The 72089-nt window shown below is 41.6% G+C and overlaps 2 protein-coding genes and 1 pseudogene across 2 annotated transcripts; 2 read left to right on the forward strand and 1 right to left on the reverse strand.

Annotated features, from left to right (window-relative positions):
* Positions 1-556: 556 nt before the first annotated feature.
* On the reverse strand, positions 557-2090 carry LOC121440433 (heat shock transcription factor, X-linked member 3-like). The gene is made up of 2 exons (XM_041641190.1): positions 1590-2090; positions 557-1159 (listed from the first exon to the last, which is right to left on the reverse strand). The coding sequence occupies exons 1-2, from the start codon at positions 2088-2090 to the stop codon at positions 557-559; spliced, it is 1104 nt and encodes a 367-aa protein (XP_041497124.1).
* An 11774-nt stretch (positions 2091-13864) lies between these two features.
* LOC121440434 lies at positions 13865-14823 on the forward strand (annotated as a pseudogene).
* A 15545-nt stretch (positions 14824-30368) lies between these two features.
* On the forward strand, positions 30369-58856 carry LOC121440461 (transmembrane protein 185A-like). The gene is made up of 7 exons (XM_041641225.1): positions 30369-30546; positions 44516-44692; positions 47070-47277; positions 52708-52791; positions 56769-56945; positions 57487-57610; positions 58606-58856. Exons 1-7 carry the CDS (start codon positions 30509-30511, stop codon positions 58848-58850), a joined length of 1053 nt encoding a protein of 350 aa, XP_041497159.1. The 5' UTR covers positions 30369-30508; the 3' UTR covers positions 58851-58856.
* Positions 58857-72089: the final 13233 nt, after the last annotated feature.

Raw genomic sequence — 72089 nt, forward strand, 5'->3', positions numbered from 1 at the left:
TCTGTCTTCCTTTTGTGTCAGGTAGTTTCCCACCCCCATGTGCTGAGAGGAATGGTCTGTATCCCAGGGACCAGGACATAGTAGTGCTCACTCCTTAGCAGATGGGCAGCCAGTTTAAGGCATGTTCATACAGGGCTAATGGATGCTTGATAGTAACCCTCAGGTCTTGCACAGAAATTTCCTGATGACCTCTGTTGGGGGTGCAGACACAAGACAATGGAATCTCCTAATTCCAGACCCCTGAGCAATGTGAGGTGAAGCTAGTATCCAATAAGCAAGTGCCAGGGGAGCATATATTTCCAGGCTTGTTTTCCACCCTGCTGGGAAGAATGCTTTGCTGAGATCCTGAAAGTATTGCTGGTTCTCCTGAAAAGATAAAGTGAATCCAAGATTGGGGAAGTCAAGTATACAGGATGGTACAGAGGGTCAGATATGATACAGACTCTGGATTCTAGTTTAGATTATTTATTTACCATCATGATATTTACGCTTCTGATGCCAAAAGTTGAAATATTCTTAGTAGAAATTTTCTACTGGTCTTCAGGGGCCTGCGAGTTCATAAGCGAGGACTATTCTTTATGGGCTCACAGATTACACACTTGTAATCTGAGGAGCCCTCCTGCTCTTCATCGGGAGATTCGTTTGTTGGCCTTCCTAAGAGGGTAGACAATAGGGCAGAACAAGAACTGTTGTACAGAGACATCATAGAACTTAAAATGGGTTGATCTGATGAACTAGCACTTGGATTTTCTTCTGTGCCTTGAATTCCAGGAGCAGTTGGGGGCCCACATATAATAGTGCCTGAGGTATCATCTGCAATTGGGTTACTTGACTCCCCCGGAAGCTGCATTTCTAGTGAACATGGAGGAATAAATTTCATAGCCCACACAGCAGAGAATACAAAGCCTTGATTTCCTTTGGATGCCTGGTCATTGGAGCTTTTCTTCTTGGCATCTTCACAGTCTTCCTCAGGTTTGCGATGGAATCGTGGAGAATATCTGGTAGGTGACTTCTTCTTTTTTGAAGTTGACTCTTGAGAAGATCTAAGTGGAATGGGTACACAGAGAGCTTGGTGGGCAAGATTTTTTAGGTCTTCTTTGCCCCAGATATACTCAACAAGTCCAGGCTTATCTCTCTGAAAGTTGAAGTGACGGTACATCTGAAACAAAATGAACAGTTTAGCTATCCTAAGATGAAATATGTGTTGATCCCCACAACCCTCTTCACCACCAGTCACATTGTCCTAGTTTGTGATTAAAAAATAATGAGTTGGTAATGATTCTTAAACAGTATGTAAGTTAAGACGGTCACACATACATACATACACACACACACACACACACACACACACACACTGTTGTACATGCATGCACCACTATATGGCTTTTCATAGCCATTCTTCTTGTTTGAATACTTTTAGGTGGGCCTTATGTAATTTAAGAACAAAGCCATTACATTCAAAATCTACTTTTTTGACATTTTAGTGACCCTCCTGCTAAAATAGAACTGACATCATGTATGGCATGGATTGGGGGAGATACGTGTATGCTTCTGTTGTTAAATTAGGACAAAAATACTTTGTACATTACCATTATTCTCTTGTACTCTTCAGAGAAAGCCACAGATGTCTCAGGGTATATCTTTCTGAATCCATATATGTTGAGCTGGCGAATAAAACTCTTCAAACTGTCTGTTTCAAAAATCTTCTTTGCCCCCTTTAGATGAAGGACCTCTTTCTGGAAAAGGTCTACCTCAATCATTATGGTGTCTCCTTCCTTAGTCCACTTCACTGACTTGAATGCCTCATTCTGCACAATGGACCAAAGCTTCATGGGAAAGGGCAGACTGAAAAGGTTGGTGTTATCTTCCTCACTGGCTATAGGTTGGCTTTGGTCTTCAGGTAGTGGGATCTCTACATAGGCTTGATCTTGTATGACATCTTGATCATCTTGTCTCACCAGACCCTCTTTTGAATCTGCTTCTGAATCATGTGAAGAATTATATCTATCAAGAGCCTCGCTTTCTGGATCTTGATTAACAACTGGGCTCACATTGATTCCACAATTCTCTTCTACACTCTGACTAGCCATGATGCTATAATAAGTCCATCAGGAATGTTGTGAACAGCAGACCACAAGTCCCTGTCCTAGCAAGTCAGAGTGTTGGTTCCAGTAGGAACACCCAATAAATAGTGACTATAAATTCTAGATTCTCAGAAGGCATCTGTTGAAGTCATCATTCTCTTTGTTTGTCATGTCACTAAGATGGCTCATAGTCAGTCTGGAGAGGGAGGTCAGGCCAAGTATATGGGGTAAGCAGATAGATAGATAGGAAGGCCCAAGTTTTTCTTTTTTCTATTCTAAGATATTATGTAAATTCTTAGAACAAGAGCCCTATATGATGAGACATATCTTGTCATGGGACCTGTATAAGTTGAAAAGCACAAACACCTTTGCCTCTCTCAATCCTCAAGATTGGGAATGGTTGTTACTATTTTCTCTGTTTAGTTCAAGGACCAGCCAATCTTGGGTATTAGGATGAGTATATATATCTTAGGCAAAGTGGTCTAGCTTTGTTTATACCATATACTTGTCCCCCATCCCACCCCTATCTTATTCTTGCATTGGTTTCTTCCAACCACTCCTCTGATTTTCATAGAGATCCTGATAAATAACTCATTTCCCTAAAATCTAATCAGCTTGTCCCCTAAGTCATGTTGTGTGCCCAAGTAGGATGAGATGGACATACTCATCTGATTAATTAATGGTAGAAATTTTCTAAGCAGTTTTGTTTGATTACATGGCCACATCCTCATTGGTATTTTGAATTTCCATGTACACCTTGACTTGCCAACAAATCACTTTGTTCTTTGGGTCAAGACAGAATAACTAGTCACTTCTGCTTCTTTCCTTTCTTTCTGTGCCTTTACTTTCTCCAACCCCCTTGTTCCCTCTCAAATTTGTGGCCCGTTTTTCTTTGATTGTTACTATTACTACACACAAATTGTTACATATACACAAATAAATAAACAAACAAAACCATATAAGTCCATTTAGTGTTGCTTACATGTATATGTTTTTAGGCTGACTGACTTCTTATTGCATAATCAATTGGGGGCTAATCCCTGAAGAATGATAACTCTCCCATTGTCAGCATTCCTTAGTTGTCTATAGTTCTTTGTCTATGGATATGGATCTGGTGAAATTTCCCCCTTCCATGTATTGGTATTGTCCTTGTAATCTGGTTTCATTGAAACCTATGTTAAGGAAAGTTTCTATCTGTTTAACTAGACACAACTAAAATAAGTCAAACTGATATATCCTACTGTGTAGTGATAAGGAGCGGCGGGCTACACTCCTGGCACCTGGCCGCCCGCCCGCACGGCTAGCTTTATACCTGAAATAATTACACAGAAACTATATTCTTTAAACACTGCTTGGCCCATTAGTTACAGCCTCCTATTGGCTTGCTCTTACATATTGATCTAACCCATTTCTAATAATCTGTGTAGCCCACGAGGTGGCTTACCAGGGAAGATCTTAACCTACGTCTGTCTGGAGTGGGAGAATCATGGCGACTCTGACTCGGCTTCTTTCTCCCAGCACTACTGTGTATTTGAAAACCATCTACACAGTTGTAGTGCTTTAGCTGTGGTAGAAGGTGAATTTCTTCTTGAATTTTAATTATATATAACTTATATAAATATATAAATAATTATATGATGAATATATTTATATATATTTATAATTATATATATCCACATTTAAATACAATCTTCTGAGTTCTTTTAATGCTTGTCATATGTATTTGTGTTTAGGGCTTACCACTTGGGATTAGAGAACCTATCATGGGTTCTTGTCCATGGAGAAGACTGAATCTTCCTCTCTCAGAAGTCTTTGGTTGCCTATAGTTTTTAATCTAAGTATGGAGCCTTATGAGATTTCCCCATGTTGTCATTGTGCTAATCTTACATAAAAGGCTATCTCATAGTAGAAATCCTGGTCCTCTGACTCTTACAATCTTTTTATCCCCTCTTCCATTATGTTAACTGAGCTTTGGTTGTACGGTTGTATTTTAGGTGTATTTTTTAGAGTTGGGCACTCCACAGTACGTTTCTCTCTGAATTTTGACCAGTTGTGGATTTTTGTAACAGTCTGTGTTGAAGGGAACTTAGAGGAATGTAAGCAGGAGGGGGTGGGGTGGCAAAGGTAGGCTCCCTGGGATGGTGGCTTATTTTTCTCAGAAGATGCTGAGAAATATCTGGAATGCACAGGGGCATATATATAAGCAGTGCTAGTGGGGGAAAGGGAAGCACCAAGGAAGAAAATACATTACCCAAGCCAGCATCTGTTTAACAGACTTCAAGCCTTAGGCTTCACCTATCCTAAAGGAATAAGGCTGTTCCTTTCCTTTTCTCCATGACTATAATTTGCTGTCTTTCCCTATTGTTCAGTTCTTTGTTCATGCAAGAGAGTTTCATGCCAGTAATTCCATAAAACATTGCCAACCACACTGGTCCTAGTTATACATGGCACCCTTTTCTTTGCAGTTTTACATTAATTTATTTATTGTGCTCTCAGAGTTGGTAGTAAATGAAAATCTGCCATGTTGCAAAGCCAAGGAGGGAGGAAGCAACAGCCAAAGTGGCTGCTCTGGTCCTAGACATGCCTACTTAACAGTTCACAGCAGTGATAAAAAAGGATTAAGGATGTGCAATAAAGACAGATTCAGACAGAAATAAACCTGCGAACCAGTCATGGTGTGTTTTAAAAAAATGTACATAGGCTTAAGAAAAAAAAAGAAAATAGGTATAGGCAGTTATAGAAAGAAATAGTTTTTTAAAATAAAACAAAGTCTTTAAAGAGGCAGTAAAAGTAATATAAAAGAGTACCACAGATTAAAGGAGTAAAGATAATAAAATAAATATTAAAAGTAATGGAGTAAAAAAATAAGCCATGTAAAGATGTAATAAACACAAAGAGTCTGGATTATGTATATTAATGTTGACTGTTAATAAGTTAACTGCTGAAAAACATTTGATTCTAAGCTAAACTAAACCAACATATATACTTTAGAGGTATCTTGAGTCTAAGGATATGTTACTTTAGAAAAGAGGTTCTGCTTTTGTTTCCATAAAAGATGAGAACCTGTGGATTCCTTCCTTGCTAATGTGGCTTGATGGACCAAGACCCCCCCCAAAAAAAGTCTCTGTGAACCCTAAAAATCCTTTGTCCAACAAACAGCAGAAAGCAGTATGGAAAAAAACTATGCCCAAATTCTCAAAATGATTGTTTATGAATGTTTGTTTTCATTTAAAGTGGGTTGATTGTAAGTGGTTAATGGTCACAGTAAATCTCTTTCTTAAAGGGGTAATATGATATATGAATAATTTACACTGATATGCTCCTTGGTTTATTGATACAAATTTAAGGTCAATTTTGTTATATGTATATTTCTATTCTTGTTTAAGGTATTATGTTTATACAGCTCACTTAAAAATGTAATGCATAATTTAAAAATATGGATTAATAGATAGTCATCTATAATAGTCAAACTATAGTCACATTAGTTAAGCTTTCTAAATGCACAGAGATATATTTCAGATGGATAGGTATTCCTCAAACTTTTAAAAGACCTACAGGATATGACAATTAAAAGGTTTTAAGAACTTAGACTTTTCCTGACAGTGAGATATGTCTCCTTCTGGCAGCACCAATTACTTCAGAAAGGTTGATGGACATTGAAGAAACTGGTTATGAAATTTGCCTTCAATGTGACAAGGCTAGCCATTTGGTCAAAAAACTGCTTTTGCCTGGACTGTTGATGCATGCTATATGAACTGGACATGCACAGAAAAATGACTGTTGAACTTTCCAAAAGAGAGAAGGGTCCTTCAGGGTTCCTGCTTCACAGAAGAAACAGCCAGACATTCTGCAGGACACAGAAAAAAGCAGCAGATGAACTTTGCCAGTACAAGGCAGAATAGATCTTCAAATATCCTGCTTCACTGAAAAGTCTGACAGACATTATGGGCCTATAGGCTGAAGATGGATGCTCTAATGTTACAAAAGAACTTTGGGTGACACTCCAGGCAGCAAGATGCTGCTGTCAACTCTAGAACTTTAAAAATTGCTTACAATGCTCTTCCTGTTCACTTTGGTAATATTATATCCTTCTGGGGTCTTTGATGGAGTTGAAGGCAGACAGTAGTAGTTATAGTTTTCCTTAGTTATGAAAAAAGATAAATTAAATATGAAACTTTGGAACCACAAAGAAATATTGTAACTATAGCTCCTGCTTGATATCTGTTTTGTTATATGTAGTTTTACTATGTTAAAGTTAAACCTTCCTTTTTTTTTGGTTTTTCAAGACAGAGTTTCTCTGTAGCTTTGGAGCCTGTCCTGGTACTAGCTCTTGCAGACCAGGCTGGCTTCGAACTCACAGAGATCCGCCTGCCTCTGCCTCCCGAGTGCTGGGATTAAAGGCATGTGCCACCACCGCCCGGCTCTAAACCTTCCTTTTTATTTAAAGAAAGGGGAAATGGTATGGGATTCCCCTCTGTACACTGTGAATATGTTTTATTACTATTGGTAAAAAAGAAGTTGCTTTGGACTATGGCAGACCAGAATATATGTAGGTGGGAAAACTAAACTGTATACAGGGAGAAAAAAGGCAGAGTCAGGCAGACGCCATATAGTCATGGAAGAAGAAAGATACTAGAAACTTACCAGTAAGCCAAAGTCTCAAAGAGATACACAGATTAACAGAAATGGGTTAATTTAAGATGTAAGATCTAGCTAGAAATATGCCTGAGCCATCAGTCAAACAGTGTTGTAATTAATATAGTTTTGTGTGATTATTCAGGTCTTGGTGAATAGGAAATGAAAGTCTCTATTTATATGTCCCCATTCAAGACCTACACACCAATTTTCTAGGATTGGCCCATGATTTTAAATTTGATAATAGTTTTGTTCAGAAATGTTAACTGTTGGAAGGGGGCTTCTTGTTTGTCCTGGCTGCCCTGAACCGAAATAATCACACAGAAAACTGTATTAATTAAATCAGTGTTTGGACCATTATCTTTGGCTTCTTATTTGCTAACTCTTATATCTTAATTTAACCCATCTCCATTAATCTGTGCATCACAGTGAGGTTGTGACCTATCAGCAAAGTTTCAACTCGTCTGTCTCCAGTGGCGGCTCCATGGTTTCTCTCTGACTCCACCTCCTTTCTCCCAGCATTCCATTTATTTTCCCCTCCTAGCTCTGTTTCCCTATAGCTCTGCTATAGGCCCAAAGCAGTTCCTTTATTAATCAATGATATTCACTGCATATAGAGGGGAATCCCACATGAGTTAGCTACAGGAAGTACATCCTAAGAATGACTTCCAGGCAGTTCATTGATTATCAAAGCATACATCTCCCAGAGGACACTTTTTACAACAACTTTAATAGTTATTATTGTTTCCTTGATTTTCTGTGACCCAGTTTACAACTGTAGGTCCAGTTAGGATATAAAGTGGGGCCATTTGCAAGTCTCATTGTTGTGGTGCTACAGCTTCCTACTCCCTGGGGACATAAAAACTCTCCCTTGCGTCAAAGAGTTCCAAAATGTGAGTCACAGAGCACAAACAAAGCAGAGATACTCACTGGTTTGTTGTGAAAGGCAGCACTCAATCCCCTTTGCATAAATATTCCTCTGAGTGGCCTCTCTCAGCTTCCCTTATGTTCATATGTTCCTTGTATACCTAAGAAAGGTTGTGGTGGAAAGTTTCTTCTCTCAGGTGTGATTAGTCTTAACCACCAACTACTAGAAACTCAGTTATTGTAAGTGCTACAGATGAAGATGAGGATATGAAGAAGGAGGAAGAGTAGAAGTCAGAGGAAGAGCTGAATGAAGAGGAAAAGGAGGGGGAAGAAATAAAACAGAAGAGATTGGTAAGAGGAATAGGAAGTGGAAGTAGAAGGGAAAAATCTTCACAAATTGTTGTTGTACACAGTGAGACCAGATATCTTGCCAGCACCCAGGACTACAGAATAGTCATGGCAGACATATAAGTGATGTTATTACCTTTTCTCCTACATAATCCCAAAGCTCTTATTTCTCTGTCAGAGAAAATTATCTACTAGTGAGCACCTTCCAGTCCGCAACTAATCTAATCATTTCTAGACAGCAATTTCCCTTAGCCTTGATGCTTCCCCTACATTCCCATCTGCCAAGGCCATGCCTGCTTTCAGAAATGCTAATGGAAACCACTGTTCGCATACATAAAACCAGGTCCATTTCAGAGACAAGATGAGAGCAGAGGGTAGACTATGGATGCCAAGGTCCAGATATGCAGACGCTGATCCAGCAGCATCCTTGCAAGTGGGCCTCCACCAAAAGGGAGTGACTTGTGAGGATGAGAACTATGTAGAAGTTGGTCCCTGCATTCTCATCTGTGTCCCCGGGGAGCTGGTGCTATTTTGTGAGGTGCCTGGAAGTTGGGGGTCGCCTCATTGCAATAGCCAGACTGGAGTCCCCCTTCTACCTTTCACCATTTACATTCTGGTTAGGGGTGGGATGGTGACCACTTTGTGAGCTTTCAGAAAGAGAGATGGCCATGCCACACTTTCAGAGTGGAGGTGAGCACTTCAGGAGGCAAGAAATGGGCCCTTTTAAGGAGAAGCAGGCCCCTACTGAGGCAGCCCTTGCCTGTGGACAGCCTAGACACAAGGAGGGCCACATAAGCAAACAGGAACAATCTAGTTCCGTGAATGCTCTGCCTAGGCTCCACCTTCTGGAAGGCATTCGCTGAGGGAATGAGTGTCACTTAAATTGCAGGGTGCAAGTAGAACCTGAGTGGACCCTGGAAGGCCGGCTGTGGTCTGCAGGTCCCCAGGTCCCCAGGAGCCTAGTGAAGTCAGTGTGGTGTGTGCTGCCCCAAACAGGGTTGTCCTGTGGAAACTAGGCCCTTACCCTCTCCCTAGACCATCAGCCTTCCCGCTCGGGCTGGAATTCTGAAGACCCAGAGATGTGGAGACACATAACTTCCTCGGGGAATATGGACATGGGGTCTCAGAGGTCCAGCTGAGTGGACGTGAAGTCTCAAAAGCCCAGCTGAATGGATGTGGGGTCTCAGAAGCCGAGATGAATGGAAATGGGGTCTCAGAAGCGCAGCTGAATGGACGTGGGGTCTCAGAAGCCCAGCTGAATGGATGTGGGGTCTCAGAAGCCCAGCTGAATAAATGTGGGGTCTCAGAAACTCAGATGAATGGACGTGGGGTCCCAGAAGCCCAAATGAATGGACGTGGGGTCTCAGAAGCCCAGCTGAATGGACGTGAGGTCTGAGAAGCCCAGCTGAATGGACATGGGGTCCCAGAAGCCCAGCTGAATGGACATGGGGTCTCAGAAGCCCAGCTGAATGAACGTGGGGTCCTAGAAGCCCAAATGAATGGACGTGGGGTCCCAGAAGCCCAGCTGAATGGACGTGGGGTCCCAGAAGCCCAGCTGAATGGACGTGGGGCCTCAGAAGCCCAGCTGAATGGACATGGGGTCTCAGAAGCCCAGCTAAATGAATGTGGGGTCCCAGAAGCCCAGCTGAATGGACGTGGGGTCTCAGAAGCCCAGCTGAATGGACGTGGGGTCTGAGAAGCTCAGCTGAATGGACGTGGGGTCCCAGAAGCCACATCTGAAGCACACAGGCCTAGAGCATACAGGCTCGACTGTATGTGTTCACAGTCCTCCATCCAAGGTGAGAGCGACTGTGGGAAGAAGCCCCCTCAAGCTTTGGCAGCATCCACATCCGGGGACCTAGTGAGGCTCCGAGCCATTTTGTGAGGCTCCAGAAGGTCCCAGCCAGACTCGTCTTCCTACATCTGGGGACCTGGAAGGGCTTGGAGCCATGTTTCTTGAGGACCAGAAGGGTGTCAGCCACATCGCCCTCCAGGTATCCAGGCATTGAGGGTCTCACATGCATTTTCTGAGGGCCCTGAAGGGTGTGAGGGATGGACGAGGCGCCTCCGGCATCAGGATATGGGGGATTGGAGCCATTTTCCTAGGGCCTAGAAGGTTGAAGGGTGAAGGACAAAGCGGGATCCTTCTATCCGGGCCTGAGGGGCTTGGAGCCATTTTGTGAGGTTCCCGGGAGGGAGACCATCAGGCTGGGCTCCATCCATCCGAGGCCTGGGGGACTTGGAGTAATTTTGTGAGGTTCCCGGGAGGGAGACCATCAGGCTGGGCTCCTTGTATCCGGGGATGGGGGCTTGGAGTCATTTTGTGAGGTTCCCAGGAGGGAGACTATCAGGCTGGGTTTCCTATATCCGGGGATGGGGGCTTGGAGTCATTTTGTGAGGTTCCCGGAAGGGAGACCATCAGGCTGGGCTTCCTACATCCCGGGATGGGGGCCTCAGAGCCATTTTGTGAGGTCCAGAAGGACCCAGCCAGGCTCGTCTTCCTACATCCGGGGACCTGGAAGGGCTCGAAGCCATCTTCCTTGGGGACCAGAAGGGTGTCCAGGCATTGATGGTCTCACAGGCATTTTCTGAGGGTACTGAAGGGTGTGAGGGATGGACGAAGCGCCGCCGGCATCAGGATATGGGGTTTTGGAGCCATTTTCTTAAGGGCCTAGAAGGTTGAAGGGTGAGGGCTAAAGCGGGCCCCTTCTATCCGGGGCTGAGGGGCTTGGAGTCATTTTGTGAGGTTCCCGAGAGGGAGACCATCAGGCTGGGCTTCCTACATCCGGGGATGGGGGCTTGGAGTCATTTTGTGAGGTTCCCGGGAGGGAGACCATCAGGCTGGGCTTCCTACATCAGGGGATGGGGGCCTCAGAGCCATTTTGTGAGGTTCCCGGGAGGGAGACCATCAGGCTGGGCTTACTACATCCGGGGCCTGGGGGGCTTGGAGCCATTTTGTGAGGTTCCCAAGAGGGAGACCATCAGGCTGGGCTTCCTACATCTGGGGCCTGGGGGACTTGGAGTCATTTTGTGAGGTTCCCAGGAGGGAGACCATCAGGCTGGGCTTCCTACATCTGGGGCCTGGGGGCATTTTGTGAGGTTCCCAGGAGGGAGACCATCAGGCTGGGCTTCCTACATCTGGGGCCTGGGGGCATTTTGTGAGGTTCCCAGGAGGGAGACCATCAGGCATCTCATGCTGCATTGGGCACCTTTAGGCCAATGTCCTAATTTGTGGTGCCTGGGGTCAGTCAGAGGGCTCTTCCTGCTCCCTGGAATTGGGAGCCTGGAGCCATTTTGTGACCTGACTAGAAGCGTGAAGGCCATGCCATGTTTTCTGAGTGGAGATGAGCAGTTTCTGGGTCGTCAGAGGCCCCTTTAGAAGAGAAAGTTGTCAAACATGCTAGTGTTGAACCTTTGCTTAGCTTTGGAGTTGGCCTTACCTTTGGAGTTGGCTAGGAGCAAGTTCAAGAGTTGCCTAGACAGAAGCTCCTCTCATTTTCATGGTCAAAGTCAGTGGGGAAGAGTAGACAGGGGAAGAAGCTCCAGAGAGAGGGGCCTACAGAGTTTCTACTGTGTTCCGGTAGTGAGCACTGCAACAAATGAGGGCCCAGTTGCCCTAAAAGCATTGAACTAAGTCAGTCACTGTAGACAAAGGAGTGATGTTTTTCTCCTCTTTGGTTTGTTGTTCTGTTTCTTGAGACAGGGTTCCTTGGTGTGAGATTGGGCTGTCCTGGAACCAGCTGAGTCGACCAGGCTGGCCTCGAAGTCAGGGAGGTCTGCCTGCCTCAGCCTCGCTAGTGTGGGGGTGAAAGGTTTGTGCCACCACCACCTCCGCTCCTCTCAAAGGAGTGACTTTTAAGAGGTCCGGTTAACCTGACACTGGCTTTGCATTCACATGTCTGTGGGACCCTACTGGACTGAAGAAATGCGCTCTGCCTAGAAGGTACCCAGATGGTATTCCACTGTGGTGCACCTGGAGGAATTAACCTGTTTCCCCCTCCTTCCTCCTTGTATGCGCTGTGCCGTTCCTTCTACTGCACTCTGTGAAGGAGGAGGGGGATTTATCCTAGGATAAGGCCTCAGAGATGTAGTGGGAAGGATCCAGGGCCACCAAGGAGGAAACAGTCAGACTTCTGATACAAGACATACAAAAGCAGCCCTTGCTGTCAGCACAGACTAGGTCGACTGTGGAATGCAGGTGTCACCTCTGACTTGGGGTTGAGGGGATGAGGTGGACGCTCACAAGTGGCTTGGACCTGAAAGATGGATCTGAGAGTCAGGAAGGGCATTGTGAGGAACAAGGAGGAAGGAAACTTCAGAATGTGTGAGAAAATGCAGGGCCTGCCCCCTTTGTCCGTCTTGAGCAGTCGGGGCCCTGGCATATCCAGAGTCGAGACAAATTCACATCTGTGTCCTTTCTCAAGGCTGTGAGCCTTTTCAGCGTCGGGGACCACCACAGCCCAGAGGGGAGCAGGCCTGATCGCCAGAGGTGATATTCATTTTCCATCAGGACTCCAGGTGAGCTGTCACGGTCGGAAATGAACATGCAAAGAGGGACTCGTTCCCCAAACAAGAAGACTTCATAAAGCATGGGCACCCCTCTTCTCATGCGGGGGGGTGGGGGGTGGGGGTGGGGGGATGGGTGGGAGGGTGCGAGTGGGGTCTTCTGTGCCTGGCTTCCTTGGACTGCATGACTTGGGTTGAGAATTCTACCGGGAATGATTATTTTGTTCCTAGGGTTGATATCAGATCAGCAGTGGCAGCCACGTCTGGAGAGCAGCGGGATTCTGCAGAGTGTGGGCCTCCCCTGAGGACTGAATCTGAAGGGAAGAGCCAGAGGACCTCATTGGCTAGGTACGACCCGGATTCGATGCCCAGGGGCACCAAGGGTTTGCATACTTCAGCGCGCTAGAGTCCTTGTAGAGGTGGGAGCCCTGTAGAGATGAGCCCTGAACACATGGCCATCATGGCTGTTCCCCCACAGGAGTTGATGAGCTGTGCCACCAGCTCTTTTCTCCTGAGAGGATGGTTATAGGGCCGCCAGGTATGGAACTTCACCGGAGCAGGAGACCTTGTCTGAGCCGAGTTCTTGGTTAAGTCAGCCCCTGGGAAGTTCCAGGAAAGGATCCCAGGAGGCAAGTGAAGGAGACAGTGGTCCCTCCAAGGACTTCCCTGAAGCCCTGTCTCACAGACAGTCCTGGGAGGGGCTGCAGGGCTGAGTCTTCTGCCCTGGTTCCAGGGAATAGTCTAAGGGAGCTGAGGTGCCTGCTAAGAGCACCTTGGCCTGGGTCATCAGAGGGAGGCTCGGGTCTGTGAGGAATCATGGTGAGAGTTGAGAGAGTCCCATTAGCCAAAGACAGAGAGTACTGCCTACCTACCTGCCTTCCTGATGGCTGTGGGAAAATGGAGACTTTCTTCCCCTCTCCCATTCTTCTTTCTTTCTTATAGGCATAGTCTCTTGCCTTAAAGACATGGGACCCAGGGGTCACGGGGAAGCTCCTGGAACAAGCCATTGGTATAGGTGAGAATCGGGCTGGTAGACTGTTCTAGACCAAATGAGTCACACTGAATCAACCTAGCTCTTTTAGCCCTCTTAACTTCTGCCCCCACAAACGGGTGTCAGGAGGTCTAAGGTGTCCTCACTGCCTTCTGTTCCTCTCAGAGACACAGAAACTTGTTTTGAGACTTTACACGAGAAGAAGCACACACCTGGGGAGCTTCCAGCCTCTCAGAGGCACAAGCAGTACCAGAGTACTTTGGCCATAAGTGCACTCCCCAGGCGAAATCCTGTGACAGGTGCTTTTTGAGAATTGCCCAGGGAATAACTGTCAGAGTCCTCTCATCCTCTCCCTTCCTCCCCCAGGTCTGTGAGTCTTCATCTCTGTGAACCGCACCTGCCTGTCCTGCCTGTGTTCCCAAGGGAACTCAGCATGGATCCTACCGAGACCAGCCAGGGCCTCCACCTCCCTGACAGCGCTCAGTCCCAAAGGGAGGCAAGAGGTCTGGTGGGAGCCCAGGTCCCCATATCCGAGGCAGGGGAGGAGGAGGCCACTGCCACCACTTCGGGTGTGTGTCTCTTGGAGGAATGCTGAGTTCTCCCCACAGTGCTCAGAGAGCCTCTTCTCCCACCGCCATGGGCTTCATTGCAGTGGCACCGTCTGCTCAGGCCTCTGGCAATCAAGCTAGCCATGTGGTTAACCCCGAGTCTCCACTGCAGAATGGGCTCAATAGCAAGAGTGTGGATTTGGTTCTCTTCCTACTCCTCAAATACAGGAGGAAGGAGATAATGACTAGGGCAGAAATTCTGCACATGGTCATCGAAGATCATGAGGCACACTATTCCGTGATCTTTACGAAGGCCGCTGACTGCATGCGGCTGATGTTTGGCCTTGAGATAATAGAAAATAACCCCCTTGGGAACCCCCTTGTCCACTCCTACTCTCTTGTCCATGCTCTTGGGATCGCCTATGATGGGATGCAGCATGGTTTCCCAGGCATACCCAAGACATGCCTGGTAATAGTCATACTGTGCATCATCTTCATAGAGGACGACTGTGTCAGTGAGGAGGTGTTGTGGCGTATATTGAATAGGATGGGGCTCTATGCTGGGAGGGATCATTTCTTGTGCGGGGAGCCCAGGAGACTCATCACTGAACATTTTGTGCAGAAAGGGTATCTGGAGTACAGGCTGGTGCCAGATAGTGATCCTCCCAGCCATGAGTTCCTGTGGGGCCCGAGAGCCCATGCTGAAACCACCAAGGTGGAAGTCTTCAAGTTTTTTGCCAGAGTTGTTAAGCAGGATCCAATATCGTACGTTTTCCCTATGCAGAGAGATGAGATTGAGAGGTGTGAGGCCACGATCCCCCAAACAGTGGCACTCCTGCCCTGACCAGCACACATTCTAGTGCACTGGCAATTTCCAACCAACATCAGGTTGGGCAGAGTCACATCTAAGAGCTGTACCCTCATTGAAGTGCAGGTCGGAGAAGTTGGGAACCTTTTCTTCTTGTTCTGACTTGGTGATTTGAGCATTCTTGGTATTTCAAAATGTTGCTACTTTTACTGCAAGGTTCATTAGGTGGAGATGTTTTCCTTTTACAAATGGAATTAGGAAAGCATGTATTGTTTATGCTGATTAGGAGAATTTTATCATTCTGTAAACACTTGAGAATGACTCATATCTAACTTGTAACATGTTTCAAGATACTGTGGCATTCTATTTGGGATTACCCACTCAATCTGAATGAACTTGGATTTTCATGAAACAAAGAATAAAATTATTTTTGATTGCCTTACTAGTTTTAGCTTCCTATTCTGGTTAGCTTGTGAAAATGAGAGTTAAAATCAGGTGAATGCAGTCTCTTCCCCATCCCTTCACTGAGCAAGCACCTGCTCTGTGAAAGGACCTGTGTTACCAGTAAGACGTGACAAAAGGATTATCCATCCTTTTCTGTGAAAAAGTCAAGTTCAACAGCACCAACCCTGTCAGAAAGAACATGGGAATTCCCCTTAGGTCACAAGTGTAAGCACAGGAACTGTGCAGAGAGGTCCCCTAGGGTGAGAGTCGTCAGTGGTGTAAGCCAAGGCATTTCATTATGGGTCTCAGAAATAATAGGCAGGACCAGGCCCTTGGGAGGAGATGTGAATGACTTAGGACTGTGAGAAGTGAAACTCCTCTGAGCGGTCACTGTTGCTGGTGGACTTGGCAAGGAGGACTCAGGCTGGGGTGTCACTCAGTGATTGAACACTTGGATAACACAACTGGGGGGTTGTATCCTAATCCCCTGAAAAAATTCCAAAATGTACAGAGAGTAATCATGTCCTGGTGCTAGAGTTACAGATGAACACTGAACACTTGGATAACACAACTGAGGGGTTGTATCCTCATCCCCTCAAACAAATCCAAAATGTACAGAGAGTAATCATGTCCTGGTGCTAGAGTTACAGATCAACACTGAACACTTGGATAACACAACTGGGGGGTTGTATCCTCATCCCCTCAAAGAAATCCAAAATGTACAGAGAGTAATCATGTCCTGGTGCAAGAATTACAGATGAACACTGAACACTTAGATAACACAACTGGGGGGTTGTATCCTCATCCCCTCAAACAAATCCAAAATGTATAGAGAGTAATCATGTCCTGGTGCTAGAGTTACAGATCAACACAGCCCATGTACTGCATGGTTTACCCCCACCCTCTGCAAGGGATTTCTGACCCATGTGGTACAATTATGAGAATGTGAATCCTAGAACTCCTAGGAAGATCACTTCTGCATCCCTAGTCAAGAGAGACAGAGCTGACTACCAAAATAACTTTAACAGCTTATAATGTGTGTTAGTGTTGTGCCTACATAGTAATGTATCATACATGACCCTGGTGCACTCAGAGGAAAGAAGAGAGCATAAAACCAGATTTCATAAAACCAGAGTTAGAGATTGTTGCAAGTCTCCATGTAAGTGCTGGAAACTGAACTTTTGTCTTCTGCAAGAACAGCAAGTTTGTAGTCAAAGCTCCAGCCCCAGACAAGTTTTAAGTTAATAAAATTATTCATCTATGTATACATGAGTGTGAGGGTGTATACATGCATCTCTCAGTGCTGGTGGGGATGCCAGAGGACATACATCAAGTTGGCTCATCCTTCCACATTGTGATGGCAAGATCTCACTTTTTGCTGCTGTTGGAGTGTGTAGTCAAGGCTGGCTGACCTGAGAGGTTCTGACCCATTCTGCTTCTCACAATCCCACCAAAGTAGTGCTAAGATTACAGGTGCACCCTGCTGCATCCCAGTATAATGCAGTTTGCAGGGAAGGAAATGATAACCTCAGGCATGAGCAGCTATCGCTTTTATCATCTGATCCATTACCCAGCCTTAAGATTGCATTTTAACTCACTTATCTTTAGTGTAGTTGTACACCCTGCTGCATCCTACTATGTTGCAGGTAGCAGGGAAGGAAATTATATCCTCAGGCATGAGCAGCTATCACTTTTATCATCTGATCCATCTCCCCAGCCTTAGGATTGCATTTTAGCTCACTTATATTTGGTATAGTTGCAACCCAGATTTCAACATGTGTCCAGTGAGTGGGAGGATTTAGTGACATTTATTCATGGAATATCATTTTGTTTTCATAGACATCCCATGTCCACCTTTCACTATAGTTTTTTTCACACAAGCAACTTGGAACCAGGGCTTTACTGGCAGACAAATAATCTGGCCATGCTGATGGGCATTCCATTAACCATCTGAGGAACCCAGAGGCTCCAGCATTGGGAATTGTCATGTGATTCTAATTGGTCTTAACAATAAAAACCTCTAGTCAGATATTAGAGGATGAAAGCTGAAAGGCCAGAGAAGCAGAGCATCCAGCCCCTTGTTCTTACCTCCACAAAATCCTCATACTGAATGGGGTATCGTCTCTCTACAAGTCCTCACACTGAATGCCTTGAGCTCCTGTCTCCTCCTGCTGTATATTCCTCTCTCCTCCCAGGTATATCCCTTCCTGTTTCCACCTCCCCAGTCCTGGGATTAAAGGTCTGAGCCACCACTGCTTGGGTCAGTTTCTCATTACGCTGATTCAATAGCCCAGAGTGGCCTTGAACTCACAAGGATCCCTCAGCCTCTGTCTTCTGATGGCTGAGATTAAAGGTGTCTGCCACCACTGCCTGGCTTCTTTGGCTAACAGGTCTAGTTGGCTATACACTTTGATCTTCAGGCAAGATTTATTTGTTAAAGTACAAACAAAATTGTCACATTTCCCATTATGTGTCTAAAATAAAAAAGAATGTTATAACAAATATACGAAAACCTATGTCCAATAAGTACAATGGCTATATAAAATACACACATGCAATAAGTACATCAACAATGTCTATTCCATTTGCATTTGAAAAATTCAGATAAAGTATCCACTACATATTCCATCTTGGTGAGTCCAAAGTGTTGTGCATAATTCACTTTTTATTCTAACGTGTACTGCTGCTGTGGGACAATGGTCTGTACCTTGTCACTTGTATTTTAATTAAACACTGATTGACCAGTAGCCAGGCAGGAAGTATAAGCGGGGCAACCAGGCAAGATGTAGAGGTGGGGCAAAGAGAATTCTGGGAAGAGGGAAGTTTCAGTCTGCAATCCTCACCCAGACACAGAGGAAGCCAGACACAGAGGAAGCAAGATGTGGCTGCCTCTCCGAAAAAGATACCAAGACACGTGGCTAACACAGATAAGAATTATGGGCTAATATAAGTTGTAAGAGTTAATAAGAAGCCTGAGCTAATAGGCCAATAAGTTTATAATTAATGTAGGCCTCTGTGTGTTTCTTTGGTCTGAATGACTGCAGGACTGGGTGGGACAGAAATGTCAGGCAACACCTTACCAACTGAAAAATATCTTTTAATGTCTTTCAACCGTATACACTTGACATTCCTTTAGTAAAATTCTTTTCTGAGTCTGGTAAACAAAGAAAAATTTAACTATAACTATCTAGTCTTCACTCCCTCAGACACTTGAGAAGGAAATAATATTAACTTAATGAGCAGGAAGTACAAGCAAGCGATTTCCACAATTTGTAAGAGATGACAGAATCAGTGTGCTGCCTGCAAAGACATCTAAGTTTTCTCTGCAACATTGGGGCATCCATCTTAAATCTATAGGCCTAGAATATTTGACAGACTTTTCTATGAAGTAGGATTTTTGAAGGACTGTACAACCTTGTCTTGGCAAGGTTTGGTATTGTCACTCTCATTTGTGTCCTGCTTGTCCAACTGGACAGCAAACTGTCAGCAGTTGAGGTAAGAGTGCGTTCTTGATCAGTGACTTACTTTTACTACAAAGAAAATTAGCTCCATTTGGAGTTTCTCTGATGCCCACCATCTTCTCAGAAGTACATTAGTGCTGCTGCCAAGAGCAGACATGTCTGTCTCTTTGTCATAAAAAAAAATCTATGCTATTAAAACATTTATAATACCATATTATGCATATCTCTGAAGTGTTTAGAGACTACCTGTCTTCCTAAAATATTACCTTTTTGATCATGAAGAAAATTCCTAACATGACTACAATTTCAAATATATTAGATGTCTAACTGCTAACCTGAATTTCCTTATTAACCTAAATAGTTGGTAATAATAGCTTTCAAGAGTTCCATCTGTACGGGTGAGTTTGTGCTATCCAGGGGCAGATTGTCCCAGAAGAGAGCACAACCCCTCGCCCCCAGCTCCTGCTGCAGGGCTAACTTTCTTACATACAACCCAGTCCCCCAGTTCCCCCCAAGCCTGCCCTGCTGTCTCCTAGGTCCTTTGCTCAAGAACAATTTTCCGCTTCTACGCTAAGGCTACCCACCCAGAGCGGTGAGTGCCTGCCTACTGGGCAGGCCTCAAGGTCCCCCGCAAGGGAGCCTGGGCACCTTCAGCTTGTGCTGCAGGGTCTCCTGTGCTCTACTAGACCCCACCCTGCCTGCCACGTTCTTCCTTTAGTCCCCAGCTCATTGGGCTACCAGGCATCCCTGTTTAGGTGCTGAGGTGTTCCATCTGGATGGGTGAGTTTGTGCTATCCAGGGGCAGATTGTCCCGGAAGAGAGCACAAACTCTCTCCCCCAACTCCTGCTGCAGGGCTGTCTTTGTTACACATGAACCCCCCCGCCCCGCAAGCCTGCCCTGTCTGCAAGGTCCTTTGCTCAGGAACAGTTTCCTGCTCCTACACTAAGGCTACCCACCCAGAGTGGTGAGTGCCTGCCTATCGGGCAGGCCTCAAGGTCCCCAGCAAGGGAGCATGGGCACCTTCAGCTTGTGCTGCAGGGTCTCCTGTGTTCTTCTCGACCCGGCCCTGACCCCCAAGTTCACCCTTTTGTTGGTGGATCATTGGACTACCAGGCATCCATGTTTCAGTGCTGAGAAGTCCCATCTGGATGGGAACGGTTCCTGCTTCTACCCTGAGGAGATACACCCAGAGAGTCAGTCACAGCAAAGTCTGGACCAAGACACCAGGCCTCTCCTGGCTCCATTTGAAGGAAGAGATGGGCAGGCACCAATGCAAGAATTCCTCCAACAACCTAAAAGGCAACATGACATGACGAGAATCCAGGGATCCCAAAACAAGAAGAATTGTACACCTTACTCCAGAAGAATTAGAAGAAAATAACTCAAAAGTGAATAATATGAAAATAATAGAGGACCTTAAACAGGAGGTGAAAAACTGCCATAGACAATTAGAGATTACAAACAAAAAGGTAGAGGAAATGAATAAATCTCTCAAAGATGCACAAGAAAACCAATAGAAACAAGACAAAGCAATCAAACAGGTAAGGGAAATGGTTCAAGACTTGAAGAATGAAATGGAAGTAATGAAGAAAACACAAACCAAGGGAAGGCTGGAGATGGAAAATCTGGGTAAACGAACAGGAACTACAGAGACAAGATTACAAGAGATAGAAGAAAGAATGCCAGGCACTGAAGACACCATAGAGAAAATAAACACACTGATCAAAGAAAACAGCAAATCCAACAAATTCTCATCACAAAATATTCAGGAAATCTGGGACACAATAAAAAGACCAAACCTAAGAATAATAGGGGTAGAAGGAGAAGAAGTAGAGCTCAATGGTCCAGAAAATATATTTAATAAAATTATAGAAAACCTTCCCAACCTAAAGAAAGATATTCCATTGAAGGTTCAAGAAGCATACAGAACACCGAATAGACTGGACCAAAAAAAAAATCTCGCCATATAATAATCAAAACACAAAACATACAGAATAAAGAAAGAATATTAAGAGCTGCAAAGGAAAAAGGCCAAGTTACTTATAAAGGTAAACCTATCAGACTTACACCTGACTTCTCTATGGAAACCACGAAAGCCTGGATAGATGTACTGCAGAAACTAAGAGATCATGGATGCAAGCCCAGACTACTATACCCAGCCAAGCTTTCGTTTACTATAAATGGAGAAAACAAAATTTTCAGGATAAAAACAAATTTAAACAATACGTAGCCACAAATCCAGCCTTACAGAAAGTAATAGAAGGAAAATCACAACCCAAGGAGTCCAACAATGACCACAATAACTCAGACATCTAATGACCCTTCACCAGCACAACTCAAAGAAGGAAAACATAAAACTCTACTACCAAAAAAAAAAAAAAGAAAAGGAAAGGAAAAATGACCGAAGTTATCAACCACGGGTCATTAATATCACTTAATATCAATGGACTCAACTGACCTACAAAGAAGCACAGGCTAAGAGATTGGATACGAAAACAGGATCCAACATTCTGCTGTTTACAAGAAACAAACTGCAGCCACAAAGACAGACATCTACGGAAAAGATTTATCAAGCAAATGGTCCAAAGAAACAAGCAGGTGTGGCCATACTAATTTCTAACAAAGTTGACTTCAAACTAAAATCAATCAGAAGAGATGGAGAGGGACATTTTATACTCATGACAGGAACAATTCATGAGGACAAAGTCTCAATCCTGAATATCTATGCCCCTAATATAAAAGCACCCACTTATGGAAAAGAAACATTTCAAGGCAGTCATCAAACCACACACACTAATAGTAGGAGACTTCAACACTCCTTTCTCACCAATGGACAGGTCAATCAGACAGAAACCTAACAGAGAAATAAGAGAATTAATGGAGGTAATGAATCAAATGGACTTAATAGACATCTATAGAACATTCCACCCAAATAGGAAAGGATATACCTTCTTCTCTGCAGCTCATGGAACCTTCTCAAAAATTGACCACATACTCGGTAACAAAGAAAACTTACACAGTTACAGAAAAAAATATTAGTAACCACCTGTGTCGTATTGGATCACTATGGATTAAAATTAAAATTCAAGGCTTTGTTTGTGAGCTGCCCAACCAGCACAGAGACCTGATCTCAGCGCCAGGAGACCCAACATTGGGGTGAGTTTCTGACCCCGCGGCACCAGCCCAGGACAGGGAACTCAGAAGTTCCTCAACCCCTCATCCTTCTTGGGCTCTCTGCAGGGCCTCTACTCCCTGCATACTGCCTCTTTCTTCCTATCCCACCCAGCTTGCATCCAGAACCCTCCCCACCTCGGCCCCCCTGCCGACTTTGGGCTCATAACATCACCCAGCTCAGCCTGTCTAGGCGCTGGGTCCCACTGAATCCTCAGGGCAACCTAGCGGGCAGGAGTTTCTTTGTTTCACTAGCCTGCCTGCATTAAGCAAGGTAGGCACTTTGTGAGCTGCCCAACCAGCATGGAGACCTGATCTCGGCGCCAGGAGACCCAACATTGGGCACGGAGATCTGATCTCTGTGCCAGGAGAGCCAGCATTGGGGAGAGTCATCATTGGGCATGGTGATCTGATCTTGGCTCCAGGAGAGCCATCACTGGCAAGAGCCATCACTGGGAAGCTACATCAATAGGCAAGGAGACCTGATCCTGTAAAAGAAGATCCATAGGGGAGCATCCGGAGGAAGAGATGGGCAGGCGCCAATGCAAGAATTCACCTAACAATCTGAAAAGCAACATGAAGCCACCAGAAACCAGCGACCTCACAACAGGGGGACAAGAACACCTTAATCAAGAAGAAGTAGAAAAGGTTGACTTCATGAAAGTGATTGATGCCCTTAAACAGCATGTAAAGAATGCCCTTATAGAAATGGAAGAGAAATATAACAGAAAATTTGAATAATTGAATAAATCAGTGAATGATACCCTAGAAAACCAAGGAAAAATAATCAAACAGATAATGGAAACAGTTCAAGACTTGAAAACTGAAATGGAGGCAAAGAAGAAAATACAAACAGAGGGCCGGCTGGACATGGAAAATTTAAGTAAACAAACAGAGACTACAGAAACAAGCATAACCAACAGAATACAAGAGATAGAAGAAAGAATTTCAGATTCTGAAGACACCATAGAGAAAATAGACACACTGATCAAAGAAAACAGCAAATCCAACAAATTCTCATCACAAAATATTCAGGAAATCTGGGACACAATAAAAAGACCAAACCTAAGAATAATAGGGGTAGAAGAAGGAGAAGAAGTAGAGCTCAACGGTCCAGAAAATATATTTAATAAAATTATAGAAGAAAACTTTCCCAACCTAAAGAAAGATATTCCATTGAAGGTTCAAGAAGCATACAGAACACCGAATAGACTGGACCAAAAAAAAATCTCGCCATATAATAATCAAAACACAAAGCATACAGAATAAAGAAAGAATATTAAGAGCTGCAAAAAAAAGGCCAAGTTACTTATAAAGGTAAACCTATCAGACTTACACCTGACTTCTCCATGGAAACCATGGAAGCCAGAAGGACCTGGATAGATGTACTGCAGAAACTGAGAGACCATGGATGCAAGCCCAGACTACTATACCCAGCCAAGCTTTCATTCACTATAAATGGAGAAAATAAAATTTTCAGGATAAAAACAAATTTAAACAATACGTAGCCACAAATCCAGCCTTACAGAAAGTAATAGAAGGAAAATCACAACCCAAGGAGTCCAACAATGACCACAATAACTCAGACATCTAGAGACCCCTCACCAACACAACTCAAAGAAGGGAAACACACAAACTCTACGTCTAAAAAAGTGACTGGAGTTAACAACCACTGGTCATTAATATCACTTAATGTCAATGGACTCACCTATAAAAAGGCACAGGATAAGAGATTGGATAAGAAAACAGGATCCAACATTCTGCTGTTTACAAGAAACACACCTCAACCACAAAGACTGGCACCTACTCACAGTAAAGGGCTGGGAAAAGGCTTATCAAGCAAATGGACCTAAGAAACCAGCAGGTGTGGCCATACTAATTTCTAACAGAGTTGACTTCAAACTTAAATCAATCAGAAGAGATGGAGAGGGGCATTTTACACTCATACCAGGAACAGTTCATCAGCATGAAGTCTCATTCCTGAATATCTATTCCCCTAATATAAAGGCACCCATGTACGTAAAAGAAACATTGCTAAAACTCAAAGCAGCCATCAAACCACACACACTAATACTAGGAGACATTAACACTCCTCTCTCACCAATGTACAGGTCAATCAGACAGAAACCTAACAGAGAAATAAGAGAATTAATGGAGGTAATGAAGCAAATGGACTTAACAGACGTCTATAGAACATTCCACCCAAATAGGAAAGAATATACCTTATTCTCTGCAGCTCATGGAACCTTCACGAAAATCAATCACATAGTTGGTAACAAAGCAAACATCCACAGTTACAAAAAAATATTAGTAACCACCTGTGTATTATCAGATTACCATGATTTAAATTTAGAATTCAACAACAATGCTACCCCCAGAAGCCTACAAACTCATGGAAACTGAACAGTCAACTACTGAACCATACCTGGATTAAGGAAGAAATACAGAAAGAAATTAAAGTCTTCCTGGAATTCAATGAAAATAAAGAAACAACATACTCAAACTTATGGGACACTAAGAAAGCAGTCCTAAGAGGAAAGTTCATAGCACTAAGTGCCCACTTAAAGAAAACAGAGAAATCACATATTGGAGACTTAACAGCCCACCTGAAAGCTCTAGAAAAAAAAGAAGCAGACTCACCGAAGAAGAGTAGAAGACTGGAAATAACCAAACTGAGAGCTGAAATCAACAAAATAGAAACACAGAAAACAGTCCAAAGAATCAATGAAACAAAAAGATGGTTCTTGGAGAAAATCAACAAGATTGACAAACCCCTATCCAATCTAGTCAAACGGCAGAGAGAGAATTTGCAAATTAATAAGATCAGAAATGAAAAGGGGGACATAACCACAGACACAGAGGAAATTCAGAGAATCATTAGATCTTATTACAAAAGCCTGTATGATACAAAACTGGAAAATGTAAAGGAAATGGACACTTATTTAGATAAATACCATATACCAAAGTTAAATCAGGACCAGCTGAACAATCTAAATAGACCTGTTAGTCATGAAGAATTAGAAGCAGTTATCAAAACCTCCCTACCAAAAAAAGCCCAGGACCAGATGGTTTCAATGCGGAATTCTACCAGAACTTCCAAGAAGACCTTATACCTATACTCATTAATGTATTTCACAATATAGAAACAGAAGAGGCATTGCCAAATTCCTTCTATGAAGCTACAATTACTCTGATACCAAAACCGCACAAAGACTCAACCAAGAAAGAGAATTATAGGCCAATCTCACTCATGAACATCGACGCAAAAATCCTCAACAAAATACTGGCAAAAAGAATCCAAGAACACATTAGAAAAATTATCCATTATGATCAAGTAGGCTTCATCCCAGAGGTGCAGGGCTGGTTCAACATACGAAAATCTATCAATGTAATCCATCATATAAATAAACTGAAAGGAAAAAACCATATGATCATTTCATTAGATGCTGAAAAAGCATTTGACAAAATTCAACATCCCTCAAGGATAAAATTATTAGAGATTAGGAATACAAGGATCATACCTAAATATAATAAAAGCTATATACAGCAAGCCAACAGCTAGCATCAAATTAAACGGGGAGAAACTCAAAGCCATCCCACTAAACTCAGGAACACGACAAGGCTGTCCACTCTCACCATACCTCTTCAATATAGTGCTTGAAGTTCTAGCAATAGCAACAAGACAACATAAGCGCCTACCCTGCTTGGTGCAGGCAGGCCACAGAAACAAAGGAACTGCAGCCCGCCCGGGCGCCCCGAGGACTTGGACCCAGCGCCCAGACAGGCTGGGCTGGGCTGGGCGATGCCACACACCAAAAGAGGGCGGTGGTGCCGAAGTGGGGAGGGCTTGGACGGAAGCTGGGTGGGCCAGGAAGAAAGAGGCAGCACCCAGGGAGTAGAGGCCCCGCAGAGAGCCCAAGAAGGACAGGGGGCCAAGGAACCCCCGAGCTGCCCGTCGCAGGCTGGCGCCATGGGCCAGAAACTCACCCCAACGCTGGGTCTCCTGGTGCCGAGAGCTTAAATTTAAAATATTTTTAAAAAGTAAAAAAAAAATCAAGAAAAACAAGCAAAGAATTTGTGTAAGAAATTGAATATTGCTCTGTAATGAAGGGACAAAGTCTGGTCTGTTCAGGTAGGTCCAATTTGGCTCTCTGGAACTTACAAGAATGTTTAAATTTATAAAAAGAGATAAATTTTAGATACATTAAGAAAGTCATGGTTATGATAGTATAGTGTTAGAATAGATTGCTAGGATTTTATAGGTTGCTGTTAAGATTATGAACAGTTATATAATGAGAGATGAGGGAAGGGAAGAAAAGGAAATTATTAGACCTTTTAATGTTTTACCTGAAGCAAACCTTAAGGCACATGTGTTGGAGGAGAGCCACTTGTTCATCCCGGCTGCCCAGAACTGAAATAATCACACAGAATCTGTATTAATTAAATCACTGCTTGACCCATTAGCTCTAGCTTCTTATTGGCTAACTCTTATATTAATTTAACCCATTTCCATAAATCTGTATATTGCCATGTGGCTGTGGCTTACCGGGTAAACTTCCTAGCATCTGTCTCTGGTGACTCCATGGCATCTCTCTCCACCTCTTCTTTCTCCCAGCATTCTTTCCAGTTTTCCCCATCTACCTAAGTTCTGCCCTATCAACAGGCCAAGGCAGTTTCTTTATTCACTAATAGTAGTCATAGCACACAGAGGGGACTCCCACATCACCTCCCCTTTTCTGCTTAAATAAAAAAGCTTTAACTTTAACATAGTAAAATTACATATAACAAAACAGGTATCAAGCAAAAATTACAGTTACAATACTTCTATTTACTTTATCTTTTATCATAACTAAGGAAAAGTATAACTATAACTATCTATTCTTCAACTCCATTAAAGATTTCAGAAGGATATAATATTACCTAAGTAAACAGGAAGTACATTGTAAGCAACTTCAAAAACTCTAGAATTGGCAGAGATATCTCACTGCCTGGACAGGCACACAAAGTTCTTCTGTACCACTGAGGCACCCATCTTCAGCCTACTGGCCCATAGTATCTATCAGACTTTTCCACGAAGCAGGAAATTTCAAAGACAGTTCTACCTATATTGGCAGTTTGACAGTCATTTTCTTCTGTATCCTGCAGAATATCTCTCAGACTCTTTTATGAAGCTGGAACCCCCAAAGACCATATCACCTTTAGGCAAGTTCAGCAGTCATTTCTCTGTGGGTCCTGCATGTCCAGTTAAGTAATCCAGGCAAGAGCAGTTTTTCCCAAAAAGCTAACCAACTCCATAAGGAGCCTCTTCAATGCCCATCTTCTTGTTGAAGTAGCCTGTGCTGCCAGGAGCAGATGTGTCTCACTGTCACGGAAAGTCTTAAGTTCTGAAAACATTTAAATGCCATATTCTGAAGGTCTTTGAAAGATTTGAAGAATACCTATCTAACTGAAATATATCTCTATATATGTAGAAAATTTAAGTAACATGACTAAAATCTTGACTATTATAGATGACTATCTATTAACCTAAATTTTTAAATTATACGTTACACTATTAAATGAACTACACAAACACAATACCTTAATCAAGGACAGAAAAATACATATACAGTATAACAAAAGGTACCTTAAAATTGTATCAATAAACCAAGATCCATACCAAAGTAAATTATTCATCTCTATAGAATATCCCCCTTTAAATGTAAATAATTATAAATACTATTTGGGAATATGAGCGTAGTTCTGTCCATACTACTTCTTGCTATTTAGGAGCACTGTTAATCAGGTCTTTCATGGTGTGTCCTGTAGGCTAGGTTCATCTCAGTCAGCAGTTGGGCAAAGCATTTTCTTTTTGGAGATGTTCACAGCAACCTTTAAGGGGGCCTTGTTCCATGAAACCATATTGCTCTGGAAGCAATCCACAGGTTCTAATCTTCTGTGGAAACAAAAAGAGAACCTCTTTTCCAAAGCAACATATCCTTAGACCCAAATTTGGAAGGCATGATACCTTTATGATATATGCTGATTTAGTTTAGCAGCTCATACAATGAAATGTCTCTCTGTACTTAGCTCATTCACATGGTGCAGGAAAATTGTCTATATTCTGTCGATTGTGTTTCAAATAAATGCTGATTGGCCAGTAGTCATGCAGGAAGTATAGGCAGAACAACCAGACAGGAAGTAGAGGCAGGTCAAGGAGAACAGGGTGAATTCTGGGAAGGAGGAAGCCCATTCCTCCACAGTCCTGTGAATCCTAGTAGTGCACAGGGCTGGGCATCTAGTGCATTTGAGGCAGTCAAGGTAATTCCCCCTCTTGAAGATGAATATCCAAACACTGCCATAGTCGAATTCTTTCTGTATTTTTATTTTTTTTTCATAGCAACTTGGCTTGTCAAAGTAAAAGAACATAAAGACAATGTTGATATAATTTTATCATGGTATTCAGGATAAGAAATCCCCATGGCCTACCCTAGAGGGAACTGCTAAAACTGAATTCATGACCCCATAGAAAAGTGTCTCAGTTCCAGGAGTACCCAGTAATATACCAAGAGTAGCATTGGTACTCTAAGCAACTTACCACGAATCTTTTGAGAAAACCATGATTCGAGTTATTCAAGAGTTATAGCTGAAAAGCTGTTTTCTTGATGTCTGCTTGAGGTGAAACCTTCGGAAAATAAGATGATACTGGCTACTCAGTATATTGGCAGTTAACTTTTGTTAGCACTCTGTTTTGCTGAAATGTTAAGTTGCAACTTTGTTTCTCTGCCTTCACTAGCAAATTTGTACTGGGCGTATTATGCAAGCTTCTCTTTGCTTTAGCTTTTCTGCACTTTGCTATTCACTGGGAGAGACTTCACGGCTAGAGTTTGGACATCATCAGGAGAGTGGTCAGAGAAGGTGGTGTAGTCAGACTTTTTGTGTCCTGCCAGCCAGCTCCTGAATAACCACATGGAGGCTTATTAATTATGACAGCTCCAGCTGATAGCTCAGACTTGTTTCTCATTAGCTCTTATAACTTAAAATACCCATTTTTTATTAATCTATGTTCTACCATGTGGCTTTTACCTCTTTGCCATTTTGTGTGTTTGACTCGTTCTGCATCTGGCTGACTTCTCAATCCTTCTTCTTTCCAGTGTCCACTGTGCCTGGAAATCCTTCCTAGCTACTGACCATTTATCTTTTTATTAAACCAATCGCAGTAACATATCTTCACAGAGTATAAAGGAATATTCCAGCAAGATGATAAAATTCTAAGAGAGGGTCATGGTGCTTCAGTAGCTGGTTGCTTCATTCAGGTTAGTCACTCATAAACGACTCATATAATAATGTCCATGTCTCAGTGGGTGTTAGGGAGAATAATTACCACTTGTGGAATGTTTTCAAGTTTCCAGAAGAAAGATGATACATCATGGCAAAGCATGATTCTCCCAACTGTGTTCATCTTAAGCTTCCCCTGGGGCTAACCAACATAAAATTGTCATTCATGAAACTCAGCTATTGTAACAAAGTTGAGTATTACTCATAATGAACCCAAGTTAATGTTTAAGGTATTGCTGTGCTGATGAAAACAACAACTCTTAAATTGGTTGGAAGTAAATATGGTAGACTAAGTCCTCTGCTATGACGTTGTACTATTTTTGAAGTTGAAAAGTAAACAGAATTCTTTAAAAAGGTTGGCACTTAAAAGAACAACAGCTAGCAACAGCATTCTTGGAACATCTAACAAATGGTAGGGCTATGCATTATGCATGATCTCTCTGAACTTTCCTAACCAAAGTGGAAATGTAGGGATTTTTGTGTCCGTTTTGCAGAGGACAAAATCTGAGCCACCAAGATGTTAACTTGTCCAATAAGATGAACCTGGCAGTTCTAAATAGTATAACTGGGAATGGGAAAAGCCCAGCTTGAGCCACCACAAAGTTCAGACAGGAGCCAAGGAGACTCTAAACTAGATTAGGATAAGGATAAGTTCCACATCTTCAATTTGGGCATCCCGATGGATAGACCTTCTGCTAACGACAGTGGAAACCTAGGATGGGGACATGGTTGACAGGGTAGATAGATGACTTTGGTGAAAGATAATGTGAGTTTGAAATTGTCAGGATATCACAGTATGCTTGGAGCATGGAAAGGAAGTTTATATGCAAACTGGATTTAGTGGCAACTCTGGTAGGTGTAGCTCAAAGGTACAGTCAATTTTGGGGAATCCTCCAGACCTTGGTATGGGCCTGGGAGACAGGTCGGTGACAGGTGTCTATGATGATCTCACCCTGGGACTCCAGTTTGGCTTTCACCCTCTTAAGGGCTTCCCCTCAGTTAGCGCTCTCCATCCCTGAGGTTCTCCATCCCTTCCCTCCTCTTTTTGTAGTCGCTCTGCCCAGCAAGCTGGTATTGGGGAGCAAAAATAACCACAGCCGGTTATCCAATAACCTCCCGGCCTGGCGAGCGTGGAGCCTCAGCGCGCATGCGCGTTCTGGCTACGGAAGCCGGAAAGAAGTGTCAGAGGCGGTTGGTTGCTCGGGTTTCTGCTTGCGGCGGCGTTGGCGACGCTGCTGGCTTTGGCAGCATGAACCCTCTGTGAGGCGCAGGCTTCGCGGCGCGGGGGGCGGGGGAAGAGGAGGACGCCTCTGTGAAGTTCTCCGCCATGAACCTGAGGGGCCTTTTTCAGGACTTCAACCCGAGGTGAGGCGGTTACGTTGGCGGTGCCAGGCGGGGGCTTGGATTCGGGCAGCGGCTGGGAGAGGCGAGGTGGCCGCGGTGCTGGAGCCTGAGGACCCCGGCACCGGCCCGAGGCTCCTCACGGCTGCCAGCTGCTCTCGGAAAGCTGTTGTCGGCCTCTTAGTCCGTCCATCCACTTCTTCCTCCCGCACCAACTGGAACCAACCGGCCGTGGCCCAAGTTGCCCAGCTTGGAGCGGTGTCCTCCTGGAGGGAAGCCCATTGCTCTCCACTCGTCCTCTCTATCGTATTCCAACTTCTCTGTCTCGATTTCTCTTTTTCCTCACCTCACCGCTCTGCCTGCCTGTCCCCATTCTCTGTGCTAGAGCCATTTCTCTTGACCCTGACAACACCCCACCCCCCCACCCCCGGCCACCTTCCCAGATGTTTCCTCTAGTTCCAGCTCTTGGAGTTTTCCTTGGATTTATGCCTGTCTGCCGTTACTTTGCTTATTTATCGAACAGATATCTGAGATACTGAATTTTTAGAGTCGTTGCCAGGGTATTGTAAATCTTACATAATTCCTTTGGGGGATGAACCTGATCGTTTCCATACGCATTTTCTTAGCCTTTGTTGTAAGTTTATTCGCAAGAAGTCGGTATTGCTCTGCTTATTTCCAAGACTTGAAATCCGTAGTGGGCAGTGCAGAGAAAACACTGGCTAAAGTCTAAATCTCTGTCCGTTCACTTGCCAAACTGTTGTAAAACTGTTCTCTCTGCGAGGTGTGAGCTTCCAAAACAGAAACCACTTCCTGATTGTCCCCTTCCACAGTACTTCCCACCCACCCACCCCATCTGTCATATAGTAAGTACTTAGAAAACGTCTTTGGAAGTAAACTGAGTCAAGACCTAGATTGGAGACGAGGCCATAGGTAACCAAGTGATTCTTTGTTCCTCTTTAATAAGCTGTGAGGTGAGTTCACTTCACTGATCTCTTTAGTCCATTACTGTGTAAAAGGAGGATCGAAGACAGGCATTCAAGGAAGCTAGTCTTGTCAGTCCCAGCCTCCAGTGCAGGGATAGACGATTGGATGTATCGTGCATTCCTGAACTTTTCTAGCCCAGCAAGATCACTTTCTTGGCTGTTTGTTGGACATGAAAGGAACTAAAGAGAGAGGGAGAGGGTACTATTTGGAGTGCAGTCTTCTTTAAATTCTAAAACCACTGCTAGAGACTGGGTGCTCTCATTTGTCTTTGTGTTCATATTCTGACCTTGATCTGTGGATGTCACTGTTGACCTCGAAGTTATTCTGCAGAGAGGAGTTCATTTAGAATAACTATACTGGAATTTTTTCCTCTGCTGCTCCTAGGACAACTTGGGGATGGCACTGAAGCTGGGCACATCTTGTATATTTTCTAGAAAGAGAAATAAAAGCTGAATAGTTTTATGTCCTTGGGCAACTCACTTATCTGTCAGTTTTATCTATAGAATGAGTATAATTGTTCACAAGGCTATTGCGCCTGAATTAATGGCTGATTCCAGTGTTACAAATAGAAAGTTCTGTGACTTGTTTATTAGGGATCAGCTAGGCCAGAAGCTGCAAGGGGCTGTTTCAAGTTACCTGAGAGCTGTGAAAGCAGTAGTGCGCCACTGACAACCATTTTTTTTCCTTAAGCATTTTTTCCTCCCAATACAAGTCTAAAAATGATAATGAAATGCTTTGAAGAGATTTATAATAATCATTAATACACTTATTAGTGCTTGAATTCTAAATGGAGTACAATGCATCTCTCCCTGAAATAACTTAAAAGGTCTCCTGTAGGCCACCATTGTCCTGATTCAGTGTTATTAGTGGGAAGGAATAGTATTACCTTAAAGATGTTCCAAGAATACAATGATGAGTTTGATATTAACAGGTTAGATTTTCTTAGATAGTGGTGTTTTATGTATTATGGTTGATCTAGTTTTTAACATTGTGTTTTAATCTTCTCCATGCTGACAAAAGCCTTTCAGACACCTGGAGAGCAAACTGAGGGGCGGACCTCAGATCTTTGTGCTGCTGTCTTTGTCTCTATTCTGAACCAATTTGTGCATGTTCCTCTTACTCCCGGGCTTCATCATACCTACTTATTTAATAGGGACTTAGGTAACTTCTATTTACCATTGAAATCTCTACTCACTTGGTAGTTGCTGAAAGAAGTTGTCCTAGTTTCCCCAACCCCAATCTCTGTGGAATAACATAGTCCCCTGTTTAGAGCACTTATCTGTGCCCTTGCATGTGTCCTTTTGTTTATTTAATATTTTTCTCCCCTACTGAAATTTAAACCATGTAGGACCAAACCTGTGACTTCTATTACTGTTGTTTCTATGATATAACAGCTGGCTCTGTAAGTATTTGCAAAATGAATGGTAACTCAACAGAGCTTGTAGGAACAGTCTAGAACTGCTTTGTTCAATGACTGCTTTCCTTCTCGTTGTATGGACTATTTTCCTTTTATGTCCCTTCAGAGTGCAACTATTCCATTGATGAGATGGGAAGGACTTTGAGAGTAAAGAAGAATGTGCTCTGGAGATTATTTCTGTAGCACAGATATAGCCACTGTTATGGTTTGGTGGTTCCTACCTTGCAAGTCTTGGTCAGCGAAAATTCACTGTGATATTGTCATTTTTCTAGAAATAGTAGTAACACAGAATGATTCAAAAGTGTTTAGCACCCAGCTGTGAAGGGCTAACAGCTGACCCTCTACCTATTTCCCTCTGCCACAGAAGTGGTTGATCATGAACTTTCTTTCCCTAATTGCCTTTTAGTTAAACAAGTTAAAATTCTTGAAACATACTATTTCTACCAAGAATTCTTTTTGACTGCCTGAAGCCTCTAACAGCTTTACAGATTAAACAGACTATTAGAAGTTTACAGAGATGGGAATCTGATTCCAGAATGTCTGTCCCTGGGAGGTACAGATTTGGGTGTATGTGACGTTAAATCGGCAACCTGACTATACCACAAGGCCTCAGGGTTGTCTACTCTTTTGGTAGAGTTGTTATTTGTTAGAGAAGGCCCTTCAGCTCTGCCAGCCAAACAGCATTGAAAGGCTGTGAGAACTCTGCTTGGCCTACTGACTCATCTGTAGTGGGCTCGTGATGGGAGTGCAGTGTATTCCTTGGGTATTCTAGACTGAAACAAAGACTGAAAAATGCCTTTGGGGTGGGGATGGGGCTTCCTTATATGGACATGTAATCCTAATGAACTAAATTATCTTTGCAATCTTCTTGTATACTCCTTATTCTAAAGCTTCTCTTTAATCTTTGTAAGTTGTCTTTTATTTGAAATCAGGAGAAAAAACAATGTGATTGCTGGTGACAGTTCACTAAAGGCCTCTGCAGCCAGCAGATATGCACATGGTGTACAGACATGCATACAGGCAATACATCTATTCATATAAAATAAAGTAGTATGTTTTCAAAAGAATTGTTAAAAAGGAAGGATAGTGTAGTATGATCACTGCACATAATGTGTGCAGTGTTAAAAAATACATGCTGTTGACGTTAGGGTATAGTTCAGTGGTTGAGCTTTTGTCTAACATGCAGGTTTGATTCTCTCTAGCATTGTAAAAACTACATTGTGTTAGTTACTCCAAATAATCCTTAAACTTTTAGAAGTTGGCCACTGATCTGTCATTATGAGCGTACTGTCAGTACTGATAACAAATTACTGTAGGGATGACTGCATATCCATTGGTGGGCGTATAAAGCCACTGATAGAATATTGCCTTGACTTTTACTGATTAATAGTTGTTAATAATAGCAATGACTTATGAGCATCCACCATGTGTCAACACATTTTTGGCACTTTATTTTTCATTATCCTTACTCTTTACAATAGCCCTACATATCAGATATCAGCCTCATTTTATTTGATTTTCTAATTTTAATACTTTTTTTTTGTTTTGTGTATGTCTGGGTGCACATATGGCACAGTGTGCATATGGAGGTCAGAGGATAGCTTGCAGAAGTCAGTTCTCTTCTTCCAGCATGTTGGTCTTGGGGATTAAATTCAAGTCAGGCCAGTGGCAAGTGCCTCTGCCTATTGATTAATCTCTCTGGCCCCAGCCAGTTTCATTTTAGAGAGTCTGGACTTCTCTAAAGTCAGACAGGCAGTTGTGAAGTAAATCGAGATTCTAATCTAGGTCAAGTTCCTTCTGAAGCTTTTTGCTCTACCCTACATGTCCTTCCTTCTATGACAGTATGTTCAGTATACTGAGGGGCCATTTTGGCTAGTGTTTTTTCAACTTGGCATCAGCTAGAGTCATTTGGAAGAGGGAACCTAAATTGAGAAAATGTGTGCCACCCCCACAAGTTTGGTCTGTGGACAAGCCTGTGGGGGCATTTTCTTGATTAACAATTGATAGAAGAGGGTTCACCACTTCTAAGCTGGTGGTCCTGGGTTCTGAAAGAAAGCAGGCTGAGCAAACCTTGAGGCTTAAGCCAGTAAGAAGCTCCCCTCCATGGCCTCTGCATCAGCTCCTGCCTCCAGGTTCTTTCTCTGCTTGAATTCCTGCCCTGACTTCCCTAAGTGATGGACTGTTACCGGGAAGTGTAAAATAAAAATCCTTTCCTCTCCAAGTTACTTTTGTTCATGATGTTTTAGTACAGCAATTGAACACTAAGACAGGGACCTTTTATTTAGGAGTTGTAAAATGATTATACAAAGCAGACCTTATATTGGTGTTTTTATATTCAAATGTTATCATTCAAAGAAGTTGGGAAAATAAAATATACCCATTCCACTGCTTAGAACCCTTGTTAATATTCTAGAATGGCCTTTGGAGTCAGTTTTATAAATCACTTAAGAAAATCTATCTCAGTGCATTATAATAATCATTTTTGAACCAAAATAGTGACACCTAGTTTGATCATATATCTTATTCACTAAATTTGGCACTGGTTTAATTTTGGCAGTTTCCAAAACTCACATCCACTCTCAGCAAAGATTTGGCACTATTTATATAGTCGAAATAATGTATGTCAGGCTCTTAAGGCACTTCTGAGAGGCATGTTCTAAAAATGATTTGAGCAATCATAGTGGAATTAATGCTTTACCTTCAATGGGAATCGTCAAAGGATGTAAATTCCATTTACATGTATAATTTCTGATTGTTAAAATATTGCCATTACTTGATAACTTACATAGTTTTTATTGACTGTGATTTCTTTGAGGGTCAGGATTTTGAGGCACTGAGGAAATGTGCTGCATGTGTATATGTTGAGCATAAACTGGCATAAACCATTGGAAAATTCTATCGTAGGAAGGAAGCAGAGTATTGGAGGAGTATTGGTTTCTTAGGACACGAGAAATTAAATTTACCAATATTATGCTATGACTTTCTGATTGTTTTTCCCAGTGATGAGTCATAAGTATATAAGGTGACCAAAATTTTCAGATAAAGGTCTCGTACTGAATTTAGGAGTAGATGGTGTGTGACTGATAATATATGATCAGTCATATCTAATGGTTAAACCATGATTCAGTAGTCAGGAAAATTATTACCAAGTGAGATTTTTACAACTTGTCTCTTCAGTAATACTACAGAAACAATATATAAAATATATTATTTGCACAATATTTCACTTGCTTTTATCTTAAAGAATCAATGCATAACAAATCAGATGAGATAAATAGGCTATAAAGAATTTGAGTGTCCATAATAGTTTGTCAGTTAGAGCCAGTCTCTCACATCATAAACATAAATATGTTACCTAGAGTATGGTGTGTGTGTGTGTGTGTGTGTGTGTGTGTGTGTGTGTTGGGAGGTAGCTTACTTGCATCTATTTATACCTGTATTCATACTCTAGTTAACCCAGGAGATTTCACTGGAGAAACCCAGTGGGTCTAAAGGGTCCAGTTGCATTCTTTTAGTTTTCAGAAAACAGTTTTTAAAATTTTATACTTAGAGTAAGCTCTTTGGTGTCTGTTCATGAGCCTGAGCATTAAACTCCTTATACATTTCAGAAAGGTATCTTTTAAAAAGTATTATTTTTATTTTATCAGTATGAGTATCTTGTTTAATCTATGTACCATATGCATGCAATACCCACAGAGGACAGAAGAGGGTATTGGATCCCCTGGAATTGGAGTTCTAGAACTCTAGAACTCTAAAGCTGTTGTCATGTGGGTACTGGGAACCAAAGGTTAATCCTCTGTAAGAACAGAAAGTGCTCTTAACTGCTGGGCCATTTTGTAGCCCTTTAAATTAAAATTTGATGGCATTTAGAAGTAACTTGAGAGATTATTAGGGTACCACATGCTTGCGTTTAAAAATGCCAGCTTCAGAAGTAGGACACTTGGGTACAAAACTAATTTAATACTTCATGTGACGAGTTGGGAAGAACAGTAAGTACATTGATACAACAGTGACTGAGTGAAGGAAAGCACACTGGTGTGACTGATTTTAAAGCTATTGTATGCCTGGCATACTTCGTTTAGAAGACAACCAACGGACAATACTGATTATTTGTATTATGTTCTTTGGCAAGCATTATCTTGAAAATGCTAGACATTTCTAGGAAAAACTACTCATAATACTTTTTTTTAAATGGTAAACTCTGAATTTTTATAGGAAAATGAGATTTTTATCAAAAGCTTGTAAACACTACCATTGGCGTGGACTAGCTCTCAGCATTTAAACCACTGCAAAATAGGGCTGTTCATATTCAGCCCTATTTTGCAGTCCTTTATTCTCCCTTTTCACATTCTACGTCTTTTCCATGTCATTTCTCTTGAAAATATAACAGTTGTCTTTTTGAAGTCTTGCTTATTTCACATAACAGGGTAATCTAAAATTCTATCAATTTTCTTGCAAATGATATAGTTTTATTTTTCATTGTGCTAAAATAATACTGCATTGAGTATATATTCTACATTTTCTTTCTCCATTAATTCCCTTGATGGGTACCTTAGCTGATCCATAATCTTGCTATTGTGAATACTGACTGCCACAATAAACTTTTCCTTCAACTATCTTATTAAAAGCTGACTTATATTATTTTAATTTTATACTTCATAGTACAGTTGGATCATATGGTTAGTTCTATTTTTAAATATACTAATTTCCATAGTGGCTGGTCTCATACATTCCCAATAGCAGTAAATAAGATCCCACTCACTGCCTCCTAGCCAATATTTATTTTTATTTGTTTGAATTTGTTATGGTTTTCTTGATGATAACCATTCTGTCTGGGATGAGATAAAATCTCAATGTAGTTTTGATTTGCTTTTCCCCTTTATCATGTATTCATTGACTGCTTGTATTTTCTCATTTGAAATTATTGGTTCAGTTTATTGGTTAATATATTAATTTACTTGTGTACTCTTTACATTTTGAGGTTTTTAAATGTTCTGGATGTTAATATCAGGTGAATAACTGGCAGATATTTTCTCACATTTTGTAGACTCTCTGTTCACTTAGTTATATAACTTTTTTTTTACTGTGAAAATGCTTTTAAATTTACTGCAATCTTATTTTTCTCTCCTTGTTCTAACTACCTAGACTATTGGGTCACCACTTCTGACTACGTCTTGAACTGTTCCATATGTTTTCCTTTAGTAGTCTCAAAGTTTCCGATCTTTTGTTGAGGACTCAGCTGTTTGAAGTTTATTTTTGTACAGAATGAGAGATAAAGCTGTAGTTTCAGTTTTCTCCATGTGCCTATCCAGTTTTCCTAGCAGCATTTAACAGGCTGTCTTCTATCCTGTTCATGTAATCAGATGATTTTTGACAAAGATGTCAAATACATTAGTTACATGTGGTTCTGTGATGCCATTTGAAGTGAGGTACTGTGATATTTCCAGCATTGTTAATATTACCCAGATTTACTTTGTGTATTTAGGGCCTTTCTGTTTCATATAAATGTTAGGATTCTTTTGTCTCTATTTCTGTGAGAAATGTCATTGGAATTTTTTGGGGAAATTGAGCATTGAATCTGGAAATTACTTTTGATAGCGTGACCATTTTGACAATAGGAAATCTACCAATTCATAAACATCAGAGATCTTTGGATCTTCTGGTGTCTTCCATAGTTTCTATTATATTATGTTTGGCACAATGGTACCCCAAAGATATCCATGTCCTAATTCTAGGCTCCTGGAATATATGGTATGACAAAAGAGACTTCATGGATATATTTAAACTTACAGTATTAATTTCTGTTATTAATGTGAAAAAATGCCACAGGCTTATTTCTCAGTTCTATCTACCAAAACGCTAGGAATAGCATGTACTATTTGGATCCTTTGTTTTGAGTCTGACATTGTTAAAATCAAATCATCTGAAGGCTCTGGGCTATTAGTCAATTTCTAAAGTAATTTTGGCTGTTGTGAAAATTTAGGTCCCTGTACAGAAAAACATTGCAAAAATGATTCTGATAATAAAAACATAGAATGTATTTTCTTGAAATTATAGGACTTAAGTTGCCCTATTTGCTGTCTGTCAGCCAAAACTCATTCTTAGGTTTCAGAGGCTACTTCCATTCTGTGGCTTATTTTTCCTTCTTTTCCTTCAAATCCAGCAGTAAGAAATGGCAGAATGAACTCTTACATCTGGAATGTGTCTAATATTTCCCCCCTTTGCCATATCTCTTTGATTTTTTTCTTCCTGGTTTAAAATTAATTAATTGGTGTGTGTGTGTGTGTGTGTGTGTGTGTGTGTGTGTGTGTGTGCGCGCGCGCGTTTTCAGGTATGTGGCTTACATATCAAAGTCAGAAGACAGCATTCAGCAGTTAGTTCTCACCTTCCACCTTGCTGAGGCAGGATCTCTCTTCTTTCTAATACTATACGGGATATTTAGACTAGCTGGCCTGGGAAATTCGGCTGAGTCCCCTGTCTCCACCTCCCATCTCTCTGTAAAATTGCTGGGATTACAGATTTGCCCCACTACATCAGGTTGTAAGGCTTGTTTGTATTCCTGCTTTAACTCATTGAATCATTTCCCCAACCCATTCCTGTTATGCTTTTAGGAAGTCACATGGTCACCTTAAGCCTACCTGAAAAATTCAGGGCAGTCTCCCTATTTTAAGGTTACCTGATTAAGAGCCTTAATTCTGTTTGGAAGTTTCCTAACACTAGGAAACTTTTGTATAACTAAAGAACAAAAATCTTGGAACACTCTGGAATTAGAATAGGGATATTAGTCAGGGGTTGGGCTTAGTGCTTAAGTATTTAACTATCATGTATGAGGCCCTGGAGTCAGTCCTTGGCACTGTAACAACAGGAAAGGGAATGATTAGCCTGATTTAAGTGAACCCAATCTAATCATATGAATTCTGAAAAAAAATCCTGGTATTGGGAGAAATATGGTAGAAATAGAAGTTTAAAAAATGAATAATGAGAAATTTTCAATATGCTTTTGTTGGCTTCAAGATACAGGAACCTATGATCAAGGACTAAAGATATACCTGTAGTATTTAAGGACAGTCCCCAACTAACAACACAGAAACAGAGACCTTAGTTGCGCTTGGGTCTTCCAACACCTGGAATGAATGAGCTTGTAAACAGATTTTACTTAGAATTTCCTGATGATAAACAACTTGACTTTGCGGCTGAGCAGATTTCATGAATTCACGGAGAAGGAAGCAGCAATCACAGGGCAAGAACGGGTCTGCATGCGGTCCTCTGTATATACACTATAGCTTTCAGTTTAGTAATTTTATGGGTCTCTTGACTGTGGGAAGAAGTAAATCTCTAATTCTTGTGCCTTTTCTTGCAGCTCCTTTATTTTTCTTTTGGCTTGGCTTGTCCAGCCTCAGTATGATGGTTTTTTGTTTTATTATATTTTATTTTGTTATGTTTTGATATCATTCCTAGAAGCCTGTTCTTTTCTAATAAGAGATAGAAAGGGATGGATCCAGGTGGGAGGGGATGTGGGGAGAAATTTGGAGGTGGGGGGAACTCTAATCAGATTATATTGTATGAGAAAAGAATCTATATTTAATAAAAGGGGGGAAACAAACATGATTTTGGTCTGCTGAGATTCTAAAATCCAATTATGACCATTTGTCATAGAGAACTGTGAGACAGTTGATACTGTAAAAGATAATAATGAAGTCACTCCAGCATTCTTTTGGATAATATACCTGTTTGGTATACCCGTCTCCATCTTTTTGCTTTTAATTTATCTAACTTTATACTTACATGGGTTTCTGTTTTAACTTTGCTTATTGTTTGTGGCTTTCACATCATGCATCCTGATTCTTTTCATCTCCCCGTCCTTTGGTATCCTCCCTCTGCCCTTGAACAGCCCCCCCCCCATAAGATAAAATTTAAGAGAAAAGAAAAAAGAGAAAAACTATCATCAGGAAGCTGTAGTGTTACACAGTGACTCCCAGAATATATACCCTTCAGCCCATACATCTTTACTTGCAAATGTTCAGTGCAAAGTCATTGGTCTGATTCAAAGCCTCTGGTTTCTGCTATACTATTCATACTGGGCCCTCACTTGGACTCCTCTTAGGTATCCTGTTGTCCTGTGTCATAAGATTCTGCAGCTTTGGCTCTGCAGGAACGGCCCCTTCAAGTGCTCCTGCAGATAATACATGGGGTGAATGGTGGAGTGGGCTAATACATAGTGTTGGTTCTGTGTCTGGTGGTTGCACCGTTAGTCAGCCCTTCAGCTCTCACCGATCCTTAGCACCAGGTGAGCTCTATCACTGCTCCACCTAGTTCACCCTATGCAGCAAGGAGCAAGGGCTGGGGCTGGTTCTCCTGCTTTCAAGTCCTCTGGGCTAGCTCACCCACACCTACACAACCAGGGCCAGCTCTACTCTGTTGCACAGGTGCAGGAGCCACTCTCCTGAGTACTACAGCCAGTGAGGGGCAGGGACAGCTCTCCCACTCTCATGACCTCAGAGCCAGCTCTCCTGCCTGCCACAGATGGTGAAGGGGGTGGGGTGGAAGACCATTTCTCCCTCACTGGTCACCCCACCATATGGCAGATGAGGGGTGGGGCTAGGTCTCCCACACTCCTGTTCTCCTGGCAGTTCACCTGAGCCAAGTCAACAGGGTCAGCTCTGCTATGCTGTCCAGGTAAGGTACAGGGCCCACTTCCCTGAGTGATGCAGCTAGGGGGCTAGGAGGAGGAGGGTGTAAGCAGAGACTGCTTGTTTGTTTCCCAGCCACTCGAATGATCACACAGAAACTATATTAATTACAACACTGTTTGGTCAATGATTCAGGCATATTTCTAGCTATCTCTTATATCTTGAATTAACTCATTTCTATTAATCATCTATCCGCTTGAGGCTGTGGCTTACTGGTAAGGATCCAGTGTCTGTCTCCTTTGGCAGCTACATGGTACCTCCCTAACTCTGCCTACCCTCTCTCTCTCTCTCTCTCTCTCTCTCTCTCTCTCTCTCTCTCTTTCTCTCTCTCTGTGTGTATATATATATAAAAATTCCCACCTGGCTTTGCTCTGCTAAGCCCTAGACTAAAGCAGCTTTATTCACTAACCAATAAAAGTAACACATATACAAAAGGACATCCCACATCAGGAGGTCATCTTTCCCTCAGCACCACATAGCAGATGAGGGTTGGGGCCAGATCTCCCACACTCATATTCTCTGCTGCTCACTCCCCACCCTCTGCTTCCTTCACTCCCCCCACCCTTGTCATCAGGGTCAACTCTATTTTACTGCTAAGGCAAGATGTAGGACCTGTTCTCTGGAGTGCTGCAGCAGGTAACAGGCAGGGCCAATTCTCCCTAGTGTTGCAGCCATTGAGTGACATGACCAAATATCCTCTTGGCCTTTGGTGCCATCTGTCTATCTATCTATCCACCCATCCATCTATCTAGGTTTTTTGAAACAGAGTTTCTCTGTATAGCAGTCCTGGAACTCAACTCTGTGGACCAGGCTGGCCTCACTTAAAGAGATCCACCTGTCTTCCTGCTACAGCCTACAAACTACCTCCTGTCAGTAAACCCTGGCAATGCTGCTTTTGTCCTCTTTGTTACTTTTCCTAGTTCCTTCTGTTCTTCACTGCCTGTTGCCAAACTGTTGTATATTTTGTTCAGTTCCTTTTTTTATGCTGGGGAGATAATTTTTAAATTTGATTAGCTATGTTGATTATACTAAATAATGGGTTTCTTTATGGCATTTTCACATGTATATTATGCATTTTTTTAAAACTCATATTCACTCGCCATTGGCCCTTCCTGTTCATTTCCCACCCCCACAGATCTTCCGCATTTTCATGTCTTTATTTATTTTAGTGTGCCACTGGGTTTCATTAGGGTCACTTACAGACTCCTGGGGGAGGGATTATTTTCAGAAACATAGACTCCTTATCAGTGACTATGCCACTGAAGGAAGTATCTTTCCTTTCCCCAGGGGCCACTAACTACCTGTAGTCAGCAAATGGTGGGGCCTCACGAGGTACTGGGGACAGGAAAGGTAAATCTTAGTCCTGTTTTTATATCAAGGCTAGAAGTAGATGTGCTTGACAATGTAATATCATATTATTTCGAAGACATCTACCAAAGTCTTTTCTATTTGTGACATGAGTATGTGTATATATAGATGTATCTGTAATTTACTCAGGCATTTAAAGTAATATATATTATTTTAAATATGTGCGCCATATGAATATGACAGATAACTGCTTTTTTTCCTTTTGTGTGTTTTTTGTTTGTTTTAAATATTTTTTATTTATGCATATGTGTATGTGTGTATGAAGGAATGCCACTAGTGTGGTTCTGCCTGTCTGGTCCACGGGAGTTGGAGTAATAGGCATTTGTGACCCATCTCCTGTCCATGCTGAGAAGTAAACTCAGGTCCTCTACAAAAGCAAGTAGTACTCTTAACTGCTGAGCCATCTCTGTAGCCCCCTTTGTTTTGTGTTTAAGATAGGGTTTCATGGGAGCTGGAGAAATGGCTCAGTGGTTAAGAGCACTGCCTGTTCTTCCAAAGGTCCTGTGTTCAATTCCCAGCAACCACATGGTGGCTCACAACCATCCGTAAGGAGATCTGGTGCCCTCTTCTGGCCTGCAGGCACATATGCAGACAGAATACTGACAATACTGTATACATAATAAATAAATAAATCTTTTTTAAAAAAAGATAGGATTCCATGATATTTTGCAGGCTGGCTTGGAACTCACTATTTAGGCCAAGATGATCTGGAAGTCACAATGTTCCTCCTGCCTCAGCTACCTAAATGCTGGGATCACAGGTCTGAACCACCATACTTGGCTATTTTTATTTTTATCAGGACATTAATGTCCAAAGGGATACCTTTATGAGAATAGAATCAAATAGTCAATGACAGAGCTTGACTTTCCCCCACTCTCCATGTTGTGGTAAAACTAGCTCCTTCTGTTTGGCATGCTTCCTCATCTAATTTGTTTGTCTGTCTAACAAACCTCCAGTTACCTCTGAAGTTCGGTGGTCACCATGTCTCTTCTTCCTACTACCTCAGCCAGATCCCATACTTTCTTTTTCTAGCCGCCTTCTCACCATTTACACAAATATTACACTGCATCTTAATCATGCCTTTCTGTATACAGATTCTATCAGAAATTCTTTGGAAGCAGGAGACTTAATTACCTGCTTTTGTTTTCTTGTCCCCAACACAATGTCTTCTACATAGAACTTTTAAATAAATAATTGTTGAATTAGTGATTTTTAAATGTGTTATTTATTTTTATTTTATGTGTATGAGTATTTCGCCTGCATGTATGTATGTGCTCCCTGTGTGTGCAGGGCTTCAGAGGCCAGAAGAAGAGGTTGTACCCCCGGAACTGGAGATATAGATAGCAGTTAGCTGTCTTTTAAGTATTGGGAACTGAATTTGTGTCCTCTGGAAAAGCAGCCAATGGTCTTAACTATTGAACCATCTCTGCATCCCTGAATTAATGACTTTATGAACTGAAATATGTCTCTAATTCTCTTCATTATCAGCTGTTTATTAAAATGAGTTCTTTTTATCATTTTTCTTTTCTTCTAGTAAATTCCTCATTTATGCCTGTCTGCTGCTGTTCTCTGTGCTACTGGCCCTTCGTTTGGATGGAATCATTCAGTGGAGCTACTGGGCTGTCTTTGCTCCAATATGGTTGTGGAAGTTAATGGTCATTGTTGGAGCATCAGTAGGAACCGGAGTTTGGGCACGAAATCCTCAATATCGGTAATACTGCTTTATAAAACTCACTGGTCTATATCTTGAGAGAACAAAATCTTGGCGGTTCTCACCAAAGATGCCGTAAGGACAATTTCTTCCGATTCAAAGTTTTGTGAGTAGTGCAGTCCAGCAAACATGCTTGTTATTATAAAAAAAATGTGTTAGTTTGGATGGTTTAGTGCCTAGATAGCCCAAAGATCCCAAATACAGAAATGTTATACCATAGCTGATTAAGAAACACAGAAATACTCTGTGTGTCTTCTCCAGTTTATTTTTAGATCTAGGGTTCATTTTCTCCTACTCTTCTAGTCCTGGAGTAAACTGGTAATGATGTCAGAGAGTGAGCTTGGTCCAAAGGCCATGAGTCCCTCAGATAGGAACTAGGGAATGAGATAAATTGAGAGTCAGGTGTTAAGAAAGGAGGCAGAGCTTTGGGGGGTCATGGAAGTGGAGGAAGCCTGGTGTGTCTGGATTCTATGGGAGCCTCTCCCTTTCCTTTTTCAGAGAAAAGAGAGGCAAGGGGAAGAAGTAGCGAGTGAGAGCATGAAGAAAAATGCAAAAGTTTCTGATAGAACAGCTAGGGAGGTAGACAGAGAGGCAAAGAGCTGCTTAAGGGAAAAAGGATAGAAGAAAGCCACTTCAGCTTTAAAGGTTCTTGATTATCAACTCTTTAAAAAAGCTAGGGACAAAAGCAAGTGGTGGTGGTGCATGTCTTTAATCACTCGGGAGGCCAAGGAAGGCAGATCTCTGAGTTGGAGGCTAGCCTGGTCTACAGAGTGAGTTCCAGGGTGGCCAGGGCTACACAGAAAAACCCTGTCTTGAAAAACAAAGAAACAAAAAAAGCTGTAGTTTAGACTGTGTGAAATGCATATCCTATAGGTATGTAGGACTTCTAAAGCTACACACTAAGAATCTTAGCAAATGAAGCATGTTCTTGTGTGAATGTTTCTTTTTTGTTTTGAGAATATAATATAATTTTTCAAGATTTTGTTTTTGTTTTTTGAGACAATTGTTTCACTGTGTAGCCCTGGCTGTCTTGGAACTCATTTTGTAGACCAGGCTGGCCTCAAACTCACAGAAATCCACCTGCCTCTGCCTTCCAAGTGCTGGGATTAAAGGTATGTGCCTCCACCGTGCAGCTATTTTGTATTTTTAATCATGTGCCTGTGTGAATGTGTGTCCCATGTGTGAGGGTACCAATGAAGGCCAGAAAAGGGTGATAGATGCCTAGGGCTGAGTTATGGGTGGTTGTGAGTGCTGGGGACTGAACTTCAGTCTTCTGGGAGAATAATTATAGGTGGTTGTGAGCCACCCATTGTGAGTGCTGGGGACTGAACTTCAGTCTTCTGGGAGAATAATTATAGGTGGTTGTGAGCCACCCATTGTGAGTGCTGGGGACTGAACTTCAGTCTTCTGGGAGAATAATAAGCACTCTTAACCATTGCACCATCTTTGTATATTTATCTCTTTTATGACAAAAATTTCACATCTCTATTATATGTTTCTCAAAAATAAATTAACTAATTGATACCTAAAAGTTATATGCCCCCTTTCTCTGTTTTGATATTTTCAAGTAAGGAAAGTAAAGAAGTTGTGTTTGTGGCTGGCTAGATGTATGTTATGCACAGGTACAGTCATCCCCTGTGACCATTAATCAGTAGTATGCCAGTGAGTTGTACAGGAATTACCTGCAACCTTCTTTCTTTTCTCTTTGTCCTAATTTCTAGAATACTTATCACCGATAGGACAAATGTGTCAGTAATGGTTATCTGTACTTTGAATGGAATTTTAGGCCTCTCAAATGCATTATATTTTCAATTTTAATTTATTAAAAGTTAATGTTTATACAGTTAATTGAACTTTGAGCACAACTTTAACTTTTTATTTTACAGTATATTATACTGGAATAAAGATTAATAAAAGAATTTTATTACTTTTTATTTGTGTTTTAAAGTAGCACCTAAGAAAATTGGTATATCTTCTTGAATTTAAACTATACCTGCAGATAAAACTAAAGTAATATTTATAGTATTACATGAAATATGGTGTGTATTGTTTTTAACTCAATGGAAAGGATCGTGAGACTTAAGAGATATCAGAACTTTTTTTACAACAGAAGTAGCTAATAGAATAATCTTGGAAGTGTCTCTTTATAGTTGAATTTAAAGTTATGAACATAAGTGGTTATGGAGATTTGAAAGATTGTCTATTAAAGATAGGTTCAAGTTAGCTCTCTATGTCATCTCCTCTGTGCTTTTTAATATTTAAAAGTTGAAAATCAGAATGTGAATTGAGTTGGTATTTGCTGTGGATTTTTTTCCTTGTACTGAGGATTCTGAATTGTATTTTTTCTTTCTTCTCTTTTCCTTCCATCCCCTTTTAGAGCAGAAGGAGAAACATGTGTGGAGTTTAAAGCCATGTTGATTGCTGTTGGCATCCATTTGCTCCTGCTGATGTTTGAAGTTCTGGTCTGTGACAGAATTGAAAGAGGAAGTCATTTCTGGCTTCTGGTCTTCATGCCATTGTTCTTTGTTTCCCCGGTATCTGTTGCAGCGTGTGTCTGGGGCTTTAGGCATGACAGGTCACTAGAGGTAAGATTTGTGTATTTAATCATCTTTTAAAATCTTACTCTAATGTCAGTCTCTTACCCTAGGTGAAGAACAGACTAATCCTTAACTCTGATTGTGGTTTACAGAGGAACAAATGTCTTCAGCTTTCTCCTAGCTTTCTATATTATAAGCTACCTGTGTCTATCAGTCTTGTGAAATAACCGAGAGGATTTACAGAGATACAGACACGAGAGCGATTTCAAGGAATGGATCCACATGGCTGTGGAGCTGGTATGAACAGACAGGAAGGCTGGGGACTCAGCAGGAGTTGACACTCCAGATTGGAGGCTGAATTTCTTCCTTTCCAGGAAACCTCAGACATTGCATTTAAAGCCTCCATTTGGATAAGGGTCACTTACCCTACAGTATTGAGAATAGTCACCTTTAAAAACTTGATGCTGTCACAGCAACACTTATCCTAGTATTTAATTAAATAACTGGTACAATAGTTCATCTGAATTGACACATAAAATTTAACTGTCTCACTATCTCATCCCCTATGATGTCACTTCTTAGCTGCCTTCTAGTTGGCTTGTCCCGATATGCCCATATGTTATTTAGTCTTTCAGCAAATTTTTTTCAAGTATCTATATACACAAGCCCTTTAGACCCAAGAAGAGGAGCTATAGAATTAAATAAAATACTAAGACTAATAATAGTGAAAACAGTTGTAGATGATATTTATAGTATTCTTAATCTGGGCCAAGCATTTGCATGGTCACCTCATAAATAGCAGCAGCATAGTAAATATTTACAACAACCTTGTGAGAGAGGTGCGGTTGTTTTCCTGAGAAGGATAGTTAAATGCCAGAGCATTTAACTACAAAGGAACTGAGGACACAAAGCAATGCACTAATAGATTTGGAGGACAGTGGGATGCGTTAGAAATCCTCCCACACATACTTCTCATCTGATATTTCATTTTCTGTGATTTTTAGTTGCTTGACGTCAACTTTGGTCTAAAAATGTAGTATAAAATAAGATGTTTGGGAGAAAAATTAGTGTACAATTAATAAAACCTCAGAGAAAGATATTGGGGTTCAACCTGAAGTTCAGAAAAGCAAAACAGCCAGCCACTGGCTCTTACCTTCTTACCTCTCCTTCAGTCTGAAATGGTGATCCTGCCTCCAGGAATCTCAAAATGAGACTGTGACTGAGAGCTTTCTCCTCCCTTTATAATCCTCTCTAGGGCTGGGATTAAGGGCGTGCAGCACGGTTTCTATGGCAAACTAGTGTTGCTACTAGTGGTGTGTGTCAGCACTGTCTGATCTGTAAGGCTGACCAGTTTGGCTGTTTTACTTTTCTAATACTCAGGTATGCTTTATTCAAATACAAATTAAATGCAACTACAAAAGAGCATATGCATGCTACTTTGATCATAGTATTTTGTTAGAGTTGTTCTGTTTAGTGATTATTGTTGTTAACCTCTTAATTGTTACTAATTTATAGATTAAACTCTTATCATAGGTATGTGCATATTGGGAATAAAACAATATATAAATGGTTTAGTTTAGTCTGCAGTTTCGGATATCCACAGAGAATTGTAGAGAATATCCCCCACAAATAAAGTACAGAGTGTGACTGAACATGTCTTGTTTTAACCTGTGTGGTTAAACGGGAGACTGCAGCTGGTCTGGAAGGAACATATAGAACTGGAGGCTGAACCTAGGGATAGGTTTAAAACAAAATCCCAAGAGAAAGGTATAGTGATAGAGCTAGGTCACAGGAACAGTACCTAGAGTATCAAGAAGGATTTAGTCTTGATGGACAGGGATCTTTCTATTATAGAAGTGTTGAAAAGGCATGGAGTGAATGTGATATACTGTAGAGGGAGAGTACCTTTCTCAGCCCTCATTTACTCTTTTTGTAGTTTTTAAAAACCTTCAGTAAATCCAACCACTTCTTATTTTTTTTGTACTACTCCCCTCTGACTTCTTACCAAAGACTGCTGAAAAAAGTCACCTGATTGATGGACAAAACCATCATAGGTTTATGGTTTGCAGCTTCAGCCAGACATGGATTAGCAGGGCCAGAGCATTATCGACCTCAAAGAATATATACTGATTTGTGGTTAAGAATGGGGAAAGTTGTATTCTCTTTATAGGTAAGGTACAGGTTTGCACATAGTATATTATCACCAAAATATGCACAACACTAAAATTTTATGAGAGGTATAATTAGGAAACAAATATATCACAGTGATTTTTAGAGTTGGAGAGTCAATATGGAAGCAAGGATATAGGTGGTACAGTCCAGTACCCTCTGTCTGTACACATGACCTCTAATTTCCCAGGGGTATTTGAGTCTTTGCCCTTCTTAAAAACCTCCATGTTCTCCATCTTCTCTGTTTTCAGGCCTGTCTCTCCAGAATTTGTTCTAGAAGTTGGCTACACTTATCCCAGAAACTTTGTTTGTGCATCATCCTCTCTCTCTCTCTCTCTCTCTCTCTCTCTCTCTCTCTCTCCTCTCTCTCTCTCTCCTCTCTCTCTCTCTCTCTCTCTCTCCTCTCTCTCTATCCTCTCTCTCTCTCTCCCTCTCTCTCTCCTCTCTCTCTCTCTCTCATCTGAATGAGAAAAAAAAGTTGTCATCTTTTTTTCTTTCTAGTCACAGAGCAGCTCTTCCATATTACTCTGTCTCCAATGCTTTATTCACTGCCTTATTTCTTACTTACTCTGTGCTTGCTGAGCTCTATTCCACATTCACTAGGACCTGGCACAAATGCCTCGAACCAAATAGAGTAGGTTTCTTTCAGTAACTTATCTTTTCAGACCACTGACCACTGTGTGGTGGTACCTTTTGCACTTCAATGACCAAAATATCTCACAGAAACACTTAATCTCTGGCCTCCCTGTGTACCTATGTGAGTGAATCCTCGTGCATACACAAACACACACACACACACACACACACACAGAGAGAGAGAGAGAGAGAGAGAGAGAGAGAGAGAGAGAGAGAGAGAAAATAATTTCTTATAAATATACACTGAAGTGCTCTCATTATCCTAGTGAACTCTGCACCAGGAAAACTGACTGGCACCTGTACCATGCATACTCCTAGCTTGAAATAGTTTGTTTTTCCCCTTATCTTCCACTGTGTTATCTGTATTGGTGCAACAAAATTACAAACAGTATTTTCAGCAGCTGTTAGAATTAAAAGCTGGATTTGGAAGATGTGGGTGAAGAGCTGGTAGAGCGTTCTCTAGAGTAAAAATATGTTTATAGACGAGGACGAAGTCTGTCACCAGATAAAAGCAGCCTGGGGACCTTTCGGTGCAGAGTCATTCATCCATCTTCAAGGGACTAGAACTGTGGAATTGGTTTTTGGAGGGTGAGTGAAAACCTGGGCTAGACTTAGGAAGTCATAATATCAGTAAAGAGGGAATAAGGTTGCCTGGGAGAATGGGCAGAATGTGATGACTGAATATGAGAATGTGGAGACCTCAATAGGCTGCCGTGTTGTCTTACAGTGGTACGAAGGGGAGAGACAGGGTTCAGGAGATGGTGAGCTAAGTTGGGGATCAGTTTAATGACAGGTGCTTTTAAGAGAGCCATGTGACACCTGCACACTGGACCTGTCGTGCAGCAGTAAGGCTAGCTTGCAGGCAGATTTCAGAACCAATCACTAGGCAATATGGTAAGCTGCAGTGTTGCTTAAACTTTCCCCACCCCAGGTGAGGTAAATGAGTGTTTGTGTGATTCACTAGTAGGGATACAGTTTGGAATGCTAGAAATGTAACCTTTTAAGGACTGGAAAGGGAACCCAAGGAGAGATTTCTGAGTACTCACAGGATATCAAGACTGTACAGTAGGATTCTTAAAACTCAGATAGTAGTAAAAAGGAAGATGGATTGGCCAACCATGAAACATTCTCCAAATAGACCAGTAAGATACAGGTACAAATATTCCACCTATTGGTACTGAGGGCCTTTGTGGAGACAGTTTTCTTGTAGGATGGAAGTTGTCAGTTGCTTGGAATGGAGGACGAGACAATAGGGCCTCCTGTACCCATTTCTATCTCAAAAAGCTGGACTGCAGCAGAAAAGGGGATTAGGCTAGGGGTACTGAATCACAGGAGAGATTAACTTACATATATTTGGACATTTGGAGTTTAATTGGGAATTGACAGTATCTTACTTAAGGTTTCTGCTGTGAAGAGACACCATAACCACAGCAGCTCTTATAAGGAAAACATTTAATTGGGGTGGCTACTGTAGTAATAAGGGCGGCGGCGGGGCTGCGTCCCCAACACCCCAGCCGCCTGCCCGGCTAGCTTATGCCCGAAATAACAACACACAAACTGTATTCATTTAAACACTGCTTGGCCCATTCTCTTCTAGGCTAATTCTCACATATTAATTTTGCCCATTTCTAATCATCTGTGTGTAGCACCCCAAGGTGCGCTTACCGGGGAGATTCTAGCCTAGTCCATCCTGGGTCGGAGCTTCATCCCGGGAGCGGGGCATGGCGTCTCTCTCTGAGGCGTCTGCTCTCTAGAGGAGAGCTGTCGAGACTCTGAGCTCACTTCCTCTTCCTCCCAGTATCCTGTTCTGTTTTCTCCTCCCACCTATCCTCTAACCAATAAAATGGGCCAAGGCAGTTCCTTTATTAGCTAATGACCAATGACCTTCCTCCATCAGGCTACCTTACAGTTTTGGGGTTCAATCCATTATCATCATGGCAGAGAGCATGGCAGCATACAGGCAGACATGGTTCTGGAGAAGTAGCTGAGAGTCCTACATCTTACAAGCAACAAGAAGTCAAATGTAATACTGGGTGGTATCCTGAGCATTGACACACTTCCTCCAGCAAGACCATACCCACTCCAACAAAACCACACCTCCCAGTAGTGCCACTCAGATGATGGGACTAGTCACATTCAGGCCACTACAGGCAACTAGTTTCTTACTGGGAAAGGTCAGTAGCATAGTCAGAATTAGATGTAACACCGAATCTGTGAGTGTTAGCTTGAGGTGAGAAGGTCCTCAAAGAGTTGGGAAAGGAGGCATGAAATTTAGGGCAGAGTCCTGGGTAGAAGTAAAAAGAAGTCTGAGGGTGGTTATAAGTACAGATGATTGTCGGTAGGTATGGAAAGGAAGCTGGGAGGAAATCTACTGCAGATTGCCTATTTTTCTTTCTTTTTTTCTAGAAAGGTCATGATCTGGCCAACAGCACTCAGATCTTGAACAGCGAAATGGCCAAGGCACCAGCTGACCATAAGGATTAGACAAAAAGACCTGTGCACAGTTCCCCTAAGCATGATACTTCTGTGCTTTTCTAATGGCAAATAATCAGAAGCAGCACAGTAGTATTAAAGTTTTACCATATTATAATTTGCCTTGCCTGCTAGCATGTTAAACATATAATCACTATGTTAAATGCAACTTGTTTAACTGGTTCTTTTTTTTGTTTTTAGCTAGAAATCCTGTGCTCGGTCAACATTCTTCAGTTTATATTCATTGCCTTAAGACTGGACAAGATCATTCATTGGCCCTGGCTTGTATGTAGCTTTTTAAATCCTTAAACAAACACTTTATTATAAAAGTAATTCATATTTATTGCAGGAGACGTGTAAAAAACAAGCAAGCATGTGAGCAGCAGACTAATGATCACATATAACACCAGTGCTGGGGGCTAACATAGAGGGTTTTATTACCTTGTACATAAGCTCTTGAGGTTACTCTGTATGTAAGATTTTGTATCCTGCTCTTTTGTTTTAATGTAGTGTAAGCATTTGCTCAGATCAAGAAATTGTCATTGTAAATGTGACATTTAAGGCTTCATTGATTCATTAGTTGCATTTATGAAACATCTAGTTGCTGCTAGTACTTTTGATTTCAAAATGTTCCCATATGTATATATATTCTTAAATTTTCTGAATTTTTTTAACTGACACCCTAGTTACATTTATGGGGAAGAGTCTGACCCTTTATTGTATATTTATAATATGTAATAATTAAATCAGCTTAATTACCATATCTATTACCTCAGACATTTATCATGTTTTTGTGCAAGGAGTGTTCAAAATGTTTTTCTCTTTTAGCTGTTTTAAACTATTTAATTATTATCAATCATAATTATCCTGCTAGTCTATAAACATTACAAGAACTTTTTATCTCAAATCTCTGGTGTATTTTTGGCTATAAAAATCCTTGTTTAATATTTTACTGTTTTCTTAGAAAGTATTCTAGGAAAGAGTTACTGAGTTATAAGACAGAAACTTTTAAGAAATTTTTAAAGATTTTTTAAAGATTTTATTACTTTTATGTATATGAGTATTATATGTATGTCAGTATACCATATACCTTTAGTGGTTGAGGAAGCCAGAAGAGAGGGCATATGATTCCCTGGGGTTGGAGCTACAGATGATTGTGAGGCACCATGTGGGTACCATGTGTGCAAGACCAGCAAGCACTCTAATCCACTGAACCATTTCTCCAGCCCCAAGATTGAAACTTTTTAACAGATTCATTAACTATTGATATGTTTAGTTAGTGTATACAATAATGGGGTTAATTTTTACATTTTCATGTGTATATGTTATTCATTGTTGTTTGCCTAAGTTTGTCCCCATTACCCTCTCTTATTCCCCCATCCTGCTAGATCTTTCTCCTCTCCAAACCTATAACCTTTTACTTTTGTGTCATATATACATGTTTAAATCTAAATTCCACATATAAGAGAAAACATGTATTTGCCTTTCCTTTACCATGTTTTACTCTCTCTTGTCCTTAGACCTTAGACTCCTCTTGACCTTAGACTCCTCTTGACCTTAGACTCCTTCCTTCCCAACATATTCCCCATTTTTCTTTTTTTTTTTTTTTGAATTTTCGAGACAGGGTTTCTCCGTAGCTTTTGGTTCCTGTCCTGGAACTAGCTCTTGTAGACCAGGCTGGCCTCGAACTCACAGAGATCCACCTGCCTCTGCCTCCCGAGTGCTGGGATTAAAGGCGTGTGTCACCACTGCCCAGCTCCCATTTTTCTTTTACTTTCCTGCCATGCATGTCATGTCATGTCATTCATTCATACGCGCACACACACACAGACTTTTTTAATAATATGGAGTTGGATTGATGGCTTGGAAATAGCTCCTATTCCAGAGGATCTGTTGCCTTCTGGCCTCCATGGGCACTGCACAAACTTGGTGCACAGACATACATGCAGGTAAAACACCCCACATACATAAAATAAAAGTAAATCTTTTTAAAAAGAAAAGTGTAGGTTGGGTGGATACCTTTTGAGATTATTCATATACATACATTTTATGCTCCTGAGCAGTGAAGTTGTAAGTCATTCTTCTAAACCATGGCTTCAGTTAACACTTGGTTAAAAGTGAGTGTGTGGGTGGAGAAGATAAGATAAACATTGATAAACATCAGAAGATATGCACTAGAGAATACAGTATTGTTTCAAGTAGTAATAATTTAGAAAAGAAGATTGGGCTGTGGCTGTAGCTGTTTGTAATGTTTGCCTACCATGCACAAGGCCCTGGATTCATTCCGATTACTGAGTAAGCCAGGCCAGGTGGCACATGTTTGTAATATTAACACTTGTGAGGTATAGACAGGAGGATAAAAAATTCAAGGTTAGCCTTGGCTACATGCAAGTTCTGGGCCAGCCCATACTACATGAGACTGTATCTCAAGGTGTTATACCAGTGTTTTAAATTTTGAATGGATTGTGTTTTCTTTGGTGCTTAATATATATTTGGTGTGTGTGTGTGTGTGTGTGTGTGTGTGTGTGTGGCCAGCCATCCACTTGTATATGTTAAGAAAAAAGGAATCTTGAATGCTTTCCACAATTAGGTAACAGGAACCTGATTCTTAACCCTGTACTAATCCAAATGAATGAAGCAGTCTTACTGCATGTATCTTATAATTGATAAAAAAGCAAAAGAAGATATTAAAACCACTATCCTTCTATTCGTGAAAGAAGTACCAATAAATTAACACCATCACGGATGTACTTTAGAGGAGCTATTGGAAGCAATACATAGACAGACATTGTAACAAAACCTGTCATCAAGAACTCCAAGCTACTCAAGAGGCCTAAAAGTCATGAAACAACTCAAATCACATGTGTAAGCTGAAATGGCAATTATAGCACTGTTAAAAGAAAGGTGGGAAAAATTTTGAAGCCTGCAATTAAGTGAAGCATTCTTTATTAATGGCATCAATAATATGCTCTATAAGACAATATTATCAATTTAGACTTCTTAAAATAAAGGAAAAGATAGATCACTGGCTGAGGAAAAGGTTTTGAAAGTACATGTCAAAACTTTGACTCAGTTAAAAAATAAAGACTTAATTATGTGTATACCCCATACATCCCCCCACACCAATACACACTAGTGATTGAGGAAGTGAGTTGCTGTGAAAATAAAGTGAAGACATGAGTACACGAGATTGCGTGAGTGAATGAAAATGAGACTGAGTGTGAGAGTGGGGGTGAGAAAGTGTGAGTAAATTTGATAGAATGCAAATGTGTGAGAGTTAGTTGTCCTGGAACTTACCATGTAAACCACAGAGATCCGCCTGACGAGTGCTGGAATTAAAGGTGTGCGCCACCACCCAGCTGAGGAAGAATTCTTATGTTGAGTAACTAGACAGAGGGAGAGATTGAGTAAGCATGAGGGGTTATTTGAGTAAAAGACTATATGAATGAGCGATGGGAGGAGGTAGGGATGTAAAAGAGGAAGTATGAAGAAGTGAGTGAGAGTGACTGAAAGCAAGGGAGTGTGAATAAGTGTGTGAGAGGAAGTGAGGAAGAGACAGAGTGGTTCTGGTGCTGAAAGCAGAAATGATTCTAGTGGTATAGAATGGACATGAGTGACAGTGGGGGAGAGAATTATATGAATAGCCAAGAATGAGAGAAAATGAGTGGACTGACAGAGGGTATGTAGAGCCAGCTAGGAAATATGAGGGAGCATGGCAGAGTAAATGATTGCAGACCTGAGGGAATGACCGGTGTGCATGATGGTTAAATATGGGATTGGGAGCATGTGTGTAATAGTGACCATGTTAGTGATGAGTTAGAGAGCAAGAGACCGGGGATGTGGTAATAAGTGACTGAGAGGAAGGAAGTGGGAGTGCCCGTGAGTGAAGGATTATGGGAGTGATTGAGAAAAGGAAGGGAGTGTGGGAATGACTGGGAGTGAGGAAGTTTGGGAGTGAGTGAATGACAAAATGAGTGACTTGAGAGGGAGGGAATTTGGTAAGAAAAACTTTAAAATATGCTGAAGTGGAGGTCCAACTGGAAGGTTGTTACCTGAAGGGAAGAGGGCCTAATGACAGCATTCCTGGACAGAAATCCCACGGCAAATGTGATATTTCCCATACCATCTCCATAGAAGTCCTAGACAGGAGGACTGTCTGTAGCATGTGCCCTTGACTACCTGAACAGACCCAGCCAAGTGATAATGGTAGCTACTAGAGGCTACAGAGGAGCTCTGAAGACACTGTTTCTACTCCTCTGCAGGTCGTGTGTGTCCCTCTGTGGATCCTCATGTCCTTCTTGTGCCTGGTGGTCCTCTATTACATCGTTTGGTCTGTGCTATTCCTGCGCTCTATGGATGTGATTGCAGAACAACGTAGGACACATATAACCATGGCATTGAGCTGGATGACCATTGTGGTGCCTCTTCTTACTTTTGAGGTAACCTTTCTACAGGAAACTTCTTGTGCTCCCACACCCCACCCTTATCTGGGGCCCATCTGCCATAACTAGGTAGGTATACTGTGGTCTGTGTGGAGGACAGGAAGTTCAGAGTGAATTTAGGACAATGAGATATGCTTGCAGAACTCACAGAGAGCAGTACAACTCTAGATGTAAGCCCATGTTCACCTTCTACTTTCTGCAAGTGAGTGTTGGATATCCTGGTTTTGTATTGAGTTTGGTGGGGAATTCTAGACTAGATACTATTGATTCCTTTGAATAAACCCTGGGAGGAGTTTCTCATAAAACTTCTGGCAGTGGGAATCTTTCAGCTGGGTGGACTTTGACCCTGGGAAAGGATGCAAAATAGCCCATGGTCTTTTTCCCTGGATAAATGTTTTTGTGCTATTGCCTATGGTGGCCTTCTTTCTTCTCAGACATGGAGTAGGTGACATGGGGAAGGATTATAATGGGGACAGCTGCAGACTTGGTCTATTTACTGGTGACACATCAATAACACTTTGACTTTGTCTTTCTGTAGATCCTGCTGGTTCACAAACTGGATGGCCACAATGCTTTGTCCTGTATTCCAATATTTGTTCCCCTGTGGCTGTCATTGATCACACTGATGGCAACAACATTTGGACAGAAAGGAGGAAATCACTGTATGTCCATAAACTAAGACTTTCTCTCTCTCTCTCTCTCTCTCTCTCTCTCTCTCTCTCTCTCTCTCTCTCTCTGTGTGTGTGTGTGTGTGTGTGTGTGCGCGCGCGCGTGCGCGTGCACGTGTGTCTTCTGTCTGTGCATGCACTGTGCTTTGTGACATGATGAATCTCAGGACCCCAGTTTAGAAGTTGTTCTGGGTACTATAAAGATGAGGAAGAGCAGTAGTGCTCCTCAGAAAGGACATACTATCACATTTGCTTTGGGATGCTAGTCTGTATTATACCTCATTTGCAGTGCACACTACAGGGACAAGTGGAGGTAGAACCAGACATGGCAGGTGTCTCTTTGAGTTCTCATTCTATGCTCCTTAAAAATGGACTCTAGATTTTTTCTGGGCCCATGAAAAATCCATATCTTTCAGCAAAATGTCAAGAATCATCCCAGGTCCCTTTCTACCCATCTCTCCTCAATAGAATAGAATATTTTCTGTTTCATGGAGCTAGGCTACTCTGTCTTAATTAATATACTATGGCACGCACTTTGGAGGTAGTCTTTGGTTGGTGTACAAAAGAGTTCCACGATATTCCGGAATGGGGTATAAGAAAGGTTTATTTATTTGGGGTTAAACTCACAGAAAGGGTAGCAATTCACAGTCCTTTGCCAGTGCTGGGGACTGAAACCAAATCCAGTCACATAAAGCTGCACTATTTAGCCTACCTCACCATTTTCAACTATGAGCTCTGATTGGAGGCTGGAAAACCACCTTCCAACAGGGACTTGGGGATGCTACCACTACTGGCCTGTGGTCCCACTCTGAGAACTTTGGATGTGGAGATTTAAATCCCTCTGCATACTGGGCAATTAGATCCTGGTCAACCTTCACTTGTGAGGAAACTGAATGCAGTGGCATATAGTGCCATTAAAACTCATTGTTCAGGAAAGAAATGTGACATGAAACCCTAGTGTTTGAAAGAAAAAAATTCTTATTTTTCAGGGTGGTTTGGTATTCGCAAAGATTTCTGCCAGTTTCTGCTTGAAATATTCCCATTTTTGAGAGAGTATGGAAACATTTCATATGATCTCCACCATGAAGCTAATGAGGAAACAGAAGAAACTCCCATTCCAGAACCTCCTAAAATCGCACCTATGTTTCGCAAGAAGACCAGGGTGGTCATCACCCAGAGCCCTGGCAAATATGTCCTCCCTCCACCCAAATTAAATATTGAAATGCCAGACTAAAGCACACCACCGGGACTGGAGTGTGAGTGCACTGGAACGCACACTCCCACTTCCCTTGCCCTCAACCCAGGCCTAGAACTGCGGACCTCCATCTGAAGCCTTGTTTGCGTCCAGTGCCAAGCAGCCACTCATAACAGAACATAGGTGGCAGGAACTAAGGGTGTCTACCAATACGGATGCCAGTGACACATCAGAAAAAAAAAACCACTTCTTTCTGTATGGGTACCTGAAGTGTGTTCTCATTCCTGTGGTACCCACCAAGGGATAACTGCTGCCAAGACCTGCAGAAGCACATCTGTGGTCTTGGCAGATTTTCTAGTGCTAAATTTCTTTTAAAGTATTGGAAGATGTGGTTCTTATGGGACCACTTCCATTTGTGGCTCAACTGTGCTGATATAGGTAGCCAGTGGGGACTGTAACTAGGTCTGTGCACACCTGTTGTGTTCAGATACAGTCCAACCTTGCTTTCCCTGTCCCTGCTGTACAGAAATTTCGCTTTAGGCAGGATGACAGCAGGTTTGCAGGGCTTCATCAGTGAGCCCTTCCCAATGGCATGATTCCATGCCTGTATAGTATTTATATAGCTATTTTAGCATTGTAATATACAGTATCAAATCCTAGTTCTGTACAGCATATTCTCTGTTAAAATATTTTTTTACAAGCTTGTGCTGGAGATGGTTAAGCCATGGTAGAAGCAGATGGCTCAAGTGTTTTGACCCAGACAGATCCCCCACCTTCACTTACCATGACCACCAATACCCTGGAGTCCATCTTTTACATATTAGCTGCTCCTGCTAGCACAGTTTCTATAAGTGAGAAGAGGTCTGTGCTTTTCCAACATGGGGGTGGGAGAATCAGCCTAAAATCCCAAGAAGTGCCCACTTGAGACCAGGGCACTGGAGAAGGTTGCCAAGGTAGAGCATAACAGCCAGGGACCTCTGTCCAAGTACAGAGAGGTGTGCCCATCTGCAAGAAAAATTCTACATGCTGGCTGGTACATAGATGCCCATCACCTGTCAGCAGTTTCTCCAGGTTCGGCTGGTATAGTCAGCCCCAAACCCACCATACAAGAACAATAATTTTTAGTCTAAATCAAATGATTCATTTCCCAATGGAAGTAAAGGGAGCATTGATCTTCTTGATCAGGAGGTGCAATGGATTTTGACAGTCACCTGATAAGTGGCTTCAGACACACATAATTGAAATCTCCTATGACCCTGATCCTACCACTGGCACAGGCCTCTAGCAAGCCTGTTCTGTTTCAGGAGAAACAAGGAACAGAGTGTAGCATTTTTTGCTTGGTCTGTTAAAAATGTGGCTAAATCCACTATTTTTGCTCCTGTAGTAGTTCAATAAAGTGGTTCATTTTACACATGTACTGTGTGTATTTCACTTTGTAGAGAAACTGGAGTTGTTCTTGCCCTGTGCCGAGAACATCATCTGGCTGCCACTGACAAGTAAAGCAGGCAGGTAGGGTGAGCATCCTTTACTGGGTCTCTTCAAAGCAGCAGTAGAGGGTATACAAAGGGAAAAACCACCTGCCATCCATTCATAGTGGCTTGATGATGACCTTCTGCCATTGTGGAAGCTTTGGATGCCTTCTAGACGGTTCCTAGGGTTTTAGAACACTCCAGCAATTGCAATGCACAGTTCTGTCTAGCTCTCTTAGCTGTGTCTGCAATTCAAAAGGAATTTTACTGGGTGGTCTTTCAGGTCATGGTTGACAGGAACTGACAGGAAAATCAAACAGTTGCTATTGGTGAGAAATACCCTGCATGTAACCAGAGATCAGGCATGAATTCTTGAGCTTCGTGGATTTCAGAAAATGCCTTGTTCAGTCAAAGCAGTAGCTGAGATTCACCTGCCAGGTGCTTTGCTCCTGTTTTATGAACCAGCAGTTCTCTGCTCCCTGTGAGGAAATTAAGAAATTTCTGTTCCTATTGCTTCAGCCTACTGCTCCCAAAGGCCTGGGACTCTGGGGTCACTATGTGAACACTGTGGAGATTTTGTTTATTGTAACACGAATGGGGCCTGCTTGTTGGTGTTTCTGTCCCGCCCGGTACCCCACAGCTGGCAAGCCCCAAAGAAAATCACACAGAGATCTCTATAAGTTATAAAAGCTGATTGGCCCATTTGCTCAGGCTACTTATTAGCTCTTGTAGCTTATATTAACCTATTATTCTGATCTATTTTTGCCATATGGTTCGGTACCTTTCTCAGCAGGGCAGCTCACATCTTGCTTCTTCAGAGTCTGGTCAGGAGTGGGAGGAATCAACTTCCTCCTTCCCAGAATTCTTCTGTTCTCATTGCATCATTTCTACTCCCTGTCTGGTTTTCCCGCCTATACTTCCTGCCTGGTCAATCAGCGTCTATTTACAACATGATTGACAGAATACAGACAATTCTCCTGTACCAGTTTATTCTTGGAAATGTCTGAAGAGAGGTAGTTCTATGTGGAAGGACAATGGGTTATCAAAGCTGCTTTGACTTGTCATCTCTGCTCACCTCTCCGCACCACACCCCAAATGAATAATCGATTGCATAGATCAAATGTGGGTACAAAACCCAACCCACATCTTTCTTGATATGTTTCCTGGTCAAGGGAATTGAAGTTAGCTGTGAGGCTAACTGCCAGGTTTCCAGTCCTTTGCAAAGACCCAGTAGTAGTCTATGTTTAGGAGGGGCACATATGTAGGCTAAAGGGATTCAAGAAGCAGGCCACCATTTCCTTTTCTATGAACTGTGACACTAATAGATAGCTAATGCTCATGTCTAAATAGCCATCTGTCATTTCTCTCCTGGTCAATAGCATGATGAGCTTTGTCAGGAGGGTCTTTAAATTTCATGCTACCCCCTATTTGTGTGATGATCAAAAGAAACACATTATTGTAGCTGCATCATTGTTCACCATGCTTGAATTAACAATGTTTGACAAGCATCAGTGTGCAAGGAAGGGCATGTGGTCTATGGGTTCTGACCAGGAGCCTTGTATTTCTTAACCATTACATTCCTATGATACTGCCAAACTTGAAGAGTGTTAAGACAAGGAGGCATTCCATGGATTGTGCTTAAAGTTTGGTGTATCACATTAAACAGCAAAAGACACTTATGTTGTATTTTTCATGATAACTGTGGAGCAAATGTTCACATGATAACACATCTCTTGTCTAGCCAGGACATTTATGAAGTGACTGACTGGATATGTTATGATGCCCCTCTCTCAGGAAACCTGCAGTCACTTTATGATGCCTTTGGCAATATCCTGATCAAGAGTGCACTATCCACATTGCACTCTCTTGTCTACCTCACCCAAAGGTAGGCCATCACTAAGTATGGCCAGACATGAGGAAGATGATCTAAGAAGCTAGGGACTAGTTTGGGGTTTGGAAAGGTACTTTTTCCTCTATATACAAGGGACCCGAGGATAAACATAAAAATACTGGAGAGGAGAAAGGCCTCTCCAGCTAGGCCTTCACTCAGGATATTACCATTTCCACTCACTGAGCCAGACCCTAATAGCTCTGCAGATTCCAAGACAAGGCTTAATACAAGAGTCCTTTGGAGTAGAAGTAGAATAATGCCTTCCTATAAGTCTATCTCTTTTGTGGGTTGCATTATTGGGGGTACCTTTTTCTGGCCTAGGGCTTTATCCTTTATTCATCGTCATGTTCCCCCCACAGATCCAGTGTTCTCTCTCTCCCCCCCTCTGTTTGTGTGTGTGTGTGTGTGTGTGTGTCTGTATGTTCCGTTAACCTCAGAAAAGAGGCAGCTGTGAGAATTCCTTCCTGAGAGAAATACAAAAAAAAAGTTTACTCCCTCTTCATAAAGTTCTAACAACAAATTGTCCTGTGATTTCAACATAGTTCACCCTGGGTATATAATGAGGTTTTGTTTTGTTTTTGTTTGTTTATTATTTTCTATCCTGACCAGTTTCCCCTCCCTCCTTTCCTCCCAGTTCTTCCCCCACTCTCCCTCTGTCCCCACACCCCCAGTCCACTCCTCCATTTCTGTTCAGAAAAGGGCAGGTCTCTGATGAGTATCTATAAAACATGGCATATCAAGTTGCAATAAGACTAAGCACCTCCCCTTGTATTGAGGCTGGGAAAGGTGACCCAGTATGAGGAGTAGGGTCCTAAAAGTCAGTAAATGGACCACAGAGATAGTCCCTGTTCCCACTGTTAGCAGAAGAGGGACAGAAAGGATTGTAGGACCCAGAGGCGTCATGGACACCACAAGAAAACCCACAGAGGTCCAGACGCACAGAGGCGGAGAGGCGGAGAGGCACCGCAATCAGGAAGAGGTTTTGGGGGACCAGTGTGGTGGCAGACGCAAGCGGTGGGGACCGGCAGGGAGGCAGATGCAAGCGGTAGGGACGGGCGTGCAATAACGAGAGCAGATTGCCCTACTACAATTAAATCAAAGAGGTAGGCCTTTTGTTTGCGAGGTCACTGGCAAACGGGGAGCCTGGTCCTCTCCTGAAGACCCTTCGGAGGGCAGAGAGGGTTCTTGGCCTGCGGCAGGAACCAGGAAACAGAGCGAGGGCATTTTGTAAGCAGAACCCTTGGCCAGCAGGGAAACCTGATCCGGTTTTTAAAAGACCTATTAGATAGGATCAATAGGAGGAGATGGGCAGGCGCCAAGGCAAGAATTCACCCAATAATCTGAAAAACAACATGAAAACGCCAGAACCCAATGATCTTACAACAGAAGTATTTGAACAACCTAACACAGAAGAAGTGGAAAAATTGACTTTATGAAAGCAATAGAGTCCCTTAAACAACATGTAAAAAACACCCTTATAGAAATGGATGAGAAGTATAACCAAAAGTTAGAAGAAATGAGTAAATACGTACATGATACCCTGGGAAACCAAGAAAAAACGATCAAACGGGTAATGGAAACAGTTCAAGAATTGAAAACTGAAATGAAGGCAAGGAAGAAAATACAAACTGAGGACCAGCTGGATATGGAAAATCTAGGTCAACGAGCAGAGTCTACAGAAACAAGCATAATCAATAGAATACAAGAGATAGAAGAATCTCAGATTCTGAGGACACCATAGAGAAAATAAATGAACAGATCAAAGAAAACAGCAAAGCCAACAAATTCTCAACACAAAACATTCAGGAAATATGGGACACAATAAAAAGACCAAAACCTAAGAATAATAGGAATAGAAGAAGGAGAAGAGTCACAGCTCAAAGGCCCAGAAAATATTTTTAACAAAATTATGGAAGAAAACTTTCCCAACATAAAGAAAGATATTCATTTAAATATTCAAGAAGTATACAGAACACCAAACAGACTGGATCAAAGACAAACATCTCCTCACCATATAATAATCAAAACACAAAATATACAGGTTAAAGAAAGAATATTAAGAGCTGCAAAGGAAAAAGGGCAAGTAACTTATAAAGGTAAACCGATCAGACTTATACCTGACTTCTCTATGGAAACCATGAAAGCCAGAAGGTCCTGGATAGATGTACTGAAGAAGCTAAGAGACCATGGATGCAAACCCAAACTACTATACATAGCCAAGCTATTGTTTACTATCAATGGGGAAAACAAGACATTCCAGGATAAGAACAAATTTAAACATTACGTAGCCACAAATCCAGCCCTTCAGAAAGTAATAGAAGGAAAATCACAACCCAAGGAATCCAACACTGCCAACACTGCCTAAAATAACTCAGGCATCTAGCGACCCTTCACCAGCACATCTCAAAGAAGGGAGACACACAATCTCTACTACCAAAAACAATAAGAATAACCAGAGTAAACAACCACTGGTCATTAATATCACTTAATATTAATGGGCTCAATTTACCTATAAAAAGGCACAGGCTAAGAGATTGGATACGAAAACAGGATCCAACATTCTGCTGTTTGCAAGAAACACATCTCAACCACAAAGACAGGCACCTACTCAGAGTAAAGGGTTGGGAAAAGGTGTTTCAAGCAAATGGTCCTAAGAAAATAGCAGGTGTGGCCATACTAATTTCTAACAAAACTGACTTCAAACTAAAATCAATCAGAAGAGACCGAGATGGTCACTTTATACTCAAAAAGGAACAATTCATCAGGATGATGTCTCAATCCTGAATATCTACGTCCCTAATATAAAAGCACCCACTTATGTGAAAGAAACATTACTAGAACTGAAGGCAGACATCAAACCATACACACTAGTAGTAGGAGACTTCAATACATGTCTTTCTCCAAGGGACAAGTCAATCAGACAGAAACCTAATAGAGAATTAAGAGAATTATTGGAGGTAATGAAGCAAATGGACTTAACGGACATCTATAGAACATTCCACCCGAATAGGAAAGAATATACCTTCTTCTCTGCAGCTCATGGAACCTTCTCAAAAATTGACCACATACTTGGAAACAAAGGAAACCTCCACAGATACAAAAAAATATCAGTGTCCACCTGTGTCCTATCTGATCACCACGGATTAAAGTTAGAAGGCAACAACAATGCTTCCCACAGAAAGCCGACAAACTCATGGAAACGGAACAGTCAACTACTGAACTACACCTGGGTCAAGGAAGAAATTAAGAAAGAAATTAAAGTCTTCCTTGAATTTCATGAAAATAAAGAGACAACATACTCAAACCTATGGGACACAATGAAAGCAGTGCTAAGAGGAAAGTTCATAGCACTAAGTGCCCACTTAAAGAAAATGGAGAATGCATACATTGGGTACTTAACAACACACCAGAAAGCTCCAGAAAAAAAAGAAACAGATGTGCCCAGGAGAAGTAGAAGCCTGGAAATAATAAAACTGAGGGCTGAAATCAACAAAATAGAAACACAGAAAACAGTCCAAAGAATCAATGAAACAAAAAGCTGGTTCTTGGAGAAAATCAACAAGATTGACAAACCCCTCTCCAAACTAATTAAACGACAGAGAGAGAACACGCAAATAAATAAGATCAGAAATGAAAAGGGGGACATAACCACAGACACAGAGGAAATTCAGAAAATCATTAGATCTTACTACAAAAGCCTGTATGCCATAAAACTGGAAAATACAAAAGAAATGGACATTTTTTTAAATAAGTACCATATACCAAAGCTAAACCAAGACCAGGTGAATGATCTAAATAGACCTGTTACTTGTGAAGAATTAGAAACGGTTATCAAAAATCTCCCTTCGAAAAACAGCCCAGGACCAGAAGGTTTCAATGCAGAATTCTACCAGAACTTCCAAGAAGAACTAATAACTATACTCCTTAATGTATTTCACAATATAGAAACAGAAGAGTCATTCCCAAATTCCTTTTATGAAGCTACAGTTACCCTGATACCAAAACCACACAAAGACCCAACCAAGAAAGAGAATTACAAGCCTATCTCACTCATGAATATCGACGCAAAAAATCTCAATAAAATACTGGCAAACCGAATCCAAGAAAACATTAGAAAAATCATCCATTATGATCAAGTAGGCTTCATCCCAGAGATGCAGGGCTAGTTCAACATACGAAAATCTATCAATGTAATCCACCATATAAATAAACTGAAAGAAAAAAAACATGATCATTTCATTAGATGCTGAAAAAGCATTCGACAAAATTCAACACCCCTTTATGATAAAGGTCTTGAAGAGAATAGGGATACAAGGGTCCTACCTAAATATAATTAAAGCTATTTACAGCAAGCCGACAGCTAACATTAAATTAAATGGAGAAAAACTCAAAGCCATCCCACTAAAATCAGGAACACGACAAGGATGTCCACTCTCTCCATACCTCTTCAATATAGTGCTTGAAGTTCTAGCAATAGCAATAAGACAACATAAGGAGATCAAGGGGATTCGTATTGGAAAGGAAGAAGTTAAGCTTTCGTTATTTGCAGATGATATGATAGTATACATAAGCGACCCCAAAAATGCTACCAAAGAACTCCTACAGCTGATAAACAGCTTTAGTAATGTGGCAGAATACAAGATCAACTCCAAAAAATCAGTTGCCTTCCTATACACTAAGGATAAGGAAGCAGAGAGGGAAATCAGAGAAGCATCACCTTTCACGATAGCCACAAATAGCATAAAATATCTTGGGGTAACTCTCACCAAGGAAGTGAAAGATCTATTTAACAAGAACTAAAAGTCTTTGAAGAAAGAAATTGAAGAGGACACCAGAAAATGGAAGGACCTCCCTTGCTCTTGGATTGGGAGGATCAACGTAGTAAAAATGGCAATTCTACCAAAAGCAATCTATAGATTCAATGCAATCCCCATCAAAATCCCATCAAAATTCTTTACAGATCTGGAGAAGACAATAATCAACTTTATATGGAAAAACAAAAAACCCGATAGCCAAAACAATCTTATAAAATAAAGAATTGTCTAGAAGCATTACCATCCCTGACTCCAAACTCTATTACAGAGCTACAGTATTGAAAACAGCTTGGTATTGGCATAAAAACAGAGAAGTCGACCAATGGACTAGACCTGGATAGAGGTGGGCGGTCCTTGGACTTTCCACAGGTCAGGGAACCCTGATTGCTCTTCGAGCAGATGAGGGAAGGGGACTTGATCTGGGGAGGGGGAGGGAAATGGGAGTTAGTGGCGGGGAGGAGGAAGAAATCCTTAATAAATAAATAAATTTTAAAAAAAAAGAAAACCCACAGACTCAAGTATCGTGACTTTAACCCACAAACCTATGAACACCTGATTTTCGATAAAGGAGCTAAAAGTATACAATGGAAAAAAGAGAGCATCTTCAACAAATGGTGCTGGCACAACTGGATGTCAACCTGTAGAAGAATGAAAATAGACCCATATCTTTCACCGTGCACAAAACTCAAGTCAAAATGGATTAAAGACCTCAATATCAGTCCGAACACACTGAACCTGATAGAAGAGCAAGTGGGAAGTACTCTACAGCACATGGGCACAGGAGACCACTTCCTACGTGTAACCCCAGCAGCACAGACACTACGGGCATCATTGAATAAACGGGACCTCCTGAGACTGAGAAGCTTCTGTAAAGCAAAGGACACTGCCACTAAGACAAAAAGGCAACTCACTTACTGGGCGAAGATCTTCACCAACCTCACAACTGACAAAGGTCTGATCTCCAAAATATATAAAGAACTCAAGAAACTAGACCGTAAAAGGCTAATCAACCCAATTATAAAATGGGGCACTGAGCTGAACAGAGAATTCTCAACAGAAGAACTTCAAATGGCCAAAAGACACTTAAGGTCATGCTCAACTTCCTTAGCGATCAGGGAAATGCAAATCAAGACAACTTTAAGATACCATCTTACACCTGTCAGAATGGCTAAAATTAAAAACACCAATAATAGCCTTTGCTGGAGAGGTTGTGGAGAAAGGGGTACACTCACCCATTGCTGGTGGGAATGCAAACTTGAGCAACCACTCTGGAAAGCAGTGTGGCGGTTTCTCAGGAAATTTGGGATCAACCTACCCCTGGATCCAGCAATACCACTCTTTGGAATATACCCAAGAGAGGCCCTATCATACAACAAAAGTATATGCTCAACTATGTTCATAGCAGCATTGTTTGTAATAGCCAGAATCTCGAAACAACCTAGATGCCCTTCAACGGAAGAATGGATGAAGAAAGTATGGAATATATACATATTAGAGTATTACTCAGCAGTAAAAAACAAGGACTTCTTGAATTTTGCATGCAAATGGACAGAAATAGAAAACACTGTCCTGAGTGAGGTAAGCCAGACCCAAAAAGAGGAACACGGGATGTACTCACTCATATTTGGTTTCTAGCCATAAATAAAGGACATTGAGCCTATAATTCGTGATCCTAGAGAAGCTAAATAAGATGGTGAACCCAAAGAAAGACATATAGTCATCCTCTTGGAGATTAACTTTGATCAGGCTATGAAAGCAGTCAGAGACAGATACCCACATTGGAGCACAGGACATAAATCTCATGGTCCAAATCAGGAGCAGAAGGAGAGAGAGCACGAGCAAGGAACTCAGGACCGTGAGGGGTGCACCACATACTGAGACAATGCGGATGTTCTATCGGGAACTCACCAAGGCCAGCTGGCCTGGGTCTGAAAAAGTATGGGATAAATCCGGACTAGCTGAACATAGAGGACAATGAGGAATACTGAGAACTCAAGAACAATGGCAGTGGGTTTTTGATCCTACTACACGTACTGGCTTTGGGGGAGCCTAGGCAGTTTGGATGTTCACCTTACTAGACCTGGATAGAGGTGGGCGGTCCTTGGAATTTCCACAGGTCATGGAACCCTGATTGCTCTTCGAGCAGATGAGGGAGGGGGACTTGATCGGGGGAGGGGGAGGGAAATGGGAGGCGGTGGCGGGGAGGAGGCAGAAATCCTTAATAAATAAATAAATTTAAAAAAAAAGAAAACCCACAGACTCAAGTATCGTGGGCTCTTAGGGGCTCACAGATACTAACTGACAACCAGAGAGCCTGCATGGGACTGACCTAGGTTTGCTGCATTTATGTTAGTTTTGTAACAGTGAGTTTTTGATGTGTGCATAGAATATTGCCAGCAGGTATCTGGTAGGTGTGGCTAAGCAACTACAGTGGAAAGTATGGACCCAGCATGGAGCCTCCCTGTATTTCTCCACCCTGATGAACTTGGTGGGGCTGGTGCATGCTGCTCCACCAAAGGCCAAGTGGAACTGGGGCCCCAATCACATTTGCTGCTTAGGCTGGTTCCCTGGATCCAAGAGGCTCTGTTTTAGTACCATGGCATTATCTGCATTTGTTGCCTCTCCATTCACACACACAGCTGCTAAGAGATACCATCTCCACTCCTAGCATAACTTTTTGTCTATGGGAAATATACCCTGCTTAGTCCCAGGAAGGTTAATGACCCACTTTGGGACAGGTCTGATTGTCTTCCCCTATGTTGTTTTATTATGGAAACTTTTTTTGAACTGATTGCTCTTCAGACTTTAAAGCCTTCCAGAAGCTTATTATCACAGAATTTGGCTGTCTATCACTTTTACCCGTTAGGAACTTGGGCTTGATATAAATTAAATTTTGCCATATTTGCCTCCGACAGAACTCTTCTTCTGCTTTGCCTATTTTCTAATTGTAATTGGATGTTTCTTTCCTGCCTGCCAGTTCCTGAATAATCACTCTGAGTCTTAATATTAATTACAAACTCTTTGTCCTACTATTAGCTCAGACTTATTATTAACTAGCTCTTATAAGTTAAATTAACCCACTTCTATTATTCTATATTTTACCACAAGGCTCATGGCTTATTACCACACATCTTTCTTCCCCAGTGGCTGCTGGTATTCCTAGACTGCACCTTTCTTTTCTTTTTATCTTCACTTACATTTCCTGCCTGGCTCTATTCTGCGTGGCTATTGGACAAATTTAGCTTCTTTATTAACCAATGGTAATAAAACAACATATTCACACCATACAGAAAGGCATGCCACATCACCCCCCCTTTTCTAATTAAAACAGAAGATTTTAACTTCAACATTATAAAATTACATAAAACAAAGCAGTTATCAAATAAGGGTTACAGTTATAATATTAAGTCTATTTGTACTTGATAAAATTAAAGAAAATATTCTATCATCTGTTCTATCTTTGTGAGTCTAAAGTTTCATATCTAATTATCTTTTATTATAACTAAGAAAAACTGTAACTATCCAATCTTCAACTCCATCAAAGACCCGAGAAGGATATAATATTACCTAAGTAAACAGGAAGTGCATTGTAAGCAACTTCCAAAACTCTAGAAATGGCAGATATATCTGGCTACCTGGACAGTCACCCAAAGTTCTTCTGTGACGTTGAGGCATCCATCTTCATCCTAGAGGCCTATAGTGTCTGGCAGACTTCTCAGTGAAGCAGGAGATTTGAAACTGTCCTGCCTATATTGGCAGTTAATATAGTTTCAGTCATTCTGTGTCTTACAGAATGTCTGACAGACTCTTCCATGAAGCAGGACCCTGAAACCCCATCCCATCTTGTTTTGGCAAGTTCAGCAGTCATTTTTCTATGGGTCCTGCATGTCTAATTTATATAGCATACTGTCAAGCAGTCCCAGCAAGAGCAATTTCTTGCCCAAATGGCCAGGCTAGCCACACTGAAAGCAAATTCCTTAAGGAGCTTCATCATTTCCCACCATCCACTTGAAGTAAATGGTACTGCCAGAAGTAGATACGTCTCACTGTCAAGAAAAGTCTAAGTTCTTAAAAACATTTTAAGTACCATATTCTGTAGGTCTTTGAAGTATTTGAAAATTACCTATCCATCTGAACTATCTCTACATATTTAGAAAACCTAACTAACATGACTATAAGTTTGATTATTATAGATGACTATTAATTTGTATTTTAACTATGTATTACATTTTAAATGAGCTGCATAAGCATAATTTCTCAAACATGAGTAGAAATATAAATTTAACAAAATTGACCTTAAATTTGTATCAATAAACCAAAATCCATACAATATAAAATATTTTGATATTAGCAATTTTTTATATTGGAGTAGATTCAATAATCTACCTTTTTAAATCATTTGTATTACATATCCCTCTTTTTTCTCTAGAAAGAGATTGAGTATGACCATTAATCATTTATAACCAACCCCCTTTAAATGAAAACAAACATTTATAAACAATATGTTGGGAATTTGGGTGTAGTTTGTATACTACTTTGTAGGAAGAGGGCCCATTTATTTGTCCTGGCCATCCAGAACCGAAATAACCACACAGAAATTGTATTAATTAAATCACTGCTTGGCCCATTAGCTCTAATTTCTTATTGGCTAACTCTTATATCTTAATTTAACCCATTTTTTATTATTCTGTGTATCACCACGAGGTTGGGGCCTGCCAGCAGAGTTTCAGTACATCTACTTCTGGCTGCGGATCCATGGTGTTTCCCTGACTCCTCCTTCCTCCCAACATTCCATTTAGTTTTCTCTGCCTAGCTCTGTTCCACTACATCTCTGCTATAGGCCCAAATCAGTTCCATCATTAACCAAAGAAAGCAACACATAGACAGAAGGACCTCCTACACCACATTTCCTGCTGATTGGGGGTGCTAATGATCTTATGGGGATCCTGAGAAAATTGAGAATTATGGTTAAATCTTTACTGGAGTAATTTGTATGGTTGATCCATCTCAGCCAGTAGCCTGGAAGCTGATTTGGATGTTGGATCACCTGGGCCGTTACTCCATGAAAACTTCTCAGAAACTTACTTGATCAAACTGTATTAGC

The sequence above is a fragment of the Microtus oregoni genome, unplaced genomic scaffold (genome assembly GCF_018167655.1).
Source record: "Microtus oregoni isolate MIOR12 unplaced genomic scaffold, Mior012 000067F_ref0000223, whole genome shotgun sequence".
Taxonomy (NCBI): Eukaryota; Metazoa; Chordata; class Mammalia; order Rodentia; family Cricetidae; genus Microtus; species Microtus oregoni.

Bases quoted from the DNA above. Each gene is read 5' to 3' on its own strand.
- LOC121440433 (XM_041641190.1), bottom strand. From the start codon at position 2,090: ATGGCTAGTCAGAGTGTAGAAGAGAATTGTGGAATCAATGTGAGCCCA. The intron at 1,160-1,589 runs GTAATGTACAAA...ATTTTGTTTCAG, and splicing joins AAGAGTACAAGAGAATAATG to ATGTACCGTCACTTCAACTT.
- LOC121440461 (XM_041641225.1), top strand. From the start codon at position 30,509: ATGAACCTGAGGGGCCTTTTTCAGGACTTCAACCCGAG. The intron at 44,693-47,069 runs GTAATACTGCTT...ATCCCCTTTTAG, and splicing joins GCACGAAATCCTCAATATCG to AGCAGAAGGAGAAACATGTG. The intron at 57,611-58,605 runs GTATGTCCATAA...CTTATTTTTCAG, and splicing joins ACAGAAAGGAGGAAATCACT to GGTGGTTTGGTATTCGCAAA.